At 40.2% G+C, this 72,089-nt stretch overlaps 2 protein-coding genes across 2 annotated transcripts in view; both read left to right on the forward strand.

The window, feature by feature from the left end:
• The first annotated feature begins 25,815 nt into the window (after positions 1 to 25,815).
• Positions 25,816 to 50,972, forward strand: LOC129403271 (GTPase IMAP family member 3-like). The gene is made up of 5 exons (XM_055129862.1): positions 25,816 to 25,884; positions 31,700 to 31,790; positions 37,071 to 37,671; positions 50,443 to 50,504; positions 50,884 to 50,972. Exons 1-5 carry the CDS (start codon positions 25,816 to 25,818, stop codon positions 50,970 to 50,972), a joined length of 912 nt encoding a protein of 303 aa, XP_054985837.1.
• A 20,963-nt stretch (positions 50,973 to 71,935) lies between these two features.
• Positions 71,936 to 72,089, forward strand: part of LOC129403275 (GTPase IMAP family member 7-like) — an 894-nt gene continuing 740 nt past the window's right edge. Inside the window, exon 1 of the mRNA XM_055129867.1 lies at positions 71,936 to 72,089. This exon is cut by the window's right edge and continues 740 nt beyond it. Coding sequence (XP_054985842.1) covers positions 71,936 to 72,089 — 154 coding nt within the window.

The following is a 72,089-nucleotide window of genomic DNA, read 5'->3' on the forward strand; positions in this document are numbered from 1 at the left end:
ACTTTTTGTTTGTTTGTTTGTTTGTTTTGTGTTTGCTTTTGTTTTTGTTTTTTATTGGTGGTGGAATATGGGCACTGGTGAAGGGATGGGTGTTGAGTATTGTGTAACTGAGATATAAGCCTGAGAACTTTGTAACTTTCCACTTGGTGATTCAATAAAATAAATTAAAAAAAAACAGTAAAAAAAATTAAAAAATAAAAAAATAAAGAAACACATCTGAACAGTCAGAGCAAATGCAGACTCAAAGTCAAAGGATGGAAAACAATCCTGCAAGCAAACAACTCCCTCAAAAAAGCCACGGTGGCCATACTAGTATCTGACAGCATAAACTTCAGGCTGACAAATATTGGAAGGAATGGCAAAGTTCATTTTTCTAATAATCAAGGAAAGTAGGAAGAAGTCACATATCTAAACGTATACACAGCCAATGAGGGGCCAGAAAAATACTTAAAACAATTGTTAATAGACCTCAAGAAGAACATTTGTAGCAACACAATAGAAGATGGAGACTTCAACGCCACCTTATCACCGTTGAATAGATCAATAAGATTAAAACTCAGCAATGAAGTATTGAATCTGAAGGAAGATATAGAAGAGAGAGTGCTAAGTGATGTATGCAAGGCCTTCAATATCCCCCCCCACACACACACAAAAGAAATACATATTCGTTTCCTGTGCACACAGAACATTTCCCAAGATAGGCCACATGCTGGATCACAACATATGCCTCAATAGAATCAGGAAGATAGAAATTGTATCAACTATCCTTTCAGTCCACAATGCATTGGAGACAGAAGTTAATCACACAAGATGTGGAGAATCAAATCAACACCTGTAAATTAAACAATTCAATGTTGAACAACGAATGAGTCAGGGAGGAAATCGAGGAAGATCTCAAAAGATACCTGGAAACAAATCAGAATGACAACATGAGCTACCTATGGGGTACAGCTAAATCATTGTGAAGAGGAAAATTTATAGCTCTGTTAGCATCTCTCAGAAAGAAAGGAAAAGCCGGAAAAGCCCACATAAATAATTTGACTTCACAGCTTAAGGTCTTAGAAAAGGACCGACAAAAGGAACCCAAATGAAGCAGAAAAAAAAGAATAAAACTTAGAATAGAGTCACAGCCCCCTCTTAGCGCTGCTCTGACCCCCCACTCTTCAGCCAGGTAACCAGAATTTCCCTCTTGAGGACACACCCATCATGGAGAGACTCCCCACTATTGCCCCCCCGCCCATGGTGTGGGGCTCGGAAGCTCCGAGCCCCGCCTTGTGGCTGACAGTCCCCTCTTCACGCCGCTCTGACCCCCCACTCTTCTCCGAGGTTATTGGGGGTGTGTCTTCACCTCAGGGGGCATGATCTTAAAAGTGGGCTTGACCTCCTTCTGGAGCAGCTGCAGTTATTTCTCCAGGTCCATGCACCACACTTTGGTCACAATCAGTATAACCTATTCCTCTGAATAATAACTGGTCATATTAGTCACTATATACTAATAGTCATCTAGTATATCTTATCCCAATTTCACAAAAACTCAGTTAACACAACAACTTGCACAAAAAGTCCTTTGTAAAGAGTTCATAGCTCCATGTCTTCAATTGAGGGCCCTCACAAGCTAAGGAATATCGCCTGACAATAAAACCTATAAAACATAAACAACATAAGAAGCAGCAAAAATCCCCACCGCTAGGAGGGAGGGAAGAGAGGATCTCAGAAACCTCAACAGGGATTTCACAGAAATACAAGCTCCTCTCAGACAAAGATTTCAGAGAGGAAATCATGAAGATGATTGACAAACTCAAAGCAACTATGGAACACACAATCAATAAATTAAGGGAGAACATGGATGCATCAGTGGAAGCGTCCACCACTATAATCCAGGAAGAAATGAGGGCAGAAATTTCAAAGCTACGAACAGAACTCACACAATTAAAAGAATCAGTCAATGAAATAAAAAATTCAGTAGGAGCCCTCAATATAGTAGAATAGCTACAGCCGAAGACAGAATCAGTGACTTTGAAGATGAGCTGCAGAAATCATATAGGCAACAACAAATAATGGCAAAAGACCTCATATTGAATATGGCTCTAGAGTGAATTAGAGTCCTAGGGGATGACCTCAAGAGAAACAACATAAGGATCATTGGAGTACCAGAAGCACAGGGAACCAATCCCAATGGAAAAAAAAAAAAAAAAAACACAACCAAAGACATCATTGCTAAGAAATTCCCAGAGCTAGAGAATGCGGGCATCCAGATCCAAGGAGTCCGAAGGGTGCCAGCGAAAGGAGACCCAAATAAATAATCCCCAAGGCAAATCATAGTCAGAATGATGGATTCCATGGATAGAGACACAATAATGCAAGCAGCAAGATCAAAGAAGGAAATCACATAGAAAGGAACACCCCTTAGATTCACAGCAGACTTATCAGAGGAAACCTTACAAGCCCGAAGACAATGTTGGGATATAGTGAAAAAACTTAAGGAAATGAATGCCTCACCAAAAATACTTTACCTGGCTAAACTCCCAGTTAAACTCAAAGGAACCAAACACTATTTCACGGAGAAATAACAGCTCAAGAACTTCATAGACTCAAGACCAAACTTAAAAGAAGGACTTACAGGGCTACTATAAGACAAGGAAAATCCCTACAAGAACAAAAAACCCTATAGAGAGATGGCTCAAAATCCCATGACAATAATTTCTCTTAATGTTAACAGTCTAAATGCACCAATCTAGAGGCACAGAGTGGCAAAATGGATTCAGAGACTCAACCCAACATTCTGCTGCCTACAAGAAACACATCTGAATAGCCAAAACAAACACAGACTCAAAGTCAAAGGATGAAAACAATCCTGCAAGCAAACAACTCCCTCAAAAAAGCTGGGGTGACCATACTAGTATCCGACAACATAGATTTCAGGCTGAAAAAGATCAGAAGAAACAGCGAAGGTCATTTTCCATTCATCAAGGGATATGTACAACAGGAAGAAATCACACTCTTAAAAGTATACGCACCTAATGAACGACCAGCTAAATACTTAAAAGAACTCCTAACAGAATTTAAGGGGTGTAAAAAACTAAGGCTCGCCGAGGGGCGAGTGCACTCGCGGGCTCTCTGGGCGGCTCTGCCTGTCCGCCCGCGTTCGGTGCCCCGGAACTGCTGTGTGTGCTGTTGGTCGAGGGAAGGCTACGGAAGGAAGAAGAAAGAAGGCCAAACTGGTTGCTCGATCCATTTATTTATTCTCTCTCTCCGCTTCTCTCCCCCTCTCCTGGATCTCGCCCCCGTGAATCTGGCCCTGTGGATCTGGCCCCGTGGATCTCGCCCCCGTGGATCTCGCCCCCCAACCCACTTTTCCAGCCTAGTTAAATCTCCACAGCATGAGGGGGTTGGGGCGTACACATAGGTGTGGTCACCATCAATAGGGCAAGGTTCCTTTCCCCTAGGGGATGCTTCTCCTAGGACTTAATTCTCTTTCAGCAGGAGGATCCACCCAAGGGCAGAGTCCCATGAATGTGTTTCTCTTCTCCTCAGCCAGCAAACATATAAGAATTCATAATATTAATTATTTTGTATGGACACAATAAGAGATGCATTAAAGCTTATAGAATTGCCCTCCTGGGGCCATCTCAATCTCTCAAACTACAGTGCTCAGGCCAAATCAGTCTTTCCTATCCCTGGCAGGGTCCCAGTCTCATAATTACTATTGGATCATGACAGAATTTGTCTGTGATCAAGCTCTTAACTTATAGTTAAGAATTAGGCACTTTGGCCAGGCCCATCTCGATGCCAGGGTAGCACATAACTCACTGCTTGCCCTGGATCCTTCCCGTCCCACGTGGGGACCCTACTTTGGGGTGCTAGGAACTGAGGGCAACTGAGGCTTAAGTGGAGAAAGTAGATGCCCGGGAGGGAATAATATTCGAGGCCAATTAATTCCCAAGTTATAAAAACATAATATTGTCTTCTTGTGTCTATACAAAACAGGCATAGCTTTAAAGTAAATTATTCAAAAGGCACAAGAAGAGGAGAAAGGCAATATTAACTTATGTAATATAAATTCAGTATCCTAGGAAGCTCTGACCTTACAAATTAGCAGAGTCAGATTAAGGGAAAGCCGCGGATTAACTCTTTTGGGGAAGAGAGCATGGAGAAGTGATTATAGCTAAACAAAGGGATGGGAGAGAGTCGGGAACACCTTGATGGGTGAGACTGGGGTAAGCCTAAACTCTGGGGAAAACTGGGACAAGCTACTTGTGGCAAGCAGGGAGAGGACAAAGTAATGTCATCCTACAAAGGGGGACATAACTAGCACCACGATAGTAGTTGGACACTTGAACACTGCCTTATCACCTCTGGATAGATTGACAAGAACAACACTCAGCAATGAAACAATGACTCTGAAGAAGAAATGGAGAAGACAGTGCTAATAGACCTATACAGGGTTATACATCCCAAAAAGAAAGAATACACATTCTTTTCCAGCGCACATGGAACATTTTCCAAAATAGACCACGTTCTGGGTCACAAACTATACCTTAATAGAATCGGAAAGATAGAAATTGTATCAACTATCTTTTCAGACCATGATGCGCTGAAGATGGAAGTTAACCACACACAGACACGGAGAACCAAATCACACACCTGGAAATTAAACAACTCACTGTTGAACAATGTGTGGGTCACGAAGGAAATCAAAGAAGAAATCAAAAAATACCTAGAAACAAATGAGAATGAAGACACAAGCTACCGGAACCTATGGGACACAGCTAAAGTTGTGTTAAGGGGAAAATTTATAGCTCTGCAAGCTTTCCTCAGAAAGGAAGAAAGGGCCTATATAGATTGCGTGACTTCGCAGCTCAAGATCTTAGAAGAGGACCAGCAAAAGGAACCCAAACCAGATCTAAGGAAAGAAATAATAAAACTTAGAGCAGAAATTATGTTGCAACAATGTTGCAATTTTACCAGAGAGTCAGAGGCACTTTACTCAGAGAAGAAATATAAATTTTGGGGGGAGGATCACAGGACTGCCTCCGGAGGTTTCGTGTTATGGCCTGCCGGAGAGCCACCTGTTCAACCTCCTTTATTTATTAAATTAACATACAAACTAATCATATTCAGCCACATAGGCGAATATGCAAATCAACCAACAGAAACAGTAACCACCATTTAAAGTTACACTAACCAAAACATAAACCGTTTACATCCAGGCCTAGCTAGGCCTGAGATTATGGGATGTTGTATACCAACATTTCCCCGTTTTTTGTTTAAAATGACCAGTAGTAAACAATACAAACATTTTCACAAATCTTTCCAGTAATACCTCAAGAAAATCTTAAGAAAATCTAACCTTATTTTACAGAAATTGTTTTTCACTTTACAATACAGAGTTTATACACATTAAGCAATATTTCAGTTCTAGTCCTGGTTCAGAGACATTTGTCAACGAAGATCAATTAGTCTCTAAACAAAAACACGTTCATGCTGTTTCTGGATGAACTTCACAGTCCAGGTTTTTCCACAATCAGTAACTGTTGAAGTACTCCTGTTATCAGATACTTCTCTCAGAAGAATCACCAGCATCCATAAGTAAAATTAGAAATTTCCTCCTTCTCAAACTTCATAGATGTCCCAATAAAATATGCATGGAATATCATCCAGTTACTTATTTAAAACTATTTTGTATACAGTTATTTCAATTCTCTTTTAACAGCTCATTTAATAGTTTTTTATGCTTTAGATATTTTAAATCATGAACCTTTATATCAATCTTTAATAGTTTTTATCTTGGTTTCATACTCTAATTTTCAACTCTTAAGCTCCAAAAAACACTCACGCTTTTTAAAAATTCTTTGGAGTAGGATTGCCACTTCTGATTTCAATCTGACTTCAATATTTAAACACATAACACAGACAGACATACAGAAAGACAACAAAATCACATGTATGTGCATACAAATATACCTGATCCTGATTCTGACCCTCCAAGAACCAGAGAAAAAAATACTGATGGACAGAGAAAGGAAGGGCAGTCCCCAGGGTAAAAATTTCCCTGTCGGCTGATTGGGATTATCCTCCGTTTCTCAGTCCAACTAGCCTGTCTCTTGCTTGTAGAACTGGATCAAAAAAGAAAATAAGAGAGGCTCTTCTGTTTTTACAAAGCCAGCAAAAATCCATGAAAAAAGAATCCATACTGCAGTTTTTTCATTTGCTACCCATTATTCACTGAGAAGTTTTAGTCTCTTTGTAGGACACCAAAAGTAGTTTCTATTTGCTGAGATAAAAGCAAAACCTCGACCCCACCTTCCCACCTGGCCTGGCATCCAACTCCCAGAGACTGGGTCCCTATAGAGGACCTTACGTCTCCTATTAATTGTATCTAAATCATTTTTAAATCTATTAGAACTTATTTCTTCTGAACTATTCTGAATTTCCCAATTGCCAATGCCTTTTGATTTATTGATTGTTGTCATGGTAGGGGATGAAGAACTCTTGATCGATTTTTTTTGAAGATTTCCCGTATTGTTGAAGGGGCCCCGGGTCGAGCCCGGACTCCAGTTTCCTGATGGCTCATTATCTTTTCTAATTTTTTCTCTTTTATAATGGCATTCATTGGACCAATGCTTCCCCTTCCTACATTTTCTACAGACGTCTGGTTCTTTTCTCATCCTAGAGTTAATACTTGTACAATTTCGTCTGAGATGCCCCAAAGCTCCACAGCCATAACATTTTATCTGGTTTACTCTTTTAAAAAGCAGCGGCTATTATTTGTGCCTGATGGGTTGGTGTTCCCACTTCCCTACATACTTTAATAAAATAATCCAGAGAGTTTTTTCCCATTAGCTTAGCAGTTTGAATTGCCTTTTTGCAGTCTGCTGTAGCATTTTCCACCGCTAAAGTTAGAAAAAGCATTTCACGAAGGCCTTCATCAGGTATAGCCTTTTCAAGAGAATCTTGGAGTCTGGCAATAAAATCTGTGTAAAGCGCATTTGCTTCCTGAAATATTTTTGTGAATGACATAGTACGTTTTGCAGAGGTCTCAAGATAACGCCACACCTTTACACAGGTCTTATTAACAGCGTCTAAAATGTTTGCCTCTAAACGGACTTGTTCTTCCACTAAAGCCCACTTGCCAGTGCCTAAAATCTGGTTCACAGTGATATCAACTTGTTTTGGTGTTTTAATTCTAGCAAATTTCTCAGCCTCTTCTCTCCACCAGGATTTAAATTGTACATATTGAAAATTTTCTAATACTGCCTTTGCAAGAGTTTGCCAATCAAACGGAATTATAGTATTAGCTTCTGCAAAATTTTCTAGAAGGGTTAGCACATAGTTAGAAGTAACACCATAGGTAGTCACGGCTTGCTTAAGTGAGGAAAGAAACTTAAAAGGAACAGGCACATATTCCCCTGCTTGTCTTTTTCTTTGTATATCAGGATTACAAACAACTGGAAAAGTCATAAACTGAGCAGGCTGTTGACTCAACTTTGTTTTATATAAAGGAGCTTCACATTTTTGCATCAGAGAATGCAACTCAGGAGTAAAATTAAAATGGCGACAACGAGATTTCTCTTCCCTATTCTTATATAATTGAGAGGAAGGAACTGCCAAAGAGTCAGGATCAGTGATACCCTGTACAGCAGGAATTATCCTTCTTTCAGAAGGGTGATGCATCTCAAGGTACTTCATTTGTCTAATTACTTTATCTAATTTTTCATTAACTTTTCTGAACTCTTGGGAGTTTACATCCTCTTTTAAAACCGAATTTTCTGTGTCTGACTTGACGCTGTCAGACTCAGACCGGGCAGGTGAATCATCAATTTGATATGATTCACCAGATAAGACAGATGCTGTTGGCTTAGCACAAAATTTTGGTAATGTCAAAGATTCGTCCCCACTTTTCTCCTCTAACACAGGAGTTTCCCTGTAAGTTGCCTTAGAATTTGATCAATTAGTGGAAAGAGTAGTATGAGAAGACAAAAGAGTTGATGAATTAGTAGAGAGAGCCATATGAGAAGAGAGAGAAGGCTCCTCTTACTCAAAGTCAAACTGTGAAAAATTCAGGGCACCAGTAATGCAATTGTATGCCCTCCATTCCTTTGCTCGGATCAAATCTCCATTTTTCTTTGCATAACACAGTTCTCTCCCTATTTTGTTTGCCTCTAAATCTAGATTGAATTGTTCTATATTTTTTGGCTTAAACCAATGACAATACTTTTTTATACTCTCAAGGAGGCATCTTATTATCTGTTCCTTTAAGGGCAGACCAGCTGCTTCTGTTAGAGAGTTCAAAGTGTCAACATAGGCATCCTGCTGAGAAGTTACAGAATTGCCCATTGCCCCTTTTTCTTTTTCTTCCTTTATTTATTCTTTCTTTTCTCCCTTTCTCCTTTTTCTTCTTTTCCCTTTCTTTCTTCCTACATATATTTCTTTCTCCCTTTCTTTCTTTTCCTTCTTTTCCCTTCTCTATATTTCTTCTTCCTCCCTTTCTCCTTTTCTTCTTCCTTCCTTATCTATGTTTCTTATCTCTCCCCTTCTTTTTCCTTCTTCCTTCCTTATCTATATCTCTTATATTTCTTCTTTCTCCCTTCCTTTTTTCTCTTTTACTTCTTCCTTATCTATGTTTCTTCTTCTTTCTCTCTATATCTCTTTATTCCCTTTATCTTTTTCTTCTTTCCTTCCTTTCAATCTCTATTTCTTTATTCCCTTTTTCTTCTTTCCTTCCTTTCTTTCTCTCTATAATTCTTCTTTTATATCTTTTTATTCCCTTTATCATTTTCTTCTTTCCTTTCTTTCTATCTTTCTTAATTCCCTTTCTTTATCTCTCCCCTTTCTCTATTTCTTCCGTACTGAGCATTTATCTTCGAGCCTCCTCGTTGGGCGCCATATGTTGCAACAATGTTGACAATGTTGCAATTTTACCAGAGAGTCAGAGACACTTTACTCAGAGAAGAAATATATATTTTTGGGGGAGGATCACAGGCCTGCCTCCGGAGGTTTTGTGTTATGGCCTGCCAAAGAGCCACCTGTTCAACTTCCTTTTATTTATTAAATTAACATACAAACCAATCATATTCAGCCACATACGCGAATGTGTAAATCAACCAACGGAAACAGTAACCGCCATTTAAAGTTACAGTAACCAAAACATAAACCGTTTACATCCAGGCCTAGCTAGACCTGAGATTATGGGATGTTGTATACCAACAAAATTAATTAAATGAAAACCTGAAAAAAAATCTGAAAGATCAATGAAACTGATCTTCTCGAAGAGCTGGTTCTTTGAGAAAATAAATAAGATTGATAAACTGCTAGCAAAACTCACAAAGCAAAAGAGAGAACCCTAATAAACTGAATCAGAAATGAAAGAGAGGACATCACAACAGAAACCAATGAAATTCAAAAGATCATCAGAGACTACTTTGAGAGTCTTTATGCCACAAAAAAAGAGAATCTAGAAGAAATATATAAATTTCTGGATTCCTATAATCTCCCAAGATTGAACCAAGAAGACTTGGAATAACTGAATAGGCCCATAAATATCAAGGAAATTGAAACTGTAATCAAAAGTCTCACCAAAAATAAAATTGTAGACCAATATCCCTGATGAACATCGATGTGAAGATCATCAACAAAATATTAGCAAATAGGATCCAACAACTCATCAAAAAGATCATACACCAGGACCAAGCGGGATTCATCCCAGGAATGCAAGGATGTTTCAACATTCGGAAGTCAATCAACATAATCCATTGTTTCAACAAAAGTAAAGATAAAAACCATATTATCATATCAATAGATGCTTAGAAAGCATTTGACAAGATCTAACATCCATTCATGATCAAAATCCTCACCAGAATGGGTTTTGGAGGAACTTTCCTCAAGATAGTCAAAGCCATCTAAAACAAGCCTTCAGCAAGCATTATCCTCAATGGAGAAAAACTAAGGGCCTTTCCTCTAAGATCAGGCACAAGACAAGGATGCCCACTCTCACCACTTCTCTTCAATATAGTACTGGAAATACTAGCAATAGCCATTAGGCAAGAAAAAGATATTTAGGGCATTCAGATAGGAAAGGAAGAAATCAATCTTTCACTATTTGCAGATGATATGATACTATATCTAAAGAATCATAAATCCTCTACCAAGAAACTCCTAGAAATAATATACTTGTAAAGTCGCGGATTATAAAATCAATACCCAAAAAGCCATGGCCTTCCTATATGCAAACAATGAGACAGAGGAAGGGGACATGAATAAAGCAATCATGTTCACAATCGTGCCCCAGAAAATAAAATATCTCGGAATCAGCCTAACTAAGGAAGTAAAGGATCTCTACAAAGAAAACTATAAAACGCTACTCCATGAAATAAAAGAGGACATGAGGAAATGGAAACATATCCCCTGCTCATGGATAGAAAGAATCAACACTGTCAAAATGGCAATACTCCCCAAAGCATTATACAGATTTGACGCGATCCCTATAAGAATACCCATGACATTCTTCAAAGAAATGGATCAAGCAATCCTGAAATTTATATGGAACAATAAACGCCCACGGATAGCTAAAACATTTCTTGAGAAAAAGATGATGGGAGGCATCACCCTCCCCAACCTTAAACTTTACTACAAAGCGGTAACAATTAAAACCACATGGTACTGGAACAAAGGCAGAGCCGCAGACCAATGGAACAGAGTGGAATATCCCTACACACAACCCTAAATGTATAATCATCTAATCTTTGATAAGGGGGCAAGATATGTGAAGTGGAGCAAGGAAAGCCTCTTCAACAAATGGTGCTGGCATAACTGGACAACCACATGCAAAAGAATGGGCTTAAACCTCGACATGACACCATGCACAAAAATCAGACCAAAATGGATTAAAGACCTCAACATCAGACCACAGTCCATACAATACATCTAAGACAAGGTCGGCAAAACCCTTCACGATATTGAAGTGAAAAGAATCTTCAAAGATGACATGGAATGGAACTAGTCAATCAAGTAGAAACAGAGATAAACAAATGGGACTATATTAAACTAATAAGCTTCTGCACCGCAAAAGACACAGTGACCAGAATACAAAGGCAATCTACAGAATGGGGAAGGATATTCACCCAATATCCATCCGATAAAGGGTTGCTATCAAGGGTATATAAAACACTAGTTGAGCTCTACAAGAAGAAAACATCCAACCCCATCAGAAAATGGGCTTAAGCAATCAACAGAAACCTTTCCAAGGAAGAGATACGAATGGCTCAAGGTGCATGAATAAATGATCTGCATCACTAATAATCAGGGAGATGCAGATCAAAACAACCATGAGATAGTACCTCACACCACAGAGAATGACACATATCCAAAAGAACAAAAGCAACCACTGTTGGAGAAGATGTGGGGAGAAAGGGACCCTTCTACATTGCTGGTGGGAATGCCGTCTCATCCAGCCCCTTTGGAAAACTACACGGACACTTCTCAAAAAATTAGAAATTGAGCTTCCATTTCATCCAGCAATACAGCTTCTGGGAATATATCCTGTTGAAACAAAAAAGTATAGTCGAAATTACATCTGCGCTCATATTTTCATCGCGACACTGTTTACAATAGCCAGAATCTAGACAAAAACCCGAGTGCCCAAGAACAGATGACCGGTTAAAGAAATTTTGGTATATCTATACAATGGAATGCTATGCAGCTGTTAGAAAAGATGAAGTCATGGACTTTGCATATAAGTGGACCAACATGGAAAGTATCATGCTAAGTTAAATGAGAGGGACAGAAATAGAGGGACAGACATAGAAAGAGGGACAGAAATAGAGGGACAGACATAGAAAGAGGGACAGAAATAGAGGGACAGACATAGAAAGATTGCACTCATCTGTGGAATATAAAATAACAGAGTAGAAGATTAATACCCAACAATAGTAGTATGTAATACCAGGTGGTTGGCTCCATAGTTTGGAAGCTGGCCTCACATGCTGGGGGAGAGTCATCCCAGATAGAGAAGGGGACACCAAGTAAAATGTGATTGGAGATCCTACGCGGGAAGGGAGATGTGTGCGGAAAGTAGACTAGAGACTGAACATGATGGCCACTCAATGCCCCTATTTCAAACCATAACACCCAAAAGTAGAGAGATAGAACAAATTGGAATGCTATGCTACAGTGGCAGGCTGAGGTGGGGAGATGGTATTGGGGGGGTCGGAGGGATACTGGATTCATTGGTGGTGGAGAATGGACACTGGTGGAGGGATGGTCTGTCCAACATTGCATGAGGGAAAAACTAACACAAAAATATGTGAATTTGTAATTGTTCCCTCACTGTAACTCACTAATTAAAAATAAATAAATAAAACATTAACTATAATGTTAATAGTTTTTAAGAAAACTTAGAATAGAAATTAATGACATTGAAACCAAAAAAGGAATCCAAAATATCAATGAAACAAAGAACTGGTTATTTGAGAAAATAAACAAGATAGAAAGACCACTAGCAAGACTCACAAAGAAAGAGAAAAAGAAAACCCTAATTAACTGGAGGAGAAATGAAAAGGGAGACCAACTGAAACCAAATAAATTAAAAAGATTATCAGAGATTACTTTTGAAAACTGGATGCTACGAAAAAAGGGGACACTGAAGAAATGGATAAATTCCTGGATTTCTATAACCTCCCATGACTGGAAGAAAAATAATTGGAATACATATTACTATCAAGGAAATTGAAACTGCAATCAAAAGTTTTCCCAAGAACAAAAGCCCAGGTCCAGATGTGTTCACTAGCAAATTATTCCAAACACTTAGAGAGGAGCTATTGCCAGTTCTTTTCAAGCTTTTCCACAAAATTGAAGAAACAGAAACACTCTCAAAAAGTTTCTAGAGGCAAGAGTCACCCTAATAACAAAAGCAAACAGAGACACCACAAGAAAATAAAATTATTGGCTGATATCCCTGATAAACACAGATGTAAAGATTCTTTAATAAAATAATAACAAATAGAATCCAACAATTTATCAGAAATATCATACACCAAGACCAAGTAGAATTAATCTTGGGGATAAAAGGATAGTTTAACATTCAACATAATCCATCATATCAACAAAAAAAGATAAAAAACATATGATCATATCAGTAGGTGCAGTGAAAGCATTTTACAAGATCTAACATCCGTTTATGATGAAAACCCTCAACAAAGTGGGTATTGAAGGAACTTTACTGAATATAGTCAAAGCTATCTACCACAAGCCTATGGCAAACATAATCCCCAAAGGAGAAAAACTAAGAGCCTTCCCTCCAAGTTCAGGGAAGTACAAGGATGCCCAATCTCACCACTTCTATTCAATATAGTTCTGGAATTACTTGCAATAGAGGCTAGGTAATAAATACAGATAGGAAAGGAAGAAAACAAGCTCTCACTATTTGCAAATTATATGATAATATATAGAAAGAACTCTAGAGCCTAGATGAAGAAGCTTCTAGAAACAATAGACTTGTATAGTAAAGTCTCACCTATAAAATCAATACCCAAAAGTTCATAGCTTTTCAATGTACAAATAATGAGAGAAAAAAAGAGATATATAGAAAAAGCAATCCTGCTCACAATCGTGCCTAAGAAAATCAAGTACCTCAGAATCAGCTTAACTAGGGAGGTAAAAGATATGTATAAAGAAAACTACAAAATGCTACTTCAATAAATAAAAGAAGACGCGAGGAAATAGAAACACATCCCCTTCTCATGGATTGGGAGGATAAACTTTGTAAAAATGGCAATACTCCACAAAGCATCTATACAGATTCAATGTGATCCCTAAGAGAATACCCATGACATTCTTCAAAAAAATGATCAAACACTCCTGAAATTCACATGTAACTACAAACCCCCACAAATAGCTAAAGCAATTATTGGGGATAAAAAATTGGGGTAATCACCTTCCCCAACCTCAAACTCTACTACAAAGTGGTAATAATTAAAACAGTATGGTATTGGAACAACGGCAGAGCCGCAAATCAATGGAAGAGGGTAGAATATCCTTACACACACCGTCAAATATATGATCATCTAATTTTAGATAAGGGGGCCAGAAATATGAAGTGGAGCAAGGAAAGCCTCTTTAACAAATGATGCTGCAAAAACTGCACAGCTACATGCAAAACAATGGGCTCATATTTATACCTAACACCATGCACAAAAGTCAGATCAAAATGGATTAAAGACCTCAATATCAGAACAGAATCCATAAGGCACATCAAAGAAAAGTTCAGCAAAATCCTTCAAGAAATTGAAGCTAAAGATATCTTCAAGGACAAAACACCATTGACCAAGCAAGTGGAAACAGAGATAAACAAATGGTACTATCTTAAACTAAGCTTCTGTACCTCAAAGGAATTAGTGACCAGAATATAAAGACAGTCTACAGAATGGGAAAGGATATTCATGCAATACTCTTCTGATAAGAAGTTAATATCAAGGATATACAAGGCACTGGTTGAACTCTACAAAAAGAAAACATCCAATCCCATGAGAATGGGGCGATGAAATGAAATGAACAGAAACTGTCTCAAAGAAGAAATCTAAATAGCCAAAAGGCACATAAAAATGCTATTCATCACTAATCATCATGAATATGCAGATCAAAATAACAATAAGATATCATCTCACACCACAGCGATTGGCCCACATCCACAAGAAAAAAAGCAACTGGTGTTGGCATGGATGTGGGGAAAAGGGGACTCTCCTTCACTGCTAGTGGCAATGCCAACAGGTTAAGTCCTTTTGGAAAACAATATGGACGTTTCTCAAATAATTAGAAATTGAGCTCACATTTGACCCAGCAATACCACTGGGAATATATCCTGGAGATGGAAAAAAAGTACAGTAGAAATGATATCTGCGCTTGTATTTTTTTTGCACGTTAAGTATCATTTTTATTTTTTATTTGATTTATTTTATTAAATTTATTTAATTTAATTTATTTTTATTTAAATAAATATGAATTATATAAATATTTAATATTTATTTATTTTTAATTAGTGAATCACCGTGAGGGTACAGTTACAGATTTATACACTTTTGTGCTTATACTTCCCTCATACAAAGTACAGGAACCCATCCCTTCACCAGTGCCCATTCTCCACCACCAATAAACCCAGCATCCCTCCCACCCTCCCCAATACCATCTCCCCCCCACCCCACCCTGACACTGTGGCAGGGCATTCCCTTCTGTTCTCTCTCTCTATTTAGCTGCTATGGCCCGCAATAAAGGTGTTGAGTGGCCACTGTGTTCAGTCTCTAGCCCTCATTCAGCCCACAACTCCCTTCCCCCGCATGGCCTTTGACTACATTATAGTTGGTGATCCTTTCTCTGAGTTGCCCTTTCCCCAGAATGTGAGGCCAGCCTCCAAGCCATGGAGTCAACCTCCTGGTACTTATTTCTACAATTCTTGGGTGTTAGTCTTCCACTCTGTTATTCTATATACCATAGATGAGTGCAATCTTTCTATGTCTGTCTCTCTCTTTCTGACTCATTTCACTCAGCATGAAACTTTTCATGCTGATCCACTTAAATACAAAATTCATGACCTCCTTTTTTCTAACAGCTGCATAGTATTCCATTGTATACATGTACCAAAGTTTCCTCAACCAGTCATCCATTCTGGGGCATTCGGGTTTTTTTCCAGATTCTGGTTATTGTAAACAGTGCTGCGATGAACATACATGTGCAGATGTTGTTTTGATTATACTTTTTTGCCTCTCTGGGATATATTCCCAGCAGTGGTATTGCTGGGTCAAATGGGAGTTCAATATCTAATTTTTTGAGAATCGTCTCCAGGAAGAAATGAGAGCAGAAATTTCAAACCTACGAACGGAAGTCTCACAAATAAAGGAATCGGTAGATGAAATAAAAATCTCACTAGATGCCCTCAACAGTAGAATGACTACAGCCGAAGACAGAATCAGCGACCTGGAAGATGAACTGCAGAAAGCTTATAGACAACAACAAATCATGGCCAAAGACCTCAAAATGGCTATAGAGTGCATCAGAGCCCTGGGGGATGACTTCAAGAGGAACAACATAAGAATCATTGGAGTACCAGAACCACAGGAAAGTAATCCCAATGAAAAAAACACAGTCAAAGACATCATTGCTAAGAAATTTCCAGAGCTGGAGAAGGCAGGCATCCAGATACAAGGAGTCCAAAGAGTACCAGCAAAAAGAGACCCGAATAAAAAGACTCCAAGGCATATCATAGTCAGAATGACGGATGCCATGGATAGAGACACAATTCTGCAAGCAGCAAGGTCAAAGAAGGAAATCACATACAAAGGAGCACCCCTCAGATTTACAGCCGACCTGTCAGAAGAAATCCTCCGAGCCCGAAGACAATGGTGGGACATAGTGAAAAAACTCAACGAAGTGAATGCCTCACCAAGAATACTTTATCCAGCTAAACTCTCAAACTCGAAGGAACCATACACTATTTCTCGGATAAACAACAGCTCAGAAACTTCATAGACTCAAAACCAATCTTTAAAGAAGGTCTAAAGGGGCTACTGTAAGACAAGGAGGAGCCCCATATGCACTTGTATTTTTATTGCAGCACTATTTGCAATAGCCAGAATCTGGAATAAACCTGAGTGCCTGAGAACAGATAACTGGTTAAAGAAACTTTGGTACATGTACACAATGAAATACTATGCAGCTGTTATAAAAGATGAAGCTATGAAATTTGCATATAAGTGGATCAATGGATCAACATGGAAAATATCATCATCATCATCATCATCATCATCATCATCATCATCATCATCATCATCATCCTGTTGATCATCGAATTTCTCAAGCGGTCTCAGTAACATCTCCATTTGTTTTAGCCCTGAGATTTTAGAAGCCTCTCTTGACTCATCCTTTCCAATAGTGCTGCATTGGAGGTTCTTTCAGGGTTGGGGGAATGATACCCATCATTGTTACTGGTTTGGGCATATGAATACAATATGGGGAGTTTGAGAGGCTCTCCCATGTGGACAGGAAACTCTCGGTAGCTTGCAAAATTCTCCCAAAGGGAGAACTAGGCTATATCATAGAGAGTGTCATGCTATGTGAAAGTGTCAGAGAAATAGTTATAGACTTAGAATGACTGTACTCATTTATGGAATATAAAGTAATATTAATGGGAGATAAATACCCAAGAATACTAGAGATATGAGCCCAAAGGATTGCTCCATGCCTTGGAAGATGGCCTCACATTGCTGGGGTAAAAGGCAACTGAGATATAGAAGGGACTATCAAGTAAAGGGTGCTTTGAGGGCTCGTTCAGGATGAGAGATGTGTGCTAAAACTAAACTGTGGTCTAAACATGATTGCAGGATAATATTAGTTTGTCCTTTCTGCCTTGCCACAGGGAGCTTAGGTTTACTGTGTTACTCCCATCACAGGGCTTCTGTTCCTCTTTGATTATTTGTAAACTCTTTCTTTGTGTTCTGTTAACTTGTAAATATTACTTTACTCTTCTCCTTAAGTCCTTTTCATTGTTAATTCAGAGCAATGTCTTTTTTGTATAGACACAGGAAGACAGTTAATGCAATGCTTTTGTTACTTGGGAGTTAATTGCATCTGAATGATATTCACTCCTGGGCATCTTTTCTCTCAACTTAAGCCTCAGTTGCCCTTACTTTGTAGCACCCCAAAAGCAGGGTCCCAATGAGGGACTGGATGTAAAGAGTGAACTACCCTGAAATTATAATTGGCAAAGAGCCATAATACTTAACTATAAGTTAAGAGCATAGTCATGAACAAATTCTGTCATGATCCAAAAAGTAACATCAAGATAAGGAACATGCTGAGATTAGGAAAGGTTAATCTGAACTGAGCACTGAAGTCTGAGATCTATAGTGAGATGTCCCCAGGAGAGCTACCCTACAAGCTCAGTGTATTTCTTACTGTGTCCATATAGAATAACTAATATTAAGATGTAGAATTAAGATGTTACTTACGATGTCAATTAAGTTATTGGACTAAGATGAAGAGAAAAACCCTTGGGTGGTATTTCCCTCCATTCAGACTGATTGGTGATAAGAAAGGGCTTTTTATATGTTGATTGTGCTACTGACAGGGTGTGGTTTTTACCCTCAATGTGGGGAGTTGGTGAGAGAAAGGATAGAGAGACCAGGGTAGCAAGATGGAGCTTGGAGAGACTACCAAGAAGGACAGAGGGAGGAGAGTTTAGTGGTTAAATGCAGGAACAGGCACTTGCAGATTCAAAAGATGCTGCTGTGAGAGGAAGAGCAGAGAGATGAACCAGAGAGAAAGAGGAGATGGGAATTAGGAGAAGTGTGAGACTAGAATGAGGAGCTTAGTGAGACTGGAACAGGTTCATGGGGAGAATGGAATAAATGGCAACTGGTCACCAACAAGTGTGGTGGCCTGATTTCCTCCTTCATGAGCCCATGGCATTATCAGTCCTGGATGGGTGAGTGGCCCAAGTCCAATGCACAGGCCTTGAGAGAGAGCTGCACGGGGTTCTATAGCCACCCGGAGATTACACACATCATGGCCACTTAGTATCATATTGCAATCTATTACAGTGAAAAGGAGAGAGAGTAAAAGGAAATGTTCCTGCCACAGGGACAGAGGGGGATATGCAGGGGTGGCAGGAGGGATACTGGGAACATTGGTGGTAGAGAATGGCACTGGTGGAGGGATGGGTACTCAACCATTGTGTGACTGAAAAGTAATCACAAAAGTCTGTCATTGTATCTCACTGTGTTTCATTAAAAAGTAAGAAACTAACTAAATAAGAACAAATAAAAATAAGCAGGTGAGACTATCTGAAGTTGAAATTTTTAAGCATGACAAATAAAGTATGCTAAAGACACCCATTGGCTTGGAGAAGATAACTGCATATAACATAAAAAGAAAACTAATTTTTAAGAATCAATTTAAAAGTCACAAAACTCAACAATATAAACAATTCCATTGAAAAATCGGCAGAAGACACAAATAAATACTTCCACAAAGAATATATGAATGGTCAACACACACTTAAAATTTATTCATTATCACTTAGAATAATTGGGAAAATATCAAAATGGCAATGGTGAATTACTTCACACAAGTGGAATGGAATATATCAAAAAAAAAACATGAAAATAACAAATGTTGGCTGGGGTATTGGGAAAAGAAATTATTCTTCACTATAGGAGGAAATGTTACTTGGCCTGGTCTAATAAAGAAAATATGATATCTCAAAAGATATATGTATATAAGACTATAGTTCACAATTGTCCCAGCTATGCCACCTTACCCACCAGTGGTAAAGTGCTTGCCTTGCAAAAAACCAACTGAGAATCGATCCCCAGAACCACATTTAGTTCCAGAGCAAAAATAGGAATGATCCATGAGCACAGAACAAAAAGTAAGCACTGAACATAGCCAGGTGTGGAACAAAAAAAAACAACAACATATTTTTCTTAGAGTATATATATATAGAGTATATATATACATATATATGTATATATGCCCTGTACATTTAAACTCTTAGTATAATATCCCCTCTCTATGGTTCACCACCTCATTGTAGTGGAGGAGGGAAACAGTGCCAACCAGCAAAGAGTGAACCAACAGGTGCTGCCCAGAGACACAGGCAGGTGCATGTTTGTCAGCATGCAGATCATTAGAACATGCCAGTCGACCTAAAGCTTGAATTCAGTAGACTTCAGGCACCTGTAAATGTGATTAGACGCCACACTAAAAGCCTCCATTCCTCTCCAGGAGCCCAGCAAGCTAACGAGGGTTTCCTGCTGCACGGTAGACCCTGGCAAGCTACCTGTGGTGTACTCGATATGTTAAAAACAGTACCAATAAAGGATCTCATTCCCCTGACCCTGAAAGAACCCCCAATATGGCAGCGTTAGAAAGGACCAGCAAGGAGAGGTTGATAAAATCTCAATGATGAATTAGACTGCCAAAACTAAGAAGGAATAAAATGACTGTCTGTAATTTCAGTGCACATACACTGGCATCAGAAGTATCCATTGAGGACTTGATGGTGTAAGCTCAAAAGATCAAGTGCGATGTCATTGGACTGACCGAGATGAGAAGGCATCGATCATATCACACTGGTGAAGAACTATTCCTCGGAACATGCAGTAGTAGAGGCATCAGTGGCGTAGGTGTCCTCCTCCTCCTGACCATCTTCACCATCATATCTTCTATAAAAATCTTGATATTTCAGTTTTGACTCTGTGTCTGAGCCACTTATATGTTTATACAAGGACGCAGTGGTTTCCCTGTATATCTGAAATCCATGTCACCTAGTGAGAGAGTGGAATGGGGAGTAGAAAAGGCCTTAAAAAACTTTTGTATCTGACAAATACACTTTATTGATAGTGGGGATATTTTCACTGCTATAACCATACATAAAATTATATTTTTATTCCATAAATGATTTCAGTCATTCTATGTCTCTCTATTTATAACTCATTTCACTTAGCGTGATAATTTACATGTTGATCCATATATATATATATATACATATATGGGGATACTTATATATATATATATATATATATACAAGTGGATCTACATGGAGAGTTGATGTGTATATATATATTCATATATACATTTATAAAGTAATATAAAATGAGACTAACCTAAGGATAGTAAAGATAAAGGTCAGGAAGATCGCTCCACAGTTTGGAAACGGATCAGATCTCATGTGCTGGGGGAAAGGCAGCTGAGATAGAGAAAGGACCACTAAGTAAATAATAGTTGGGGGATACCTCGGGATGGGAAATGCATGCTGAAAGTAGATTATAGGCCAAACATGATGGCCACTTAGTACCTGTATTACAAATCATAACACCCTAAAGGAGAAAAAGGGTAAGAGGGAAATGTGCCTGCCATGAAGCAGGGGGTGGGGGGAGATGGGGATGTTGAAGAAAATACTGGGAACATTGGTGATGGAGAATGGACACTGGTGGAGGCATGGGTACTCGAACATTGTTTGACTGAAAAGCAATCATGAAAGTTAGTAAGTCTGTAACTATCTCATGGTGATTCGTCAAAATAAAAATAAATTTAAAAAAATTAAAAACAGAAAAATATATATTTAAAACATTCCAATTGTGGGCAGTTTAATTTATGGCAACAATGCTTATTCATATTTTGGGATTGATGAAAATTAAACTTGGTATTTACTACATGAAAGTCAAGCACTCTACTATTGAGTTAATCATCAGCCAACAATAGTTGTGGGTTTTATTAATTGAGCCACTTTTTTTTCTAAAAGTTTTTCTATATATACTATGTCGGCACTCCATATTTATGCAAGTTGATTATCTTTTTATGATTCACAAGTATTTTCCATCACATTTTACCTTGTTCCTCTTTTGATCGTTTACTTATTTCATGAGATATAAATGTTGCTGACCATGTTTATTTATTTCCTTATTGCTTTAGACTAATATATTGCTGATAACTTTTATTTCTTTCCTTGTACTGAAGACATTACTCATGCTTTTATTTCTTTATTATATTCCTATATGTCATATAAAGTTTAAATTTTAAAATATGCTATAGCTACATCACATAAATTATGATTACTAATATCTGTAATTCTGAAAATCTTATTATGTCTTATATGAAGCAAGAGATATTTAAAATATTTCAGCATGCTTTGATTTCTCTCCAGAAAGTATAAGACTTTCACCTTGGGGAAAAACATTATTTCACCAATTGCCAAGCACATGGCATATTATTTATTTAAATTTTAGTTACACTGTGGTTTGTAAATACTACCTATGTCTCACAAACCTACAAAAACGTTATGGCATTTTTTTAAGGAGTCAAATGAGGGCAGCATTAGTAAATGTTTCTGTGTACTGAAAACAGATGACTATAAATTGTGAAACAGTCTATATAGGGACATAAGCTTAAGCTTATCAAACATTGAAAAAATCTTTGTGATTAGAATGTTTAATTAAGAAAATTGTTAGAATTTTGTTAGAGCAGCTACAATAATGTTAAAGTTTGTGATATTGACAAAGTTTCTACCAAAGTGCCCTTGATCCACCACTGTTCTTAATTTTCTTTGGTACTATTCCAGCAATGACAGAGATTTGGATGTTAACTGTTCAACTCAGATTTGGCTTTCTTTAGTTTCTTATTTGGTTACTGACACTGAAAACACCATTTCATTAAGTATCCCACTCTGTATTACATGGCTATTTCAGACCATTTTTATCTTGATGAATAAAATTTGGTAGGCAGCATGCCCTACCACACTGTTGACTCTTACTTGTCCTACCCAATCTTGAGTGTCTTGTTTAAACTCTGGTTTTACTTATAGAATCAATGAAAATTTCACATATTTTATAATTTACAAATATGTTTCCTCTTTTTCCTTAAACAAAGACTCAAAGATCTGAATGTTTTTGATCTTTACCTGCTTTTTTCCAATGCAGCTAATTCCCAAGAACATTTCTTGGCACATAGAGGGTCTAGTGAATATTGGCTGAAAAGTAAAATATCATCATCCTCATCATCATCCTGTTGATCGTCGCTTTTCTGAGTGGTCTCAATAACGTCTCCATTTGTCCTAGCCCTGAGATTTTAGAAGCCTCTCTTTACTCATCCTTCCCAATGGTGCCGTATTGGAGGCTTTTTCAGGGCAATGAGACCCACCATTGTTACTGGTTTGGGCATATAAATATGCCACAGGGAGCTTGCCAGGCTCTCCCATGTGGACAGGAAACACACTGCAGCTTGCCAGGTTCTCTAAGAGGGAGAACTAGACTATAAGATGTCTTGCGGCTGCTTCAAGGAGCTTGGTTTTATAGTCTCTGGATGTTGGCCATTGGTGAGATTACAGAGCGCTGGGGAAATTTCTGAGTGTGACCACCTAACTACTGGAAAATTGGGGAAGAGGCCCAGTCCTGATCCGAGCAGTCTGGGAGATCTCAGCCCCTGGTCCCATACACCTGGATTCCTCTGCCGGTTCCTTTATGTGTGAGGCTTGTCCAAACATGTGGAGAGGGGTCTTGAGCATAGCTGTATCTGGGTTCCGGAGGTCTTCAGCTACTAGGGCTCTGCTAGGGGCGGGGAGGGAAACTCAACCCACCCCCTCCGAGGGGCCCCAGTGAAGACAGCCAGGAGCGGGGGAAACAAAATAAAATCAACATCAAAAATAATTCAGGGAGTAGGGGGCTGGAGCAATAGTCCAGCAGGTAGAGTGTTTGCCTTGCACAAGGCCATCCCAGATTCGATTCCCAGCATCCCATATGATCTCCCAAGCACCGCCATGAGTAACTCCTGAGTGCATATATATCCAGGAGGAACCCCTGAGCATCGCTGGGTGTGACCCAAAAAGCAAATAATAATAATAATAATAATAATAATAATAATAATAATAATTCAGGGATTAGGAACATGCCATGCTCACGGAAGCGCTGCCACAATTCCCAGGCTGACCCAGCCCTGATCATTGGAGATCTCGCACATGCAGCCTTGGGGCCCACACTCAGCGCACAGGCTTCTGACTGGCTGCAGAACACCTCAAAAATAAAGGCATTTTATGTTACAGAAACGGAAAAAGCACATTTCCAGCAAAAGAATGAGGCTGCTTTGCAGTCTGACAACGACCCACGGGCAGGACCAGAAGAGAAGAAGGAGGGAAGGAGGTCAACTTCATTCAACTGATGTCTTCCAGTTCCATCCATGTTACATAGAATTGCATGATTTCATCATTTCTAATAGTTTCATAATAACCCATTGCAAATATATATTCTATCTTCATGATCTACTTCTATGTATTGGATATCTATCTAGGTTGATTCCAAATCCTATTTTTCTGAATTCTGCAGAGAATAATAGTATTCCTATATCTTTTAGAATGAAAGTTTTTCTGCCCGGAGACATATTCCCAAAAGTAGTTTTGCTGGGTAGTTAGACAGCTCAATTATAAGCATACTGTTTTCCATAGGGATTTACCAGACAACATTCACATGAATAATGGATGAGATTTTTTACCACATCCCAACACAGTATACTCCTAGTATTTTTTATATGTGCTATTCTCATTGCTGTAAGATTATTGTATCTCATCGTTGTCTTAATTTGGATTTACCTAATACTAAGTGATAATGTGTGAGTTTCCAAGAGAAAGAGCATGGTCGCATGTGGAATTTGAATGTGCGGTGACAGAGAACCATTTCCCTGCCCAGCCTATGGCGATGGATGGATGAAGGAATGGGGAATGGAGAAACAGGGCCCCAGGCTGGTTGGTAATTAGTTTATTTCTCTCTCCTCCCCAGCATAGTCCAAACTCACCCCTTGCACCACAATTGTAGTTGTAGTTTTAATCGTAGTGCCAGTCAGCACAGTTCCATCATACTAGTCCTCATCATAGTCCTCAACTTTGTTATATTCCTCTTCCTTGTCTTGTTGTAGCCTCATAAGACTTCTCTTTATTATTTTTATTTTTGTGGATCACCATGAGATACAGTTACAAACTTACAAATTTTTGTGATTACGTTTCAAGCACTGTTCAAGAAAATCCTTCTCTTTCTAGTCTTTTTTCTAGTCCCATCATCCTCAACTTCCAGTCATCATAGTCATCTAGTCATTTTATTTCTCATCTTCATTTTTCTAGTCATTGTCTAGTCTTTTTCTCATCCCCAATTACCCATTACAGCATAGTTATATAGGAATCACGAAGGGTGGGCACACATAAGTGGGGTTGAATGTAGGGAGCCATTTTACCTTACTGATCTTATCCTGTCACCATTTGTTTATCACTAGCTAACCCCATGCCACACCTAGCAAAGGTTGCCACTCCTGATCTTACTGATCTTATCCTATCACCATTTGTTTATTACTAGCTAACGCCCATGCCACACCCTGCATTTCTATTGGGGGTCCCGGCATGGCATGCATACTATACCACCTCCTCCCAGCAGGGAGGTATAAATGCTGTAACTGCCATAGAATAAATGCCTTTTCTCCATCCTCGGGGATCTGTGTCTGTTCATTCGGCTGCATCCCCTTCTCAGCCCCATGGAGGGTTCTCCCTGCTGAACAGGACGAGACCTCCACATCGACCTCTTCAGTTGAATATTGGTATAATAACAAACAGAGGTAAAGCCACTCCTTCAGAAAATTAACTCAAGGACAAAATCTGAGGGTTTGACACTCCAGATAACTAGGAGATCTGCTCAAGGGCAGGATTTCATCTAGGGTGCATTGTTTTCTCCTTTCCTCAGCTAGTAATTCATTTAAACAACTATAGAGAATTTACTTCTTATCATATTTCTTATTGGGGGCTCTTTTGGTGTCAGGCAAATGAGGCCCATTGTTGTTACTCTGTTGGGCATATTGAATATGCCACAGTATATGTCAGGCTCTGCTGTGTGGGTGGTGTACTCTCAATAGTTTGCTGGACTTTTTGAGAGGGATGGAGACTTTTAGTGCAACCTCCAATTGCCCTTACAGGTGTTCTCATGGCTTGTGCCATATTTGAACTCAATCAAGTATGGTGTGGAAATTATGGAAAATGGGTATTAAGTGTCTTATACCGTGTCTACGCAGCTGTCCAGTCCAAAAAGCAGCTTGGGAAATTGTGGTGACTGGGTAGTGGAGGTAGTGAAGGTCAACTGGTTAGGTATTTATCTGGCTTGGGTAGGGTGGGGCATCTGGGTTTCATCTCTGGAGCTCTGGAGATTGGAGGAGACAGATAGAGGATCTTGTTTCTGAGTCTCACTGAGCCTGGAGTCCAAGGTCACAACGTTCTGCTTTACCTGGTTCTGTGGGGCTTTAGTCATGCATGAGGTTCGTCCCGAGTGTCCGGAAAACGGCCTGGAACTTGGCAGTAGCTGGGTAGTGGAGGGGGTAAGTTCTTGCACTAACATATGCCTCAGAGACCTGGACCCTACAAAAACAGGATGAGAATGATATTCAGGTGTCCCAAAGAGGACTCGAAAGAGCTATGCTTGGAGTATCATGTATCATGTTTCATTCAAGTGAAAGAAGGAATCCAGAGTTCTGACCTCCCGTCGATGGTCAAGAATCATCTACACAATGGAATACTATGCAGCTGTTAGGAGAGATGAAGTCATAAAATTTGTTTATAAATGGTTAGACGTGTAGAGTATCATGCTAAGTGAATGAGTCAGAAAGAGAGGGACAGACATAGAAGGACTGAACTCATTTGTGGAGTATTGAGTAACACCACATAAGGCTGACATCCAAGGGCAGTAGCTACAAGGGCCAGGAGGATTGCCCCATAGCTGGAAGACTGCCTCATGAGTGGAGGAGAGAAGGCAGATGGAATGGAGAAGGGATCACTAAGAAAATGATGGCTGGAGGAATCAGTCAGGATGGGAGATGTTTGCCGAAAGTAGATACTGGACCAAACATGATGACATCTCAGTGTCTCTGCTGCAAGCCATAATGCCCAAAAGTAGAGAGAGAGTATGGGGAATATTGTCTGCCATGGAGGCAGGGGGATGCGGGAAAGGGGGTTATACCAGGGATGTTGGTGGTGAGGAATGTGCAGTGGTGCAGGGATAGATGTTTGATCATTGTGTGATTGTAAACCAAACATGAAAGCTTGTAACTATCTCATGGTAAATCAATAAAATTTAAAAAAAAAATGAATCAGGTATGATGTCTCATTTGCCAAGGCTTCAAAAATCAGATGGGCCAGACACGTAATGCGATTCTAGACAGCTGGACTAGAGCTGTTACCGACTGTATTCCACGGGATGTAGAAAGACTGTGTGGCTGCCCACCAACAAGATAGTCAGACTTCTTTGTCAGAACACTGAATGAATGGCTTGAGGTTCTTCCTGTTCCTGGAGCGAGCAGATATCACTGGGGTACTCTAGCACATGACACAGATGAATGGAGATGTTGCTGGCACCCACTCAAGCAAATCGAAGATCAACAGGATGACAAGTGATACAAGTGAGATATATATATTATATATATATATATATATATATATATATATATATATATTTCTAATCATTTTGTATAAACCCAGAAAGATATATATTTAGCTGAAAGTTTGGCTCTTCCTTGGAACATCTCTCTATATATTACCAACCACAGTCCTCAGACCAGATTAGTCTTTCCTAAACCCTGCAAAGTACTTATTCAGTTACTTCTTTTTGGGTCTTAACTTATTATACTTATGGTGTTTAGCTTGTCTCCTTTCAATGCAAAGGTAGCTTACAGGTTCCCCTGGGTCCAACAAGTCCCTTTGTCAGGACCGTGCTTTTGGAGTGCTAGGAATTAAGGGAAACTGAGACTTAAGTCAAGTATGGATGCCCCGAAGTAAATATTATTTAGAGTCGATTAACTCCCATGCTACAAAAGCATGGCATCAACTATCTTCCTGTGTCTATACAAAAAGGATATTGCTGAATAAATCTTACAAATACATAAAGGAAAGAGAAAGCAATATAGGATTAATAGTGCTTGATGAAATTTGTTGTGGCTCAGGGACACTTTTGTGGGAGTATCTTAATAAACCTAAGCTCCCTGTGGGAGGAAAAAGGACAACACAATATTATTCAACAATGATGAGCATTATTTTTCTTATTCCTGTTGGCCATCCGTGGTCTTCCTCAGAGATTTTTCTGTTAATTTCCTTGTTTCATTTTATGAAAGGGTATCTAATTTTTGTAGTTGCTGTTTAATATTTGTGAGTACTTTATCATAGATATTAACCCTGGTATGTTGAATGCAAATACTTTCACCCATTTAATTAAGTTAGCTTTCTTAGTTTTAGTGCATCTTTTTTTTGCTTTGCAGTAACTTTTTAATTTGATGTGGTCCCATTCATTTAGCTTTGATTCTGTAGCCTGATTCTATAGCCTTTTCCAATGGCTTTGAATCTTTGAAGACTCATTTGAGGTGTAGGTCTTGTAGAGTTCTGCCTTCATTTTCCACTTCAAATATGTGAGCTTAGTCCATGATTATACACAAAAGAGGTATTAACTAACCCTAATGAGACTCTCTGTTTAAAAAATCCTGATTGTCGGGGGCTGAAGCGATAGTACAGCAGGTAGGGCATTTGCCTTGCATGTAGGCAACCAGGATTTGATTCACAGCATCCCACATGGTCCCCTGAGTATCGCCAGGAGTAATTCCTGAGTGGAAAGCCAGGAGTAACCCCTATGCATCTCCAGGTGTGATCCCCCCCAAAAAATGCCAAAAATCCTGATTAGGAAACTGTTAAGTTGCAACCACCTTCTTAATTTTCTCCTTGTTTCTTTTGTCTCTTATAGAGTTTAAAATTTTTGCTCTTATGACTATAATTCACCAACAAAGAGTAATCCCACAAAATCACAAAACCAGAGATCTTCAAGACTTAGGTTCCCATAGATAAGTATCCAATCTCGGCGGCAGCAGGCGTGGCCCATTCCGCCCACCTTCCCAAGAGCCCCCTCGCTTCCCATTGCTGCAGTTCATCACTCCTATCTGTGGTCATCATAAAATGGAAGTTGTCACGCGCAACCTCATATCTCTTCACAACAGGTCTAACTCTAGTGGGGAACTCCTAAAAATAATGGTGAGGGTTTTGTTGAAATATTGAATGTAACCAAAGTAAAGAGGAAATAAAGTGAAATTTATCAGTTATGGGGGGAGGCATACTGGGTTTTTGTTTTGTTTTGTTTATTTTGGTGGTAAAATATGGGCACTAGTGAAGGGATGGTGGTTTCAGCATTGTATAACTGAGACTTAAGCCTGAAAGCATTGCAATTTTCCACATGGTGATTCAATAAAATAAAATTTTTATTAAAAAAATCAAAGAAAAGAACCCAATCTCGGCTCCTTCATGCAGGTCAGTGAACCGAAATGGGCGCCATCTCCTCTGCACCTGCACCTTCCCCCTCCGCCCCCACTCACTGTGTTCTATTAGGACCCTGATGCACCAGTCCTATTCGGACGGTGACTCCCACCCAGCCTGAGCACCGCCCATATACCCCTTCGCCAATGGAAGCACTGCCATGCCGGTTTGCTCCCTCCTTCTGGGCACCCAGCCACATCTCCATAGTGGGTGTGGCCTCAACGGAAGTGGGAGTGGCCTCAAAAGTGGGCATTGCCTCTTTTTGAGCCGGCCACACATATTTCCCGAATACCAAGCAATTTATTGTTACATCTCAGTGTTTATCACCTCTGTCCCTAGTATTATCTTAGCTATTCCAAAAATATTTCCCCAATAGTTTGCTAGCTAATTCCAATTTCCCAAAAGTACCAATGCATATAAGCAGCTCTTCAAGACAAAGGTAAAGGAGCCCATTCTCAAAAAGCATCACTTGAAGCCTCAAGTAAAGAATAGAGGAATATCACAGAGGGAAATGTTCTAGAAGGGGTGCAGAAGAAGTTGACCACCTCTGACCAAGCCCATTCAGAATCCTTTTCACAACCAGAGTGAACAGTGATAGTGAACTTGAAGGTCAATCTTCCATGCCACCACAACAATATGAAGAAACAGTGCAAATCCCCGCCACAAGGAGAGGACAATAAAAGGAGACCAGAAGCCTCATTAGACATTTTCTACAAACTTGAGCTCATCAATAAAGAATTCAGAGTTGAAATACTAAAGATGTTCCATGAACTCTATGGAATGATTGACAAGTTAAAGGAGGAATTGACAGAACAATAAAACAGACAGCCGAGAAATTACAGGAAAAAATGAGAGCAGAAAAAAAATAGCTTCAAAAGGTAATGTCACAAACAAAGGATTCATAGACGAATTAAAAAACTCAGTGGGTGGCCTCAACAATAGAATGGATACAGCACAAGACAAAATCAGTGACCTGCAGGAAGCCTACAGGCAAGAACAAACAATGGGGAGAGACCTCAAAATAGCTCTAGGGAGAATCAGAGTCCTAGGGGATGATTTCAAGAGGAACAACATTAGAATCATCAGAGTACCAGAAGGACAGAGAACCAACCACAATGAAAAAGCCACAGTCAAACAAATCATTGCTGAAAAGTTCCCAGAGCTTGAGAATGCAGACATCCAGATTCAAGGAGCCCTAAGGGTCAACTAAAAGGGATCCCAATTAAAAAAAAAACAACTAAGACATATCATAATTAGTATGATGGATGTCATGGATAGAGACACAATACTGCAAGCAACAAGGTCAAAGAAGGAACTCACATACAAAGGAGCACCCCTTAGATTCATGGCAGACCTATCAGAGGAAACCCTCCAAGCCTGAAGGCAGTGGTGGGATATGGTGAAAAAACTCAATGAAATGAACGCTTCACCAAGAATACTTTATCCAGCTAAACTCTCGTTCAAACTCAAAGGAAAGATACACTATTTTGCAGATTAACAACAACTCAGGAACTTCATAGACTCAAAATCAAACCTAAAAGAAGCACTAAAGGAGCTATTGTAAGACAAGAAAAACCCCTACAAGCACAACAAACCCTTACAGAAAGATGGCACAAAACCCCACAAAATAATCTCTCTCAATGTCAATGGTCTTAATTTACAAATTAATAGACACAGTGGTGAACCCAACATTCTGCTACCTGCAAGAAACACATCTGAATAGCCAGAACAAACACAGACCCAAAGTCAAAGGATGGAAAACAATCCTGTAAGCAAACAACTCTCTCAAAAAAGCTTGTGTGGCCTTACTAGTATCGGACAATATAGATTTCAGGTTGAAAAAGTTTAGAAGGGATAGTGAAAGCCATTTTTTACTACTCAAGGGATATGTACAACAGGAAGAAATCACACTCCTAAACGTATACACACCCAATGAGGGACAAGCTAAATACCTACAATAGCTGTTAAAAGACCTTAAGAAGTACATTGCAAGCAACACAATAGTACTTGGAGGCTTCAACACCACCCTATCACCTCTGGATAGATCAAGAAGATTAAAACTCACAAAGGAAATACTGGCTTTGAAGGAAGAAATAGAAGAGAGAGGGCTAGTATATATACACAGGGCTTTATATCCCCCAAAAAAGGAATACACATTCTTTTCCAGTGCACATGGAACATTTTCCAGAATTGACCATTCGCTGGGCCACACAACATACCTTAACAGAATCAGCAAGATAGACATTGTACCAGCAATCTTTCAGACCATGATGCAATGAAGATATAAATTAACCATGCACAGATGCAGAAAACAAAATCAAAGACCTGGAAAATAAGCACCTCGAAGTTGAAAAAATTAGGAGATAAGGAAGGAAATCAAGGAAAAAATCAAAAGAGACTTGGAAACAAATGAGAATTAAGACACGAGCTAAAAGAATCTGTGTGACGCAGCTAAAGCCATATTAAGGGGAAAATTTATAATTCTGCAAGCATTTCTCAGGAAGGAAGAAAGGGCCCACATCAAAGGAGCCAAAACCAGGAAGAAGGAAAGAGATAATAAAACTTAGAGCAGAAATCAACAACATGAAAACCCAAAAGTCAATCTGAAAGATCAATGAAACCAAGAGCTGGTTCTTCGAGAAAATAAACAAAATTGATAAACCGCTAACTAGACTCACAAAGAAAGGGAGAGAAAACCCTTATAAGCCTAATCAGAAAGGGGGACATCAAAAGAGAAACCAAAGAAATTCAAAAGATCATCAGAGACTACTTTGAAAATCTGTATGCCATGAAACAAGAGAACCCAGAAGAAATGGATAAATTTCTGGATTTCTATAATGTCCCAAGGCTGAACCTAGAAGACCTGGAGTCAATAATCCTATTAATGTCAAGGATATTGAAGCTGCAATCAAAAGTTTTCCGAAAAACAAAAACGCAGGTAAAGACGGATTCACTAGCTAATTCTTCTAAACATTAAAAGAGTTTTTCTCAAGCTTTTCCAGGAAATTGAAGAAACAGAAACCCTCCCAAACAGTTTCTATGAGGCTCATATCTCCCTAACACCAAAAGCAGACAAAGACTCCACAAAAAAGAAAACTACAGGCCAATATTCCTGATGAACACAGATGTGTAGATTCTCAACAAAATATTAGCAAATAGTATTCAACAACTCATCAAAAAGATCATACACCACGACCAAGTGGGGTTCTTTCCCTGGATGCAAGGATGGTTTAACATCCAGAAATCAAACAACATAAACCATCATACCAATAAAAGAAAAGATAAAAATTATATTATCATATCAATAGATGCAGAAAAAGCATTTGACAAGATCCAGCACCCTTTTATAATGAAAACTCTTGCCAAAATAGGTATTGAAGGGACTTTCCTCAATATAGTCAAAGCCGTTTATCAGAAGCCTACGGCAAGCATCATCCTCATTGGAGAAAAACTAAGAGCCTTCCCTCTAAGAATGGGACAAGGATGCCTACTCTCTCCACTTCTGTTAAATGTAGTACTGGAAGTACTTGCAATAGCGGTTAGGCAAGAAAAAGTTATTAAGACATTCAGTTAGGAAAGGAAGAAAACAAGCTCTCACTATTCCAAGATGATATGATACTATACTTAGAGAACCCTAAATCCTCTACCAAGAAACTCCTAGAAACTAAACTAGTACACTAAACTTGCAGGCTATAAAATCAGTACCCAGAAATCCATGGCTTTCCCATATGTAAATTATGAGAGAAAAAAAGAGACATAAAAGCCATCCCATTCACAATTGTGCCTCAAAAGATCAAGTACCTTGTGATCAGCTTAACTAAGGAGGTAAAGTACTTGTATAATGAAAACTACAAAACGCTACTTCAGAAAATGAAAGAGGACATGAAGAAATGGAAAGATATGCCCTGCTCATGGATTGAAATAATATAGTCAAAATGGCAATTATCCCCAAAGCATTATATAAATTCAATGAGATCCCTATGAGGATACCCTTGATATTCTTCAAAGAAGTGTAGCAAGCACTCCTGAAATTCATATGGAACAATAAGCCCCCACATTAGCTAAAGATAATGGGAAGAATCAACCTCCCAACTTCAAACCCTGCTACAAAAAGGTAGTAATTAAAACAGTACTGGAACAAAGACAGAGCTGAAGACCAATGGAACAGGGTTGAATACTCTGACACACACCACCCCAAATATATGATCATCTAATCTTTGATAACAGAGCAAGAAATGTGAAGTGGAGCAAGGAAAGCATGTTTAACAAATTGGACTGGCAAAATGATATAGCTACATTAAAAAAAATGGGCTTAGATCTCCACCTATCACCATGTACAAAAGCCATATCAAAATAGATTAAAAGACCTCAACATCAGAGCAGAATCTCTAAGGTACATTGAAAACAAGCCGGCAAAACCCTCCATGACATTGAAGCCAATGGTATCTTCAAAGATGACACGCCACTGGCCAAGCAAGTGAAAACAGAGATAAATAAATGGGACTATCTCAAACTAAGAAGCTTCTGCACCTGAAAAGAAACAACAACCAAAATACAAGAGAGTTTACAGAATGGGAAAGGATATTTACCCAGTACCCATCTGATAAAGGGTTGATATCAAGGATATACAATACACTGGTTGAACTCCACAAGAAGAAAACTGACGATCAGATCAAAAAGTGGGGTGATGAAATGAACAGAAACTTTCCCAAAGAAGAAATCTGAATGGCTGAGAGGCACATGAGAAAATTCTCGACATCACTAATCATCAGGGAGATGCAAATAAAAACAACAGTGAGATACCATCTCACACCACAGAGACTGGCCCACATCCTAAAAAACCAAAGCAACTGGTGTTGGCATGGATGTGGGGAGAAAGGGACTCTTTTTCACTGCTGGTGGAAATGCCAATTGGTTCAGCCCTTTTGGAAAACAATATGGTCACTTCTCAAAAGATTATAAATTGAGCTTCCATTTGACCCAGCAATACCACTTCTGGGAATATATATGGAAGAGGCAACAAGGTATAGTAGAAATGACATCTGCATCCATACATTCATTGCAGCACTGTTTACAATAGCCACAATCTGGAAAAAAAACAGACTGCCACAAAACAGATAACTGGTTAAAGAAAATTTGGTACATCTACACAATGGAATACTATGCAACTTTTAGAAAAGAGGAAGTCATGAAATTTGCATATAAGTGGATCAACATGGAAAGTATCATGTTGAGTGAAATGAGTCAGAAAGAAAGAGACAAACATAGAAAGATTGCACTCATATGTGGAATATAAAGTAGCAGAAATGTACGAGCTTGTAATGATGTAACTTCTGGCAGAAATTTCTCTGGACTTAGTTACTAAAATAATAAAGTACAGAAATCCAAAACTGCCTAGCTGCCACACAACCTCATATCTCTTCATTCTCAGCAATGGAAAACAAATGATCAAATGCTTCCTTTTCAGCAGGTCTGACTTTCGGGGGAGAGAAACTCCAAACAATAATAATGATTTTTTTTGAAATATTGAATGCAATCCAAGTAAAGACAAAGTAAATTGAAATTTTCAGCTGCACAGGTGGGGTGTGGGGCTGGGGGGTGGAGGGGGAATGTATACTGTGATTCTTGGTGGTGAAATATGTGCACTGGTGAAGGGATGGGTGATCGAGCATTGTATAACTTAGATTTAAACCTGAAAGCTTTGTACTTTCCACATGGTGCTTTAATAAAAAAAGTAAAAATAAAATAACACAGTCTCTTTCCACATCCCATCTCTTTCCTTCTCCCTGTAACTTCACTTCTAATAGTTTTTCCTCTTTCAAATGTCCAGGAATGCAAGTAGAAGACATAAAATTTTTAAAAAATTAAAAAGGTAATAAATATAAAGGGTAATACCTGATTTAAAAGACTTTATATCTGCGATATCTAGATAAATGTTATATGAATGAATACTCATAGAGATAAGTGGGTCTTGGAGTCCAGAATCATATCCATATTTTTTTAAGGTTGACAACATTGTATATTTATTTATTTATTTTTTAAATTTTATTTATTTATTTATTTATTTATTTTTTTATTGAGTCACCATGTGGAAAGTTACAAAGTTTTCAGGTTTAAATCTCAGTTATACAATGCTCGAATACCCATCCCTTCACCAGTGCACATATTCCACCACCAAGAATCCCAGTATAGCTCTACCCCGCACCCCCACACCCCTAATCCCCCATGCCCCTAGCCCCCCACCCTTAGCCCCCCCGCCTGTGTAACTAATAAATTTCACTTTACTTTCATTTTGATTGCATACAATATTTCAACAAAACTCACTATTATTGTTTGGAGAGTCTCTCCCCTAAAGTCAGACCTGCTGAAAAGGAAGCATTAGATAATTTCTTTTCCATTGCTGAGGATGAAGAGGTATGAGGTTGAGTGACCCCACTTAGCGACCTCTCAGTTTTGGGTTTCTGTATTTTAGTATTTTAGTAACTAAGTCCAGAGAGATATCTGCCAGAAGTTGCATCTTTGCCAACTTGTACTTCTCAGTTACATTATATTCCACATATGAGTGCAATCTTTCTATGTCTGTCTCTTTCTTTCTGACTCATTTCACTCAACATGATACTTTCCATGTTGATCCATTTATATGCAAATTTCATGACATATCCATATTTGAATCATGAATTTATTTCCAAAACTGCTAAATTATTGCCATTGATAAAAGAAAAGCATTACACCAATGTAGAAATATCTAAATATTTATATGGAGAATAATAAACCAAATCCCCTTCCAAAGCACCTCCAAGAGGTGCCAAGAACCTCCAGAACCCAACTGCAGCCATGCTCACTCTTTTATTCTAGCTCACTGATGTACCAAAAATAGCACATTTTATTTATTTTAACATGAATGCTTTTAATAAGGGTTTCTATGGCTCCAGGATGAAATACAACAATTTTCACACACTTTCCTCTTAAAGTGGTGGGAAGGTGCATAGTGGTGGGATTAGTGTCTGAATATTATCTGTAATGAACTATTGTGAACAACTTTTAAAAATAAAATTTAAAAATTAAAAAAATAATAAACCAAATCTTATTTCAAATTATACATAAAAATTAAATCAAATAAAACTAAACTTAAATGATGAAAGATTAAACTTCCAGATGTATAAATCATTGGTAGAACTTTTGTCTTTATTACAGGAGAGAATGGAAGCATTTCATGGCAGCAAATCTGGAACTATGAGTGAAGGTAAGAAAGCCTCCAGCTCTCAGGAGCTCCAGGGTGGTGCCCCAGGGAGATCCACTATTTCCTCTACATTTTTCTCACCTCAAGCCCAGTGACAGAACCCAGTTATCTAACCAGAAGAAGGAAACAGGCCCCTTCCCTCTTTATGGTCACTTTCACGATAGCTGGGAAATGTGGGAATGAAACTTGGGGTTAGAGATTGGAGGATTTGGATCGAGTCCAATTGTGCAAAAGAAACTTCTTTCCGGTGTCAGCTGTAAAGAGGGTGCATTTCCCTGGGCATTTAGTGGCCTTGTCTCATGCTAAGCACCCACAGTCATGAAGGACAAAGAACCAGCACAGAGCCAAAGGGCTGAAGCACCGGCTGCTGTGGGATCCTGAGGGCTGATTTCCTGCCACAAGGAGCCTTAGAGACCCCTGAGGGCAGACTTTGTGCTGGGCTGGGGTCACCCTCTGCTCTCAGCTTTTGGTAGAATTTCTCTCCTCCAGGGGCCAACTGGGTCCTTCCCACTTGCACTTCTGACTGTCTTGGTCTTCCCCAGCCCAGCCAGGTCATCTGCCCTCACCCTCCACCTCCTAATCCCAAGATTCAGCTCCCTGCCACCACCCTCCAGGGACATTCCTTTGGGCCTGGTGTAGGGCCAGAAACCCAAAACCTGAGACACCCCCAGCCCAGGGCTGTTGAATGTGTGGAGCACATTTCATAGTGCCCGGGAGTCTGTGGGTGCAGGATTTGGCACTGCTGTCTCCACCAGCATGGCTTCTCATGATGAGATGTCCCCAGCCCTCCTACAGGGTGTCCCTTCCACTCTTGGCTCTGTGGTCTTCCTGTAATCCCCAGCTTCCTAACTTGGCTCACAAACCATGTATGTGTCAATCTCTCAGGAGGGAGTGGGGTGGCTTGTCTGGAAGGCCCCTAGGACCAGTGAACTAAATTTAACGTGCTCAGACATAGGCTGGTGCAAACTGTTTCCTCAGGCAGCAGAGCAGGTGCTGACTTTGACACTTCATCCGCCTTGAGAATCATCCTGGTGGGCAAATCGGGCAGTGGGAAAAGTGCCACCGGGAACAGCATCCTCTGCTGGTCAGCGTTCGAGTTCCACTTTGGGGTTCAGTGCATGACCAGCCTGTGTCAGGAGGCCAGGGTCATTTGGGAAGGGAAGAGCATTCTGGTGGTGGACACCCTCCCCCATCTTCTATACCACGCCCCCACTCAAGACCTGTACAAGAACATCTGGGAATGCTACCTGTTGGCCACCCCCCGGGGACCCCACCTGCTGCTGCTGGTCACTCAGCTGGGCCGCTTCACTGCGCACGATGCCGAGGCTGTCAGGAGGGTGAAGGAGGTCTTTGGGCCAGGGGCCATGAGACACGTGATCGTCCTCTTTACCCACAAGGTGGACCTGCAGGGCGAGCCCCTGGCCAAGTACCTGGGCAGCGTGAAGGACACGGGGGTGCACGGGCTCCTGCGGGAGTGCGGGAGGAAGTTCTGCGGCTTCAACAACCGGGCCACGGGTGCAGAGCAGCGCCGGCAGCTGGCCGAGTTCATGGGCCAGGTGGAGAGTCTGGAGAGGAAGCTGCAAGTCTCCTTTTATAAAAATAAAATAAAATTTAAAAATTAGAAAAAGAAATGGGGTGTGTGGAATAGGGGTGCACCTAGGCTCAGTGGAGTCTCCCAAGAGGGGGTGCGTGTGTCTGCAGATGTGCTCCTGGCCTGGGCAGTGTGTTTGATCATGGCCACATTCCAAGAGGGTCATGAAACCAGCCCATGAGGAAGAGGTGTAGGGAGGGCCTGGTGGTTCAAGGGCCATCTCCTAGGCCACCAGCCATCACTGGAGGTTTTAAGCAGGGGGTGTATTTTAGGACGACCACACAGCTGCAATGGGGCATTAGGGGAAAGAGAGGCAGGACCCAAGCGGCAACCATAGAGCTGGGGTGGGAGGAGGGCACAGCTGGAGGCTTGCAGGGCGCCAAATCACACAGTGTGGTGACTGACAATGTGACAGAGAAATGGGTTTCTGTCGAGTCACCTGTGACATGGGACTTTTTCTGTGCTGGGCCTTTGGAGGGATGTGGGATGCACAAAGGAAGTTGAACTCTTGGCATCTGGGTGGACCAGCCTGGAAGCCCTCTGGGGCATCAATCAAGTGCAGAGGCAAAGGGTGATCTTCTCTTCCCTCCAAGGAATGTCCTGGAACCAGACGTAAATATGGCCCAAGCAAAGGTAGGGAGCCGAGCTGGGCCGTAGGGGAGTTATGCCACGCCAGGGCAGGAAGCGCCCCTCTCCAGGCTCCCAGATGAGATTCAGTGCACCAAAAAGAGGAGCCTTCACCACAAATCATCAACTGCAGTCAGTCATTGCTCCTCTGTCTTGGGTCTGGGGACACAGGCTGTAGAGTTAACCCAAAGGCATAGTAGAGTGGAGGAGAAATTCGCTAGTGTTTTACTCATGTGTGAAATTCAGGAATTAAAAAATCCTGAACAGGGACTGGAGAGGTAGTACAACAGGTTGAATGCTTTCTTTGCACGTGCCAAACTCAGGTTCAGACTTGGCATCCCATATGGTCCCCTGAGTACCACCAGGAATAAATCATGAGTGCAGAGCTAGGACTGACCCCTGAGCATCACCAGGTGTGAGGGGAAAAAAGATGAGAGAGATAGAGAAGAGGCCGGTATGACAATGATAGCTGGAAATGATCATGCTGGACAAGAACTGAGTGTTAAAAGTATGTGAAGGGATATTCTTGATAACCTTTCAGTATCGATATTGAGAATACAATGCCCAAAATGAGAGAGAGCGAGGAGAGCGAGAGCAAGAGAGAGAGAGAGAGGGGAAGAGAGAGAGATAGATAGATAGAGAGAGAGAGAGAGAAGAAAAGGAACTGCCATAGAGGTAGGCAGAGGGTGGGGGATCGGGGATGATGGGAGAGAAACTGGGGATACTGGTGGTGGGAAATATACACTGGTGGAGGAATTGTGTCGGAAGACTGTATGGCTGAAATCCAACCATGAACAGCTTTGTAAGAGTCTATCTCACAGTGATTAAATTTCACAGTGAGTAAATAAAAGTTAAAAAGGCAATAATAAAAAAACTGAAAAAGATCCCCCAAAACCCGAAAATCTTGAACAATCTGACCACATGCCTACGAGAAGTATAAATAGAACAAATGAAATCTCAAGTTATTGGACGGGAGGGAATCTAAAGCTGAAATCAATAAAATAGAGCTTAGTCATGGGAGGTGGGCAAGAAGAACATCCAACCAGCCAAAGCCCTTCACCCCAGACTACAGCTACTCCAAGGGCTCAACTCCCCCACTTCATGAATAAGCTGTGAGGAATTTCAGGTACTTGATGCCCAGGCTGAGGACCAGATGTCTTTTTTTCAGAGCTGAGGTGGATAGCCTCCTCCCTACCCCCATACTTCCAGAAGTTCCAGTAGTCATGCCCACCTCCCATAATTCTGGCCGTGTCCACTCTTGGGCCCAGACCGTATACCCTGAAGTCTCTGGACTGAGCAGCCACAAATGCAGCTGCACAACTCCTACTAAAACAAAACACAGCTTAATAAATTCTTAGAGCTGCAGTGATAGCACAATGGGTAGGGCGTTTGCCTTGCATGTAGATATGGGTTCAGTTCCCAACATTCCATATGGTCCCCTGAGCATGACCAGAGTAATTCCTGAGTGTATGAGCCAAGAATAATCCCTGTGCATCACCGGGTGTGACCCAGAAAGAAAAAAATAATAAAAATTTACTTTTTAAAAATTAATTCTTAGACAAGGTCTTACCAACCCTGTCATCAGATATAACAATATTTACTTAAACTAATTTTCTAGATCTATTGATTTTAATATTGCAGTTTTGTTTTCTATCAATTTAGTTCTAGAATTGTATCAACAGTTGTGGCTTTTTAATGTTAAAATGCATATGATAGCATAAAAAATAAATATGATAGCATAGCGGTAGGGCTTTTGCCTTGCATGCAGCCAAACTGGGTTTTATTCCTCCGCCCCTCTCGGAGAGCCTGGCAAGCTACCAAGAGTATCTTGCCCGCATGGCAGAGACAGGCAAGTTACCCGTGGCATATTCAATATGCCAAAAACAGCAACAACAAGTCTCAAAATGGAATCATTACTGGTTCCCACTCAAGAAAATCGATGAACAACGGGATGACAGTGACAGTGACAGTGAATAAAATTAAATATAACTAAAAGACAATAGCACTGTAGCACTGTCCTCCCTTTGTTCATTGATTTGCTCAAGCAGGAACCAGTAATGTTTCCACTGTGAGACCTGTTATTACTATTTTTGGCATATCAAATACAGCATGCGGCTCTGCTGTGCAGGCAGGATACTCTTGGTAGCTTGCCAGGCTCTCCAAGAGGGACAGAGGAATCGAACCCGGGTCTGCCGCATGCAAGGCAAACACCCTATTGGCTGTGCTATCGCTCCAGCCCAGCTAAAAGACAATACAAAAGATAAATGAAACCACATTGTGGTTTTCAAAATGATAATTAAAGAGACACACCTTCACTAGTCTCACTTAAAATAGAAGCAAACCTTAACAAATGGTATTTTAAAAATGAAATGGGAGACAATACAACAAGTACTCATATACCATAAAAAAGGGGGATCATAGGTATATAGAAACCAGGAGTTATTCCTGAGCATTGCTGAATGAGGCCCAAAAACAAACAAACAAAATGATCATAGAAGACAACTACAAATGACTTTATGAAAAAAGTCATTTTTTTTTTACATAAAGCAAAAAACCTAAGATGACCTAAGAGAAAAAAAACAGAATCTTAAAACATTTTATACTCTCAACATTAAATCAGGAGTAAATAGAAACTTTGAACCAATTATAAGGAAGGAAGCTGAAACAAGATCTTTAGTGAACTAAATACAAGCATCTAAAATGTCTTCCCCAAAACAAAAGTCAGGACCAATGGTTTCACTATTACATTGTATCAAATCTTTAAAGATGATATATTATCCATTTGTCTCAAGTTTTTGCAAAAATAAAATTTGAAGGAAAGGGAATTCTTACAAATACATTTTCTGAAACTAACATTACCTTAAAATCAAAGGTGCATGGGTGCATCACACACACAAAGAAACTAGAGAAATATGCCTGGTGAACACAGAAGCACAAAGATGCACAACAAAATATTTGAGACTAAGTATAATAATGTTAAACGGATCATGTATCATGCCCAGGTGAGTAAATTCCAGGACTGCAAGGGTGGTTTGATATATGCAAATTAATTAACATAATACGCCACAAGAAAGAAGAAAAGATACAAATCACAAGATCATACCATTGTGTGCAGAGAAAGTTTATGGCCAGATTAAATTTTTTTTAAGACTCTCTGAACAGGGCATAGAAGAATAGATCTCAACAATGGAAATGCCATGCACAAACAACCCATTGATATCAATGGTGAAAAAACTGAAATCTTTTCTTCTAAAATTAGGCATGAATCAATGCTGTCCACTATCATCCCTATTATTCAACTGTCGTGTTAGAAGTTCTGGACATAGAAGTTAGTTAAGGACAGGACTCCAAATGAGAATAGAAGTAAAACCATTGCTCTCTGAAAATGGCATGATATACATATAAAACCCCAAAGATACCACTAAAAATCTATTGTAAATAATAAACAAATTTAGTAAAATAATAGTCCATAAGCAAAATACATAAAAACCGGCATTTCCTCTATTTAGACACTGAGAAAAAAATGATTATTTTTATCCAATTTACTATCAATCATAAGAATCAAGTACCTAGCAATTTGTTTAAGAAAACGGCTTACTGGGCTGGAGCGATAGCACAGCGAGTAGGACATTTGCCTTGCATGGGGCCGACCTGGGTTCTATTCCCAGCTTCCCATATGGTCCCCTGAGCACCGCCAGGAGTAATTCCTGAGTACAGAGCCAGGAGCAACCCCTGTGCATTGCCGGGTGGGACCCAAAAGCAAAAAAAAAAGACAAACAAAAAGAAAAGGGCTTACTGGATATGGAATACGATGTGAGAGTATGAGGTCTGGGAGAGGGAAATTAATGGTTTACAGGAAGTAGCACAGGAACACGGGTGGAGAATCTGGGGTACAGAGGCAGTGCTAAAGGAGATAAGAACAGCACAAAAACCATGGCTGTCAGTCAACAAAGAATTGAGGGCTGGCTGTAAGGGAAGGAAGGTCAGACTGGACGTGAAATAGAATGTGACATAGGATGGTCAGATAGAACGTAGCATGGGGAGATGGGTGGGAGGTAAAGGAGATTGAACCAGAGATAATAGGGACAGGTGAAAGATCATAAGCTCTCTGGTGGTCGTGGTCTTCAGCAACTTTGTAGAACAATCCCATGTACTTGAACAATATTCTAACCCTATTACCTATACTGGACTAGAGCTGTTACCGACTGGATTCCGTGAGATGTCAGAAGACCTCGTGGCCGCCCACCAAATAGGTTTTCAGATTTCTTCGTCAAATCTCTGAATGAACTATTTGAGGCTCTTCCTGTTCCTGGAGCGAGCAGATATCATTGGGCTGCAATAGCTTGTGACAGGGACAAATGGAGATGTTACTGGTGCCCACTCGAGCAAATAGAAGATCAACGGGACTACAAGTGATACAAGTGATACAAGTGATTACCTATACTACAAAAATTTAAAAAAAGGAGGTGAAAGACCTTTACATTGAAAACTCTAAGTTGTTTAAAAGAAGTATTAGAAGACACAAGAAAATGAAAAAAACTGTGAGTGGAGAAATATGTCAGCAAGTAGGAACTTGCTTTGCTAACAACTGACCTGAATTCATCGCCCAGCACCACACACAGTCCCCTAAGCCTCACCAGGAGTGATCCCAGTGCTCAGAGTCAGGAATAAGTCCTGACAACAGTCACAGGTGAAACAAAAGCCAAAATAAATAAAACGGATCACAATGCTTTGCATATTTATATATTGAAAGGATAAACATTATAAAAATGGTTATTCTATCCAAAGCATTATATAAGACAAATGTAATCCCTATCAAAATTCCAATGACATTCTTTGAGGATATAAGACAAATATTATAGAAATTCTCTTTTTTTTAGTAGTGTATATATTTTTATTTTTTATTTTATTTATTTTATTTAATTTATTTTTTATTGAATTGCCACGTGGCATGTTACAAAAATTTCAGGCTTAAGTCTCAGTTACACAATGCTCGAACACCCATCCTTTCACCAGTGCACATAGAAATTCTTTTGAATCATAAAAAGTCAAAGCAATATGAGACAAAAGAAGAAGAAAGTAGGCATCATTTGCTTCAAGTTCAAATTACACTAGAAAGTTACAGTAATGAAAGTCATATTGTATTTGGAATGAAATTAAACACATGGTTTATTTAAGGGAATGAATTTGAAAATCTAGACTTTAATCTTCTATTAACTTATGATAAATATGCTATGAGCATAAAATAGTTGATGGTATAGATAAACTAGGTAGTCACAAACTAAAAATAGAAATAGGTCACTATCTCTCAGTATGCATAAAAGTTAACTCAAAATGAGTGAAAGACCCCAAACCTTAAAATAAAATGAAGAGGGACCAGAGGGATAGCACATTGTGTAGAGTGTTTCCTCTTGCATGTGACCAACCTAGGGTCAATTCCCAGCACCCCATGGCGTGCCATAGAAGCCTCTGATCCCACCCTATAGGATCCCTTGAGTGCAGAATCATGAGTAGACTCTGAGCACTGCCTGATTTGTCCCCAAAGTCAAAACATTTTTTCTTTTCTATTTCCCCAGTGATCAAAACCATTTCTATCAATGACAATGCACTGAGAAAAATGCCAAGTATAATTTTTGCATTCCCATCCTCCTCCCTTCCAATCCCCACCCCCAAACACTTTAGAATCATCTTTTTTCTTTTTTTTTCTTTCTTTTTTCTTTTTTTCTTTCTTTTTCTATTTTTTTTTTTACTTTAGAATCATCTTAACAAAGATTCCAAAGATTTATTTTCAGGGAAAGGTAGCAGCTTAGTGAATTCAAATCAGAAACAATACTACAGGTAGTCAACAATATAGAGAAAGCTCAAAAATGAAGATGAGAAAATTACAAGCAACATTATAGAGTATGGCAGGTGACATAAAAAAAAATGAAAGGTCTGAGCAGCAGGATAACAAAAGGATCAAGAAGCTCCAGGACAAGATGGAGGAAACCTCTAGAAAACAACAGAAGATGGAAAGAAGTCTGAAAAGAAATGAACATGCCAGAGAATGGTGGGGTGAGCTCAAGAAGAATAATATAAGAATGACTGGAATCCCTGAGGAACAGAAAGGTGAATTTGATCACAAACCAATAATTTAGAAATCATAGATAAGAATTTCCTAGAGTTGAGAAATACTGGCAACCAAATATAAGAGGCCTGAAGAGTCCCAGAAAAACAGACTCAAAAAGAAAAATTCCAAGACACACTGTGCTCAGAATGAGAGAAACCAAAGACAGAAACAAAGAACAAAAAAGGATCTTAGATCATAAGCAAATCCCTTAAGATTCATGGCAGATTACACATCCAAAAGAATAAAAGCAACCGCTGTTTGAGAGGATGTGGGGAGAAAGGGACCCTTCTACACTGCTGGTGGGAATGCCGACTGGTTCGGCCCTTCTGGAAAACAATATGGACAATTCTCAAAAAATTAGATATTGAGCTCCCATTTGACCCAGCAATACCACTGCTGGGAATATATCCCAGAGAGGCAAAAAAGTATAATCAAAACGACATCTGCACATGTATGTTCATCGCAGCACTGTTTACAATAGCCAGAATCTGGAAAAAACCCGAATGCCCTAGAACGGATGACTGGTTGAGGAAACTTTGGTACATCTATACAATGGAATACTATGCAGCTGTTAGAAAAAAGGAGGTCATGAATTTTGTATTTAAGTGGACTAGCATGAAAAGTTTCATGCTGAGTGAAATGAGTCAGAAAGATAGAGACAGACATAGAAAGATTGCACACATCTATGGTATATAGAATGACAGAGTGGGAGACTAACACCCAAGAATTGTAGAAATAAGTACCAGGAGGTTGACTCCATGGCTTGGAGGCTGGCCTCACATTCTGGGAAGAGGGCAAATCAGAGAAGGGATCACCAACTTTAATGCAGTCGAAGGCCATGTGGGGGAAGGGAATTGCGGGCTGAATGAGGGTTAGAGACTGAGCACAGTGGCCACTCAACACCTTGATTGCAAACCACAACAGCTAATTAGAGAGAGAGAACAGAAGGGAATGCCCTGCCACAGTGGCAGGGTGGGGTGGGGGGAGATGGGATTGGGGAGGGTGGGAGGGATGCTGGGTTTACTGGTGGTGGAGAATGGGCACTGGTGAAGGGATGGGTTCCCGTACATTGTATGAGGGAAGTATAAGCACAAAAGTTGTATAAATCTGTAACTGTACCCTCACAGTGATTCACTAATTAAAAATAAATAAATTTAAATAAAAAATAAAATAAAAATGAAAACCCAGAAAAAAAAACAAAAAAAGAAAAGAAAAGATTCATGGCAGATTGATTAAATGAGACTCTCTGAACCAGATGATTATGGAGAGATAAAATATAAAAGCTCAGTGAAATCAACACTTCACCAAAATAGTCAAACTGGGAGAAAAGAGATGGAGGAGGGAGAGAGAGAGACAGAGACAGAGACAGAGAGAGACAGAAACAGTGAGACAGAGACAGAGAGAGAGAGGGAGAGGGAGAGACAGAGAAAGGGAGGGAGAAAAGTTAAGTGTCTGCCAGCAAGGAGGGTTGTGAGGAAAGTGTCTGCCAATAAAGGCAGGCAGGGGGTATAGGTGGGTAAGAGGGAAAATGGGGACATTGGTGGTGGAAAATGTACACTGATGAAGGGATGGGTGTTGGAACATTGTATGACTGAAACCCAACTATAAACACCTTTGTAACTGTGTATTTCATAGTGATTGAATATTTTTTAATTTTAAAAAGAATACTCTAGATTATTTATTTAGACCTAAAAAATGATAGAGTCAGAGACAGCCAACAGCTGAGAGAATTCATAGCCTTGAAACCAGTCTTGCAAGAAACATTAAAAAGAGCTTCTGTAAAATAACAAGACAAACTTCTCAGCACTTGGCATTGAATACGGCATTCACTCATGGTGCTATGGTCACCTTATAATAAGTTAAGAAAGGTTTGTTTTTCCTTTTTAAAAAAAAAGAATTTTATACAATTTTAATAATGAATTAAAATTTTATTTATATTGGATGTTCTATGTCTTCAATGACCGCTTCAGTCTCAACAAAATCAAAGGCCTTCTTTAAGTCAATGAACGCTATACAGAATGGCATCTTGAACTCTAGCAAAAACTTCAATGAGCTTGGTCACTGTATGGATATGGTCAATCGTGATGGATATTTTTTGGAACCCGGCTTGCTCGCATGGTTGTCCTTCATCTAGTGTTCTACATATTCTATTCAGGATGACACGAGTGAACAACTTGTAGATGACAGACAGCAGGCAGATTGGGCAATAGTTGCCAATGTCGTGGATGTCTCCCTTCTTGTACAATAGAATGGCCCTGTTGGTTTTCCACTGGGATGGAACCTTGCATTCGACAGGTAGCATGTGAAGAGCTGAGCCAATGTGTTGATGAGTACTGGAGGCAGATTCTTCAGGTGTTTGGGTCTGACCTTGTCTGGACTGGGTGCTGTACGTGTCTTTACCAATTAACTGGCACGTCAGATTTTGGAAGGGAGGTCATTGGAAACAACGTATCCAGCCTGCGGAATTTGGAATGTGGGCAGGTGGACGTGGCTGTCAAAGAGATCCAAGTAGAATTTGTGAATAATCCTCTCCATTGCCTTTCTGGAAGATGCAATAGATCCATCAGGACATTGGAAGGCAGTCATTTTGGTCTTGTAGTTGGCGAAGAACAGGCGAACATTGAGAATGCTTTTCCCAGCTTCTGCTGCATTGGCCAACGGTGCTGCACTTCTCTATTTGAGGTCTTCCTTTATCGCTTCTCTGCACAGCTTTGCGAGCTCGGATGTTAACTTATGTTTGCCTGAGGCTAGCGCCAAACCACGTTGATTAATGAGCTCGAGAGTTTCCAAAGGCAGGCTTCTGTTTGTGGCTTTCTCACTCTCGGCATTCTTCCTGAAGTCATAGAGGTGCTGAACCAGTCGATCGTATTTTTGTCGATGTTGTCAAGTATAGCATCTTCCCACGTTGCCACACTAGTGTCAAAGAGCTCCCAGTTGGTGGTCATTCTGGGAGTTCTTTTCTTAAACTTAAACTTTTCAGAGCTTTCTCCCCTCTCTTTGAAGTAGAATTTTTCATGAAGATGACGGTGGCCCCATCCCATTTGGAATTTTGGAACAACAATGACATCGGTCAGGCAAATCTTTCGATTTAATATGATATGGTCAATTTCATTGTGGAACTGTCCACTGGAAAACCGAATGCAACAGCTCTGTGTACCTGGGTCAAGAACTTAACATGAGGATCAAATTGGCACCAGAACTGCACAGGAAGAAGGGAGCAGCGTAAAACGCCTTCAAGAGCATCAAAGAAGTGGTTCAGAGGATGAAGGACCTCCAACTCTGGGCACATCTTTTTGATTCCACCATTCTTCCTGCACTAACATATGCCTCAGAGACTTGGGCCCCATGCAAACAGAATGAGAATGCTATTAGGATATCCCAAAGAGGAATCGAAAGAGCTATGCTAGGAGTATCATGTCTCACACAAGTCAGAGAAGGAATCCAGAGTTCCAACCTCCATTGACAATCAAGAATCAGGGACTCTGTCTCTTTTGCCAAGACATCAAGAATCAGATGGTCCGGACATGTAATGTGATACAGAGACTATTGCTGGACTAGAGCTGTTACTGACTGGATTCTATGGGACGTCAAATTACTGTGTGGCCGCTCACCAATAAGATGGTCAGACCTCTTCGTCAAAACCCTAAATGAATGGTTTGAGACTCTTCCTGTTCCTGGAGAGAGCAGATATCACTGGGCGACACTGGCACGTGACAGGGACAAATGGAGACGTTACTGAAAATTGAAGATCAACGGGAAAACAAGTGACACAAGTTCTGTGTCTTGTTATTTTTTTTGCAGCTGTATATATTTTGATTATAATATGTTATTAATTAAGACCTTAAATAGTATGTATAACATATTTTCTAACATAAAGCCAATATTTTTAGGGTAAAACTTTCTTTCTTACGATAAATTTTTTCTTAGGATAGTCTTTCCTAGGATAAACACATTGATATTTTATAAGCTTGTTGAGATTTTCCCTTTAAGATTGATTTTTGTTAGTTTGGGGGCCACACCAAGAGGTGCTCAGGGGTTATTCTACATTTTCCACTCAGGATTCCTTCTTGGCAAGCTAAGGGACCATATGGGATGCAGGGGGATTGAATCTGAGTAGGCCAGGTTGAGACAAGTGCCTGACCTGCTGTACTAGTTCTCCAGTCAAAATATTTTCTTAATTATCTTCAACATTACTAACTTTTACATAAGATTTATCTATTTCATGTAAATTTTAATGGATTATCAGTAAATTGTTCATAATATTGATTTTAATTTACTTACACATAAAAATCAATAGCTATTGAAAAGTATACTTACTTTATTAACTGAAAGTGAACAAAAAATGGTCAAAGTCATTGGAGCCACAGCCTGAGTTTAGCCACTAATTGTGACACACAGAGATAGGACAGATATTCCAAGGTTTTATTCACATGCCAAAATACACTCATATAAAGGACTCAGCACTGAGGGTTTACAATCTGGGACCCTTCCTTGGGCTAGGAACCCTGATGACACTTGGAGAGAGGTTTTTAAGACCTGTGTCCTCCTCCTAGTGCCTGGTGCTGCCTGAGTGTTTGGGTGCCCTGCCAGGTGTGCTCTCACCGCCTTGAGCAAGCGGAGGCACAGGAGTGAAGCAGAGCAGTTAACACATCTTGTTACGCTGACTTGAATCATCCTTGTTATCTGTGGCCAGATGTCTGAGCATTTAGGTCCATGACTTGGGGTTTTTCATGTGTTTCTTACTCAATTGTAAACTCATGACTCTGGGGCATGAAGTGGAGTCTGTATTTCCAAAAGGGAGTCTCAGTAGCTCTTTCAATCAGAACTAGATTATTGTCTATAGAGCTGAGCTACATAAATAAATCTTGAAAGAGATAAAGAGGCAGAATTTCTCCCACACAAGGCTCTGAGATGTCTGGGGCACCCTGGAAGGTGGCAGGTGAGCCCATCACCTGCAAAAACAGAGCCCCAGCCACTGAAAACCTCCACAATTGCTGCTACCTTCCCGTCTAGACTCCACTCTCAGCCAAACCTCATCCAGAAATTAATTTCTTGAAAAACTCAAGTATTCTGTTTTTATGACTGAAATCTCCAGGCTTTCATGGGGTCAGGGATGGGCTACCTTCCCCACCTCCATGAAGTCTATCACAGATTGGCAGGGATTGTAGGGTGTGGAGTTTTCAGTTGCCAGGCAATTATACACAAATCCCAATGTCACTACTCAGTTAAGAATTTTTTTTTAACCTTTTGGGCCACACCCTGCAATGCTCAGGGGTTGCTCCTGGCTCTGCACTCACAAATTATGCCTGGCGGTGCTCGGGGGACCATACAGAATGTGGGGGATCAAACCCAGGTCGGCTGCATGCAAGGCAAACACCTTACCTGTTGTACTCTGGCCCTCAGTTAAGAATTTAACTTCAAAAAAAATAACAGAATTTAACTCCAGCTGTAGCAGCTTGTTAAAAATTTTGAACACCCTGGGACATGCAGCCAAAGTTACAGCCACACATCTCAAACTCTATAGCACTAATAAACCAGGAGTTGTACATCAGATTGGATGGGATATAATGTATAAGGCAACCAATCTCAACTAACAAAATATAAACACAGAAGACATACCATGTATCAACATTTTAGTAATCTCGTATACATGGGCTTAATGGCTCCATAGTGAGATAAACAATCTTCACTAACTTATTCTAAGAAATATTTTTGACATCCTATTAGAAAATTAATTATAACAAACAATGTAAAATAACTTATTAAGGGCCTGGTATGAAGGCAGGCTCAAGGGTGGTTGGGAAAATTGGAAATAATGGTGGTGAGAAGAGATGCAACAGGGATGGGATTGACGTTGGTATACTGAAGGCCTGTAACTAAACTAATGAAATAATAACATTCACTTGCATCAGTTGATCACTTGTCATCCCGCTGTTTATTTATTTGATTGAGCAAATGCCAGTAACTTCTCCATTTGTCCCTGTTGCATGTTAGTGTAGCTCAATGGCTTTTGTTCGCTCCAGGGACACGGAGAGCCCCAAACTGTTCAACAGGTTCTTGACGAGGAAGTGTGACATTCTCGTAGGTGAGGTGCAACTCATTCTTTTGATGTTCCATGGAATCCAGTGGGTAACAGCTCTAGTCCAGCGGTCATCTCTAAATCACATTGCAAGTCTCGTCCATCTGATTTTCGACGCATGGTAAACAAGACAGTGTCCCTGATTCTTGATCATAGATGAAGGTCTGAGCTCTGAATTCCTTCATAACTTGAATGAAAAGTGATACTCCAAGCATAGCTCTTTCGATTCCTCTTTGGAATACCTGAATAGCGCTCTCATCCTGTTTTCCTGGGACCTAGGTCTCTAAGGAATATGTTAGTGCAGGAAGAACGGTGAAGTCAAAAAGATTTGCCTGGAGCCAGAACTTTTTTGTCCCCTTAACCACTTATTTGACTCTCTTGAAAGTGTCCCACACCACTGTGCAGGAGGAAGTCCTGCGCAGTTCAGGTGTAAGGTTCTTTGTCATGTTGAGGTCTGGACCTAGGTACACATAATTGCTGCAATTGGAGATGTTCATCCCATTGGGGGGCAAATGGAAAATCAGGAACTAGTGCGTTTCTCATGAACATTGTCTTCATGAGATTCATCTACAGTCCAACCTTTCAAAAGTCCCTATCTAAGTCGGCCAATATTCATGCCCCTTGGATGCTTTTTGGTTTTATTAGAACAATGTCATCAGCGAAGCAGAGGTTCTATAGTTGCCAACCGTCTATATTCACTCCCATTCTTTCCCATCCAGGTCATCGCATGATGTTCTTGAGGGTGTCACTGAAGAGTTTCAGGGAAATGGTGTCGCCGTGCTGAACTGCTCTCTTTATGCCATGATCATTTCTTTGTATAATGGTGAGTTCCTGGTGGTGAATCCATAATACAGCTCACAGAGGATATTGATGTACTGAGGGTTTTTTGTTTGTTTGTTTGCTTTTTGGGTCACACCTGGCAATGCACAGGGTTTACTCCTGGCTCTGCACTCAGGAATTACTCCTGGCAGTGCTCAGGGGACCATATGGGATGCTGGGAATAGAACCTGAGTCAGCCGCGTGCAAGGCAAACGCCCTACCCGCTGTGCTATCGCTCCAGCCCCCTGATGTACTGAATTTGAACGCTCTGATTTAGATGAAGGACAACAGACAGGTCAGGCGATAGTTGCTGATGTTGTGGATGTCTCCTTCTTGTACAACAGGATGGTCCTGCTGTTTTTCCATTGGGACAGAATCTTGCATTCAGAGAGGTAGCGTGTGAATAGCTGAGCCAGCGTATTGACGAGTATTGGTGCCAGATTCTTCAGGTATTTGGGTCTGACCTTTTATGGACTAGGTACTGTACACATTTTTATCGATGAAATGGCATGTTGGATTTCGGAAGGGAAAATGCTGGGTATGACATATCTGTCCTGTGGTATTCGGAGTATGGGCAGGTGGACGTGGCTATCAAAGAGATCCGAGTTAAAGGTGTGGATAGCCTTTTCCATTGTCCTTCTGGAATATGTGATAGATCCAATACATCTTCACTACTGAAAATAGTAAGACAATATATACAAAATCTTAAGAAGAATAACAACAAAATAATAATTTCACTAAATAATATTGTGATCAATCATTACACTGATAACCTCAGCTTTTATGAACATGATCTGATAGTTAATTTAATGTGTTCTGGATAATCTCATACTCTACAGGTTCGACTAGGGTTAAAGGATTGACACAAAAATGAATGTCCTTCTTCTTTTATAACGACTCCATCTTTTTTTTTCTTGTTGGGTCACACCTAGTGATGCTCAGGGGTTACTCCTGGCTCTGAACCAAGGAATTATTCCTGGCAGTGCCTGGGGGACCATATGGTGTGCCGGGGATCGAACTAGGGTCAACCGCGTGCAAGGAAAACCCCTTACCAACTGTACTATTGCTCCAGCCGCCACGGCTCCATCTTTTAAAAAAATGAATAGATTTGAATGAGATCCAGAAACTACAGATAATATTTAAACATCAAGTTCACCCCCGTGCACCTTTCCACCACCATAAAAGGAAAGTGTGTGAGGATTGTTGTATTTCATCCTGGAGCCATTTAGCCCTTACATAAAATATTGCAGGCATGTATGTTAAAACCAAACAAATGTGAGCTACTTTTGGTACATCAGCAGACTAGAGTATAAGAGTGCAGCTGCACACTCCATGTCACTCTGTGTTGCTCTCTTCTGGGACCTTTGTTTCATAGTCTCTGGATCTTGGCTGTTGATGAGATTATATGGCACTGGGTGGCAGGTGTTGGGGGGCTATTTCTGGGTGTGATTACCAAGCTACTGGAAAACTGGGAAACTGGGAGGAGGAGGCCCAGTCTCCTTCTGAGTGAGCTTGGAAATCTCAGTTATGGGTACCTGCATACCTGAGTTTTTTGTAGGTTCACTCATAGTTGAAGCTCGCCTGAGCCTATGGAGAGCAGCCTTGAACATGGCTGTGGTTGGGTTCTGGAGATTTTTGGCTGCCGGGTTCTTCTTGGGGTGGGGAGGGTATCTCAATCCGCCCTCCTCCGAGTTGCTCCAGTAAAGACAGCCTGGCACAGGCAGGATCAGGACGTTCTGTGCCTATTGTGTATATTTTCTTAAAATTAATAAATCAAGCTTTTCAGATAGGAAAAGTGTGCAAATAGGAAGCAGACATGGAGGAGGAGAAGGGACGCTGGGATTCCTCTGTGGGGGGCCCCTGAAGCCTGGGAAACCGATCTTAGACTTTTTTCTTTTGGGGTCACACCTGTCGATACACAGGGGTTACTCCTGGCTCTGCACTCAGGAATTACTCCTGGTGGTGGTCAGGGACCATATAGGATGCTGGGAATCGAACCCGGGTCCGCCGCGTGCAAGGCAAATGCCCTACTGCTGTGCTATCGCTCCAGCGCCCGAGCTTAGATTTTGACTGCTTCACAGATGTGGAATGAGAGGACTCAGGACTCAGACAAGGAGGCTCAGAGGGGAACTTTTATCACAACCCAATGGAAAGGTAACGCAGAGTCAGGGCTTCCAGTCAGGACCTGATAAAAGATTTGAGAAATAAAAGGCCACTTTATGAAATCTTAAGAGATAAGTTACTTTTATTATTGCATTATTTTTAATTTTTTTTGGCATTTTATTAAGTTCCAAGATTTCCAATGCTGCTACTTATACTTTTCATGCTTTCATCATTCTGACACCACACCCATCACCAGAAAGCCCGATTTCCCTCTACTAGTGTCCCTAGGACCCCCTTACACACCACACCCTCCCATAAAAGGTCAGTTATTTTTTTATAACTTTATTATATCTCTGCTGGAGCGATAGTACAGCAGGTAGGGCGTTTGCCTTTCATGCAGGTGACCCGGGTTCAATTATTCTGCCCCTCTCAGAGAGCCCAGCAAGCTACTGAGAGTATCTTGCCCGCACAGCAAAGACTGGCAAGCTACTTGTGGCGTATTCAATATGCCCAAAACAGTAACAACAATGGGCCTCATTCCCCTGACCTTGAAAAAGCCCCCAATATGGCAGCGTTAAGAAGGATGAACAAGGAGGGGCTGGAGTGATAGCACAGCGGGTAGGGCGTTTGCCTTGAACTCGGCCGACCCGGGTTCGACTCCCAGCATCCCATATGTCCCCTGAGCACCACCAGGGGTAATTCCTGAGTGCAGAGCCAGGAGTAACCCCTGTGCATTGCCAGGTGTGACCCCCCCCACACACAAAATAAAATAAAAAAAAAAAGGACGAACAAGGAGAGTCTGATAAAATATCAGGGCCGAACTTAACTAGCAAAATGAAGAAGAAAAAAAATGACTGTTTGCACTTATGCACGTATGCTGGCATTGGAAGCATCAATCCAGGACTTGATGGTGCAAGCGCAGAAGATCAAGTACGACGTCATTGGATTGACCAAGATGAGAAGGTATCAAACACATCGCCCGTTTTCAACACGAAGAGAACTGTTCCTCGGAACATGTGATAGTAGAGGTGTCGGTGGTATTGGTGTCCTAGTCAACAAGAACTTACCCATGAGCATTGATTTGCTTGAATGCCTAACAATCAGAATCAGATGCTTATGTTTGAATAGATGTGACTCGTTGATGGCAATTTCTATCTTCATAGTCTATGCACCAAATTCCAACTACAATGAAGAAGAAATTGAAAAGTTCTACATGGAGCTAGAGAAATTCTATAAAGAAGACCACATCTTCTACAAGGTCATTGTTGCAACAGTGTTGCGGTAAGGTTTAACTAGATAGTCCGAGGAATTTAAGACATGCACATGAAAGAAATATACATTTTTGGGGAGGATCACATAGCTGTCTCCAGATTTTTTTGTATTGTGGCCTGCCAGAGAGCAGCCTGTTTAGCCCCCTTTTATTAACTAGGTTGATGTACTAACCAATGATATTCAGCCACATAGGCAGAATATGCAAATTAACTTAGTCAACGGAAACAGTATCAAAGTCAGTTACACACCAGGAAGTATAGTCAGTTAAAGTAACAGTAACAGAAAAACAATGTTTACATCCAAGCCTAGCTAGGCCTGAGATTATGGGATGTTGTACACCAACAGTCATTATGGGTGATTTTAATGCCAAGATAGGAAAAAGAGGTGGCACAAGAACTCCACATCGGGACCCACGGCCTAGAATGGAATGAACAAGGTGAGAGACTAAGTTCATCATGTCAACCGTGACCATCCATGGTAACTGGCAGTTCCAGAATATTGAATCTAAACGCTGGACTTGGGTGTTTCTCAGTGGACAGTTCCACAATGAATTTGACCACATCATATTCAGTCGATGATTTTGCCTAACCAATGTCGCTGTTGTCCCAAAATTCTAAACAGGATCAAACCACTGTCTCCTTCATGCAAAATTCTACTTCATGGAGTGGGGAGAAAGGGCTGTTAAGTATAAGAAGAGAACTCCCAGAAAGACCACCAACTGGGAGCTCTTTGGCACTATTGCATCAATATGGGAAGATGCTGTCATTGACAACATCGACGAGGAATACGATCGACTGGCTCAGCACCTCCATGATTGCTTGAAAAATGCAGAGAGAGAGAAAGCCACAAAAAGTCCCCTATCTTCAGAAACTGTCAATTTCATTTGCCAACTTGGTCTGGCACAGGCTTCAGGCAATCACAAGCTAACATCCGAGCTAGCAAAACTGTGCAGAGAAGCGATAAGAGAAGACCTCAAAGAGAGAAGAGTAGCAGTATTGGCTGATGTGGCAGGAGCCAGGAAAAACATTCATAATGCCTTCTTGTCCTTCGCCAACTATAAGACCAAGATGACTGTCCTCTGACATCCTGATGGATCTATCACATATTCCAGAAGGACAATGGAAAAGGCTATCCACACCTTAAACTCGGATCTGTTTGATAGCCACGTCCACCTGCCCATATTCCAAATACCGCAGGATAGATATATCCTACCCAGCATTTTCCCTTCCGAAATCCAACATGCCATTTCATCGATAAAAATGTGTACAGTACCTAGTCCATAAAAGGTCAGATCCAAATACCTGAAGAATCTGGCGCCAATACTCGTCAATACACTGGCTCAGCTATTCACACGCTACCTCTCTGAATGCAAGATTCAGTCCCAATGGAAAAACAGCAGGACCATCCTGTTGTACAAGAAGGAGACATCCACAACATCAGCAACTATTGACCGATCTGCCTGTTGTCCGTCATCTACAAGTTATTCACTCGAGTCCTCCCAATAGGATTGGCAGAACACTAGATAGATGAAGGACAAGAATGCGAACAAGCCAGATTCTGAAAGGTATTCAGCACAATAGACCATATCCACATGGTGACCAGGATCATTGAGGTTTTGCGAGAGTTCAAGATGCTGCTCTGTCTAACGTTCACTGATTTAAAGAAGACCTTTGATTCTGCTGAGACGGAAGCATTCATCAAAGCCCTAACCAAACAGGGTGTTCAAACGCAATCCATCAGGATCCACCATGTTCTGTATTATGTATTCACCACCAGTATATCACCATATTGGTGAAGAGTGATCTTCAACGTAGAGAGGGATTCGGCAGGGTGACACCATTTCACAGAAACGCTTCAGTTCCACCCTCGAGAATATCATGCAACAACTGGATTGGGAAGGAAGGGGAGTGAAGAGAGATGGTCGGCAACTACACCATCTCCACTTCACTGATTACATCGTTCTCCTAACACCAAAGATCAGCCAAGTGGCATGAATGCTGTCTGATTTCAACCCTGGTTGTGGAAAGCTTGGACAGCAGTTGAATCTCACAAAAACAATGTTCATGAGAAACGCACTATTTTCTGATGTTCCATTTGGCTCAATGGAACGAACTTCTCCAATTGCAGCAGTTATGTGTACCTTGGTCAAGAATTTAACATGAAAAATGACCTGGCACCTGAACTGTGCAGGAGGAAGAGAGCAGCCGGAATGCCTTCAAGAGAGTTGAAGAAGTGGTTAAGAGGACAAAGAACCTCTGGCTCCCTGCACATCTTTTCAACTGCACTGCTCCTCCTGCAAAAATAAACACCTCAGAGATCTGGCCCTAAGAAAACAGGATGAGAATGCTATTTGGGTATCCCAAAGAGGAATCAAAATAATTTTGCTTGGAGTATCACATTTTACTCAAGTTAGAGAAGGAATCCGGAGTTCCAACCTCTGTTGATGATCAAGAATCAAGGACGCTGTCTCATTTGCCAGGCATCAAAAATCAGATGGGCTGGACACGTAATACAATTTAGAGATGACCACTGGACTAGAGCTGTTACCGACTGGATTCCACGGGATGTTAAAAGACCATGTGGCCACCCACTTATGAGATGTTCAGGCTTTTCCATCAAGACCCTGAATGAATGGTTTGAGGCTCTTATTGTTCCTGGAGTGAGCAGATGTCATTGTGCTACACTAGCATGAGACAGGGACAAATAGAGACCTTACTAGCTCCCACTCGAACAAATCAACAAACAATGGGAAGTCAAGTGATACAAGTGATATTTTTATAATTTATCATATGCTATTTAACCTTTACCATGAAATTCAGATTCATTATATGGCACAGGAGTTATACAAAAGGAAGTGGTATTCCAGTCACATTTTAGAGCAAACTGTCTTTTTATACTCAATAGCTGGTCATCAAGCAGGGTCTTTTTCTGTATAATATCAGTCACTTCTTCCTGTAATTGTGCATCAATTTGCTTTTGAGCAGTAGACAGTCTTTCAGAATTCTCATGCCATTTGTTGATGATTTCAGAAGTCTGGCTCTCCTGTCGCAGCGCAATACCTGCTGTTGCTGCTGTAGCAGTGTTGGCAATAAGTTCCATTACAAAGGCCACCAGGAGGTCCACACATCTTTGCCTTCAATGTGACAGGTGAGCAACCAGCTAATGAAGAATGTTGGTAGCCGAACTATCTTCCCATACTCGGCTAAGTCTCACAGGCATCCAAATATCCACAGAAGCTCCAAGGAAGTAAAAACTTTCCTTTGTTTTCAGACTCATAGAATTAATAATGCAAGTGAACATAGAATAGTCAGTGCAAGATATTGCCCTTTCTACTCTGCACTGTAGCACCGTAGTCTCATTGTTCATTGATTTGCTCAAATGGACACCAGTAACGTCTCTATTGCGAGATTTGTTGTTACTGTTTGTTGCTTATCAAATATGCCACGGGTAGCTTGCCAAGCTCTTCCATGTGGGTGGGATACTCTCAGTAGTTTTCCAGGCTCTCTGAGAGGGATGGAGGAATCAAAACTGGGTCGACTGCATGCAAGGCAAACACCCTACCTGCTGTTCTATTGCTTCAGCCCTGTAATTTCCCTGTAAGCATAACATATGACAGTGGACTACAATCCTGTGTATATCAGGTAATATTTCTATCAAAATATAAAGTATGTTTTGTTCCAATTTTGTTCCTCTAGATATAGCCTGTCCAGGAATTCATGAATCCAAGAGCAATCCCTATTATCCAAAGATGATTTTGCTTCTAATGCTCAGGAAGGAAGGGTGCAGGAGACACAAAGTCACCTCCATGCCTTATTATAGCATGATTAGAATCAAGTATAATTTGGTAAATAATGTTGCTTTTTATTACTCCCTAGGTCCTGGCCTCATTTGTTCCTTTTTCCCAGGCTGTACCCACAGGACTCCAATCAATGACTTTTCCCATAAGGGGAATCAATATAGACTCTAGCTTCTTTTCCTCTACAACAATTCCAATTCATTCAATCTTTTAGTTCAGTAACTTTAGGGAGATCACAAATAGGAAGAGATGGTAAGGAATCATTGCTTTCACTTCCTGTATCTAAAAATCCATTTACTGATAGTAATTATAATGACTTTTTATTAAATTCAGTAAAATTTTGATATTCAGCCTTTCAGTGTTGTATGTTTATTTTTAAACAATGACTCCCGTTACCAATGCAGATTGGCATCCCTACCACTCCTGTAATACACTCAGGAAGGTTTGTGCCTTCTTCTTCAGGTTTGGTTGTTCCTCTGTCATCATGTGGGCCAGGCAACCAGGACATTTCAGTAGTGTATACAGGTACAGGAGCATCCTGCCAAGATATTCCCCTTAATAAAGGTGGGTTAGGAATGTCAGCCCAGTATGTCATATTAGTAGTAGATGGACTTTCCTGTATTGTTGATCAATTTGAGCCTTTTTGGAGGGCACCGAAATTTTTCCTTATCTGTGGAAACAAGCAAATCCTCTTCCCCATTGTTTGACAGTAACAGGGACCCATTTTTGAGTCCAAGGATCCTTATATTGTGCCACTCTGCAATTCTTAGGAAGACTATCCTTCAAGTCAGGAGCATTTCTATACTCTTCTTGAATATTGTGACTGTACCAATGTAACTCAGAGGCTGTTTGAATATCAATCAAATTAAAAAATGTAAAGTGAATAATGCTCTAGGTATTTGTTGCCAGGGATTAGCAGTACATATTCCTCCTTTTTGTTTTAAAAGCATATCTTTCAGTGTTCTGTTAGCTTGTTCCATAATTTCCTGACCGGTGCTGTTGTATGGAACACCTGTAACATGGTTAATATTACAGGCCTTCAAAAATGAAGAGAATTTTTGGACTTGTACACTGGCACACAAGCACGTTATCAGTTTTAATTGCCTAGGGGACACCCAGTGTAGTTGCTCAATGCTGTCACCCATCAATAGTGAGAATGGGTGTCTATAAACAGATGTACATATTTCTGTTCGCCAAAGGTTGGGACAATGGTCACATTTATTTGCCTTGGTTATTAGGCCCCAGTCCTCTGGGATTATTGCCCAGTGTCATATTAGGGGTGTTAATGATTTAGCATGTAGGGCATTATTGCATAATTTCTCTAGCTTGAGCTTTAGTTATAGAAAATTTTGTTTTTAATGTTTTAAAATTCTGATGATATAACTTATGAGAATCTTTTGCCTTCATAACTGTGGCTCTTTACCAGCCACATCATTCACATGGGCCATAGGCCCTGGTGACTTGGAGTGTCATCTTTAACGGTATTTGGCAATATCCAATTTGTAAATTTTAAAAGTTAAAACATCTTATTCTTAGGAAAGGTATTATGTATTCTTCCCAACTAATTTGTACAGGCAATTTTCTAATCCTCATCTAATTTCTACAATGTTTTCATTTGATCATTAGTTGATCGGGCCGTTATTTCTGTGGGATCCTGTCCCACCAATTGCCTGCAGCCTAAGTGGCCTTTAGATATGATTTCAGATATTTTTGCAATATGTGTTTAAAGAGCTTTATTGCCTTATTTGAAAGAAAACTCCAATCTATATATTATTGTAATACTATCAGGTTTATTTTTTTAAGGCTCAACTCTATTCAACTGAGTTTGTTGTATAGTTTGTTCTAATATGTCAAGTTCCTGTTCTGTCTCCTTTGTAAGTTCACATGGGCTTGTCAAGTCAGTATTGCCTGCAAAAGTGTGAAATAAATTTTGTAATGTATAAGTTGAAAGTCTAAGAGACGGTTGAAGACAATTATTACCCCCTAATAATCTTTTAAAATTATTTAACATTTTTAGATTATCTCTCCTAATCTGTATCTTTTGGATACAAATTAGGAGAGGAATAATTTTAGTTTCCCAAACACTTTGCTCAAGGAAGCATTTCCTGGACTTTTTCAGTAGCTACTTGTAAGCCCCAAGATTCCAATTCATTCAAAGTCTGTTTATACATATTTTCTATATTCTGTTCTGATGGAGTTGCCAGCAATATGCCATTCATGTAATGAATGAATTTAGCACCTGTGAAATTTTCTCTTAGCTTTTCTAAGGGCTGGTTTACAAAATATTGACACATTTTAGAACTATTCATCATTCCTTGAGGCAATACCTTCCAATGATATATTTTATTAGTACTTTAATTATATAGAGAGGAAATAGTAAAGGCAAATTTTGGCATATCCTCAGGTTATAGGGGAATGGTGTAAAAACAATCCTTAAAATCAATACTTAGTATACTCCACTGCTGAGAAATGAGAGTCAGATTAGAGAGCAGAGGCCCAATTGTAATGGGTCCATTGTTTCCATTTATTTATTAACCTTTCATAAATCAGTCAACATTCTCCATTTTCCGCTTTTCTTTTTAATTATAAAAACTGGGGAATTCTATGGGCTATGATTAGGCACTATGTGGCCCTGTGTTGGTTGTTCTTTGACCAATTCATGCAGAGCAACCAGATTTTCCTGTTTTAAGGGCCTCTGCTCAACCTATAGGATAACAGTGGTTTGCCCTTTCTGCTTTGCCACAGGGAGCTTAGATTTATTGGGTTACTCTCATCACAGTCCTCCCATTCCTCTGTGTTTATTTGTAACCTCTTTCTTTTTGTTCTACTCCCCCAACTGGTCAATCACCTTTATCTACTAATCAGACTCTTTTGACTTGTAAATATTGCTTTTCTTTTCTCCTTAAGTCCTTTGCATAGTTAATTCAGATCAATGTCCTTTCTGTATAGACACAGGAAGACAGTTAATGCCATGATTTTGTAACTTGGGAGTTAATTGACACTGAAAGATATTCACTCCTGGGCATCTGTTCTCTCGACTTAAGCCTCAGTTGCCCTTACTTCCTAGCATCCCAAAAGCAGGGTCCCAGCAAGGGACCGGATGGACCAGGGCAAGTTGTCAGCTACCCTGGCATCAAAATTAGTCAGACCAAAGTGCCATAATACTTAACTATAAGTTAAGAGCCTGGTCATGGACAAATTATGTCACGTTCCAAAAATTAACATCTAGATTAGGAAACTGCTAGGGTTAAGAAAGATTAATCTAGCCTCAGCACTGTAGTGTGAGATCTATAGTGAGATGTCCCCAAGAGAGACACCCTACAAGCTTAATGTATCTCTTACTGTGTCCATACAAAATAACTAATATTAAGAAGTAGAATTAAGATGTTAGTTAAAATGATAATTGTTATTGGACAAAGGAGAGGAGAAATAAGTGGTTTATTCTCCTAAGTGGTATTTTTCCCTGCATGAGAAGAACAAGGGCTTTTATATGTTGATTTGGCTACCTGAACTGGTGTGATTGTGCTACCCTCAATGCAGGGGAGTTGGGGAGAGACTAGAGAGAGACCAGACTGTGAGATGGAGCATGGACAGATGAGCAGGAGAGATAGCAGAAGACAGGAATGAGGGGCAGTCTGAGACTAGAATGAAGGGCTCAGTGAGACTGGAACAGGTGTGTGGGCAGAATGGAATAAATGGCAACTGACACACCAACCAGCCTGGCTCACGTTTCCTCCTTTGTCCTTCCATGGCATTGGTCGTCCCAGGTGGGAGAGCGGCTTGAGTCCACCGAACGCAGACAGCAAGAGGGAGAATGGCAAGGACTTTACCTAACCACCTCTTGAATACATAAACCCAGACAGGGTCTACTTTCTCCCATGTAATGGGAAGAGTGGCTCGGGGTGAATATGCTTTTACAAGCAGTGGCCTCTATCAAAAAGGTTTTTCTCTGGACATTTTAATTCCCATTGTTCTAGTAAATTTCAACCCCATAAGGTGATGGAAATGTCTGTAATATCATCATCATCATCATCATCATCTTCATCATCATCATGCCATTGATCATCAAATTTCTCGAGAGGTCTCAGTAATGTCTACATTTGGCCTAGCCCTGAGATTTTAGAAGCCTCTCTTTACTTATCCATGTGTCTTTACTCACGACACATTGGAGGCTCTTTCAGAGTCAGGGGAATGAGACCCATCTTTGTTACTGATTTTGGCATATAAATATGCCATGGGGAGTTTGAGAAGGTCTCCCAAGTGTACAGGAAACTTTCAGTAGCTTGCCAGCTTCTCCAGAGGGAGAACTAGGTTATAAGCTTCTGTGGGAGCTTGGTTTCATAGTCTCTGGATGTTGGCTGCTGGTGGGATTACACGGCGCCAGGGGCAGTCCCTGGGTGTGTCCACTGAGGTACTAGAAAATGGGAAATCTGGGCAGAAGAGGCCCAGTCCCGATCCGGGCAGGCTTGGAGGTCTCAGTCCCGGGTCCCACACACCTAGCTTCCTCTGCTGGTACCTACATGCGTGAGGCTCATGTGAATGTGTGGAGAGGGGCCTTAGGCTATTGGGTAACTGTTACCTATTTTATACTTAAAAAAAAGTTAGATTTGTGTAATCATGTATCACTTCCTTTCCAAAGCTTGGCATAGATTTCACTTCATTATCAAAGACGAATAGATCACATTTCCTCAATTCTCTAATCTCCAAAACATTTGTGCCATTTCTGGGAGGAATTGAACACAAGGAATTAGAGAGAAGATACAATCAATTAGCTGCCAAATCCTATAGAATTTTCACATTCTCTAAGCCTCTTGTATCAGTGGTTTTGTCTTCAATCTTTCAAATTCACCCATCAACCCCAAAATATGCTGCACATTACCAAAGGAGTAGACTTTCTAGAAAGCACTTTTATTGTATTATCTCCTACTCCCCATCAATCTATAATGGCTCTTCACTGCCTACTGTATCAAACTCAACTGGACACTGAACACTCCCTTCAGAATCTTTTCCACTCTTTTGTACTAATTTATCTGACACCACTGCCAGAAATTAATATTACACTGACATCAGAATCCGAACATCCCTCTCACATCATGCATGTCCTATAAATAAGTAATTGTTTATGCTTCCACCCCCAACAAAGAATGTATGGACTGCTTCATCTGGACCAGTAGAGGTTAAAATATTATCACTTTGTTGTACATCAATTACTACACCTAAACCTGTGAAGGTAGCATTTATAGACCAGTTTTTTTTTCAATCCCTGTGGTCAGTGGTGTGAGGCAGTAACTAGCACATCTGCTCCAGGATCCACCATGACTTCTAATTTTATCATCCCTTCAATCTTTGCCAACTTCATCACTTCCAGTGGAGAGCATTTTTGTATTTATTCATTTAATTTTTTAAATTATTCTAACCTCATTTTTTGTATTTTTTCTCCAATACACAACACAAATAGTCATAGATGGAATTTAACTTATGTTTTAAACAAACCTTGAAAATCACATGAAATAGAAAAAGTCGTCTCAAAGTTGTTTGCTTGAATCATCCTGAATAGAATATGTAGAACACTAAACGGAGGACAACAATGCGAGCAAGCCGGGTTCTGAAGAGAATTTAGCATGATCGACCATATCCACACAGTGACCAAGCTCATTGAAGTTTCGTGAGAGTTCAAGACACTGCTCTGTCTACTGTTCATTAATTTAAAGAAAGTCTAGTCAAACAAGCATTCAAACTCAGTACATCAAGATCCTCCACGAGCTTTAATACAGATTCACCACCAGGATATCACCATTCTACAAGGAAGTAAGCAGCAACATAAAGAGAGGGGCTTGGCAGGGTGATACCATTTCACCTAAACTCTTCAGTGCCACCTTCGAGAATGTGACGGAACAACTGGAATGGGAAAGAATGGGAGTGAAGATAGACGATCAACAAGTACAGCACCTCCTCTTCGCTCATGACATCTTTCTAATAAAAACAAACATTAGCCACATGGCACAAATGCTGGCCGACTTTGACTGTGAGTGTGGAAACGTCACTCTGCAGCTGAATCTCATGAAGACAGTGTTCATGAAAAACAAACTAGTCCCTGTTCCATATAATCTCAATGGAATGAACATCTCTGAATACAGCAGCTATGAGTACCTGGGTCGAGAACTCAACATGAGGAACGACTTGGCGCCAGAATTATATTTTATATATAAATAAATAAACATTTCCAAAACACTTCATTCAGTCCTATGTAGTTCATCACCCTTATGTTGTATTTTAGTCTATATTCTGATATCAGGGAACTCGTTTCATTCCTTACTAAAAGAGTCCTAGCATCATTAGTCGTAGGAAATGTACAATGATGAAGGGACGGGTGTTGAGACATTATATGACTGAAATCCAATTATAAACATCTTTGTAACTGTGCATCTCACTGGGATTCAATTAAAAATTAAGCAAAAAATATTTTAACTTAAAAAAGTAAAGTAAAGAATCCTAGATATCCTGACTTCCCGCACTGGTGAAGGCTAAGTGCTGAATCAGCATCTCCACTGGGAAATGTGTTCTTAGATTCTAGTCTTTGGCGAAGGAGCGTTGAGCTACAACTATCAGAGCTCAGGGGTTATTCTCAGACTGGCAAGCTACCCATGGTGTATTTGTTATGCCAAATACAGTAACAGCAAGCCTCCCAATGGAGATTTTACTGGTGCCCACTCGAGCAAATCAATGAGCAATGAGATGACAGTGCTACCTACAGTGCTGTGCTCAGGGATCAGTACTGGCTATTCTGGGGGACCATACATGGTGCCCAGATTAACTAGGGTTAGTTGGATGCAAGGCACATGTCTTAACCCCTGTGTATCTCTCTGACACCAAGATAATTGTTGAAATAATAACTGTGCATTGTTTATGGCTCCATTTGCTTTTTTTTTGCCATCATGATCTTATACTGCATTTGTCTAAAGAAAACACAAATTTTGACTGGAAGTTTAGAACACACCCTTTAACGATGGCATTGGATATGGGTCATCTTGATGGTGTTTCTGAATCTACCACTCTTACTCCCTACAACAGAGACAACTTTGGAACTGTTGGTGCAGCAGGAGGCATTTGGAGATAAAAAGCTTGATCTTGGTAAAACAGAAACACACGTACCCAGTTTATGAAGAGATGTCTCTTTCCCTTTAATAGCCAACAGTTCCTCCACTGACTGGCTCCACCCAGTCTGAGCTTCCTGCCCCAGACATTTCAGAGGGTGCCAACATCTTTCTCACTTTGGATAAAGCAGAAGAGCCAGATCCAACAGCTTCTTTGGAGGAAAATACAAGAATTCAAAAGAAGGTGAGCTTGAATGAGAAAATGAGCCAGAGCACTAGGTCTGGGGAGGGGACAATGGGGCTCACAGAGCCTGCTGGGTGGAAGGGGGGCATTGTGGTCTGAGAAGGAACAGGCTGCTCTGCCTGCAGCTCCAAAAGGAGGTAAGTGCTGGTGCAGGGGAGGGAGGCTGAGCATTGTTAGAAAAGTATCCATAAGCTCCTGCTTACCTGGGCAGGGGGCAGGGAGCAGAGTGAGAATTGCTTACTGCTGTGGTTATGGACTGCGTACTCAGAGGGACAAACACTCGTTCATGCATTTTTAATCCATTAGCTGCTATTAGTGACACAGGATGCTTTTCTCAGGGAAAGGAAGCATCCCCTGAGGAAATTAGTATTCCCAGGCTAGGTCTGCAACTCTGGAGGACAACTTAGAAAAACACCAGGAAATCACAACCTTTACTAAAATGGCTTCAGAATCACAGAGAGCTTATAAATGCTAAGTTATTGACTAGGTTACCAATGACAGAGGAAATCAGAATTCTGGAAGCCCAGTTCCTCCCAATATTAAGCAGAGAAGAGCTTAGTCTGAGAATGCAGCAGATGGGTTGAGGGTTTGAGGTGCTCTGTTGAGGGATTAATTTTCCTAAAGAAAACACATCTGCAAATCCTCTCATTACTTTTTGTCCCTGAAGGCTTGAGGTAAAATGAAGTGGGGGCAGTTGCATGCAATAGTGAGCAGCCATGACCAAGGGTTAGGGGCAATGTGGGGGAGTGAGAGAGAAGAGCTTTGTACGCATTTAGCTTCACAGTGAACATCAACTACCGCTCTGCAAAGGTGCCCACTCTAGTTATACCTGAGAAAATTGAAATAACTCTCTAACGTCACACTCTAGATTCGCCTTGGTGTAAAATTTGTTCTCTGTTATATTTTCATGAAAAATAAGATAGATTTTTATTGATATAAATATAAATAATGCAAGAAAAGGAAACAAGAAGTATGTGCTTTTGAATCACTTGTATCGTTTGTTTCACTTGTCATCCCATTGATCTTTGATTTGCTCAAGTGGGCAACATTAATGCCTCTATTCATTTCTGTTGCATGCTAGTGTTGCCCAATGATATCTACTCGCTCCAGGAACAGGAAGAGCTTCAAACCGTTCATTCAGGGTTTTCTTTTTTTAAAGAAGTCTGACCATCTCGTAGGTGGGCAGCCAGCCACGCGGTCTGTGGATTCCTGACTGTAACAGCTTTAGTCGAGTGGTCATCTCTAAATTGCATTCATACCCAGCCCGTCTGATTTTTGACTCCTTGGCAAACGAGACAGCGTCCCTGATTCTTGATCGTCGACAGAGGCCGGAACTCCGTATTCCTTCTCTCACTCAGTGTTTTTAAATATTGAGGAAAATGAGACATTTGTAAATAGTTGGTATTTGCCTGCAAATATAAATATCATTTGCAAATTTCTGGATGAGAGATAGTTTAGGAGGAAAGGGGATTATCTCACACGTATACACTTTATTAATTCCAATGTAATTCGTCACTGCCCTGCTGCCTGTTGGTCTATAGTGTGATGTCAGGGAGTTCATTTCATTCCTGATGGAGAGTACTAGACATCCTGGCTCCCTGCCCTGGTGCAGGCCAAGTGGTTGGAAGCCTCTCCACCAGGAATCTTGTTCCTCAGGTTCTATTCTTGGATACATTAAAGATTGCTCAGGGTAACTTCATTTGTTTCATTAAAATTACAACTTGTAGTTGTCTAACTTCAATATTCCTTTTTCATTCATTAGATGGAATAATATTTAACAACATATTCTCAAGATTTTTCTTTGTTCATAGATTATAATTATGTAAGAAAGACAAGAGAAACAACCAATTCTTCACCAATGTTTGAAATGGTGATATAATTCCTAGCATACTCTAAAGAGAGTAATTGGCTCCTTTTAAGACAACCTTGTTAGAATCATTATTAGAATATTTGTCATCTTTCCACCTAGTGGAAATATAGATGCTCAGGTTGTGTTACCTTCAAATTTCTCACTGAGTCCTTTTGATAGATACCAATTAAAGAATATAAATAACATACTTAATTTCTAGTATGACAGGATGCTCTAAGTTATTTTTTAAATTGGGAACCATGATTTTTAATTTTGGAAATATGAACAATGCAGAGACAGTAAATAATAGACAAGAAAATCACATTTTACTATTACCTCTGGTCAATATTTAAGATAATATTTGTCACAAATTAAATGTTATTTATTCAAAACATTCTTATATGTCCTTCCCCACACATAATTTTTTAAGACATAGACTACATCCGATTCTACTATAATATTGAAATTTCATCTACTTCTCCCACCTCCAGCTTCCGGAACAGGCACACTGTATCACCTGGCCCTGAACTTGTATCAGTTCAGTTTGCTCATTTTCTGAGACTACTCCAAGTTTATTTCTCAAGGAGACCTTCTGTCTTTATCCAATATACCAAATACACGGGGCAGCAAGGTAAGAAAATGTTGTAATTCACTTTTCTATGGTATGTGGAGATTAATTTTTGTCCTCTCGATGAAGTTTGTTTCTAACATGGATTCAAATGGGTAAAGGGACAAACAGGATAATATTTCATTATCTCTAATGAAAATCATAATGTCCCAAAGACGGTAAACAGAGAGAGAGAGAGAGAGAGAGAGAGAGAGAGAGAGAGAGAGTCAGACAGACAGACAGACAGAGAGGCAGGAAGGCAGGCAGGCAGGCAAGCAGACAGACAGAGACAGAGAGAAAGAGAAAGATGAGGAAAGTGCCTGCCATAACGACAGGCTGGGGGAAGGGTGGCACATAAAGAGAAAGAGAGAGAGAGAGAGAGCTTATAGGATATCAGAGATATTTAAAGAATTTTTGAAGCATTATTTCTTATATTTTTCAGTGATGGGTAACATTATTCCTGCATTTTTATACATTTGAAGCAATCCATAACTTAAAATATAATTAACTTTTTCACTTGCTTTCAATTTTTACTAGAATTCCATTGAATTCTTCTTGTATAATTATGTAAACTATGTAGCCAACATCCAACTAGATCCAGTGTCCATTCCTGAACTCTCTCAAGCACCCCTTTTCATGAGAGAAACGTTAGTTTCTCTCACATTGTTGGTCTATTATTTCTCTAAATTCATAGTTTAACTAAGAATAATACCTTATTGATGTGAGGTAGAAAACATTTTTTCCGGGGCTAGAGAGATAGCACAGCGCGTAGGGCCTTTGCCTTCCATCAGGCCGGCCTGGGTTCGATGTCCAGCATCCCATATGGTCGCCAGAGCAGCACCAGGAGTGATTCCTGAGTGCAGAGCCAGGAGAAAGCCCTGAGCGTCGCGAGGTGTGACCCAAAAAGCAAAAAACATAAAAACATTTTTTGTAGTTCATAATTCGTGTTTTGCCTATGTTGGGGATTTTGCAACATTGCATCTTTTGTATTTTTGCCATCAAATTTATGAGCTTCCTCGTTTTCTATATAAAATTTTAGAAAATTCTCACATCCAAGTTACAAAGAACTTACCTGTGTTTCTTCTCTTATTTATATTAAGTCATTTTACATTTCACCTTTGAATCTATTTAGAATTTGAAAGGAAAGAAGACTTTCACCCAATTTGTTGTTATTGTATTCAGGGCACACTTGGTGGTGCTCAGGGCATCCTCTTGGCTCTGTGGTCAGGGATCACTTCTAATGGGCTCAGGGGACCATACTGGGGATTGAGCCCAGGTCTATTGTGTACAAGTTAAGCGCCCTCCCTGCTGTCCTATGACTCTGGCTCCTTCACACATTATTCACTTTTATACATGGTTAGAGTTGTCCCCATGTGTCTGATTGGAGAATCTTATTTCTTACAGATAAAGATTAGTGTCCCAGTGAATATAAGTGTAAGACAATTGGATTCAATCCAACACAAACAAATATGGGAAAACCAGTTGGTCTATTTCTGACTTGCAGTCTCTGTTCTTGCACCTTGCTGCTTTACTGAGGGAAATCAGAATTCCATATTCTCAGTAGCTAGACTTTCTTCATGCTCTTCTTTTTCTCAGTTGTCTAGACTGATTTATATCTTTCCTCATGAAAATTGTACTTTGTATCAGATTATGTAGGTCCTGATAAATGACTATAAAAATTTTTACTTACATGTTTAAAAATAGTATAAAGAACTGTTTATTAAAGCTAAGTATCAATTACAAGGGCCATGGGGACTGCCCCATAGCTGGAAGACTACTTCATGAGCGGAGTGGAGAAGACAGATGGAATAGAGAAGGGATCACTAAGAAAATGATGGCTGGAGGAACCAGTTGGGATGGGAGATGCATGCCGAAAGTAGAAAATGGACCAAACATGATGACCTCTCAGTGTCTGTGTTGCAAGCTATAATGCCCAAAAGTAGAGAGAGAGCATGGGGAATATTGTCTGCCTTAGAGGTAGGGGGAGGGTGGGACAGGGTGGGGCATACCCGGATATTGGTGGTGGGGAATGTGCACTGGTGGAGGGATGGGTGTTTGATCATTGTGAGATTGTAACCCAAACACGAAAGCTTGTAACTATCTAACGGTGATTCAATAAAATTTTAAAAAATTAAAAAAATAATAATAAAAAATAACGTAAGAGAATGGGAGACTAATACCCAAGAATAGTCGAGGTACCAGGAGGTTTATTCCATGGTTTGGAAGCTGGACGCACATGCTGGGGGAAAGGACAGCCCAAACAGAGAAGGGGACACCAATTAAAGGGGGTCTGGGGGATCTGTATGGGATGGGAGATGCAGGCTGAAAGTAGACTACAGACCAAAGACGATGGCCACTCAGTACCTCTATTGCAAACCACAATACCCAAAAGGAGAGAGCGAGCAAAAGGGAATGGTGGGTGGGGTGGGGGGAGGGATACTGGGATTATTGGTTGTGGAGAATGGGCTCTGGTGGAGGGATGGATACTCGATCATTGTATAACTGAAACACAAGCACAAAAATTTGTAAGTCTACAACTGCACCACATGGTGTTTCACTAATAAAACATTAAAAAAGAAACAACTAAGTATCAATTTTATGGTGATTTACACGGAAACATGTATTAAATTGGCTCAAGATTATTTTCTGCATCTAGGTAATTTTAATGTTAATCATATAGGAAATCTTAATCAATTAATGGAATGTATTGTGTTATAAAATTTTCTTATATAGAACCACCCTACTATTTCTGAAATAGGTAACATTGAATAATGGTGCATAAATTTTCAGTCTAATGATTTTCAATGTTTTTTTCGGCAGGACCTCCTAAGTTGGTCAGGAGGCCTGGGTACCTCACTGATGCTTCTGGGCTAACTGGACTAGTGGTTCAATGCATGAGCTCAAGGATGCGGCACTGCATGGGGTCTGAAGTACAGAGGCTGATCCTGGCCTGGCCACTGTGGCAGTGCTCAGAGCTCTACATTGCAGAGCTGCACTTGGCAATGTTTGTGGTGCCAGGAATGAAACTGGCACCATCTTCTGCCCCTTACTAGGGATTTTTCATATCATTATTCAAGATGAGACATGGGTATTTTCTCCTGGGTTGGTGAAAACTTTGTGGATCTATATTTCACAACTTCACAAAGTGTATGGAGCGTCTTTCTTAGTTTTCATATGATGAATAAAGTAGCACTGAAATGATCAGTTATTTAATGGTTTAAATAAGTTTCCTGTGTAAACATGTGGATTGGAATGTTTTGTGGAAATTTTTGTTAGATAATTTTTTCTTTGGTGGAACGAAGATAGGATTGGCAGGGCACTGCCGAAAGTGTCAGGTCTTAATACTGGCTGTATGCACAGGATTTGAGGGACCACATGTGATGTCGGGGATCGAACTCTAGTCAGATACATACAAAGTAAACACCTTGCTTTACTATTTCTCGAGGCCCTATTTTATTATTTTTTCCATAATTATTGAACAGTGCCATGCTTCTATCTTTATTGGGATCAATACATCTTAGAGACAATTTCAGGAAGAAAACAAATGGGAAAAGGGGTTAATTACATTTTGCACCTACCAAGATGGTCAATTTTCATCTCCCCTCCCTTGCTTCAGGTCAAGTGCCGTATAAGTGCAGCACCTGCCGTGGATCATGGGAGACCCTCTGTTGAACGACCCTCAATCCAAAGCCGTGAGGATCGTCCTCGTCGGGAAAACCGGATGTGGTAAAAGTGCCACAGGCAACACCATTCTTGGGGAACAGAAATTTATTTCAAAATTATCTGCCAGCTCTGTAACCCCAAAAT

This window comes from Sorex araneus, chromosome 1, assembly GCF_027595985.1.
Source record: "Sorex araneus isolate mSorAra2 chromosome 1, mSorAra2.pri, whole genome shotgun sequence".
Classification (NCBI taxonomy): Eukaryota; Metazoa; Chordata; class Mammalia; order Eulipotyphla; family Soricidae; genus Sorex; species Sorex araneus.

What these genes read in the sequence shown, in the direction of transcription:
- LOC129403271 (XM_055129862.1), top strand. Translation starts at nt 25,816, where the DNA reads ATGCATGAGGTTCGTCCCGAGTGTCCGGAAAACGGCCTGGAACTTGGC. An exon ending in TCCGAAAAACAAAAACGCAG is followed by an intron (nt 31,791 to 37,070) that starts GTAAAGACGGAT and finishes CTGTTTCCTCAG; the next exon opens with GCAGCAGAGCAGGTGCTGAC. An exon ending in GAGAGTCTGGAGAGGAAGCT is followed by an intron (nt 37,672 to 50,442) that starts GCAAGTCTCCTT and finishes TGTTCGCTCCAG; the next exon opens with GGACACGGAGAGCCCCAAAC.